The 72,089-nt window shown below is 37.6% G+C and overlaps 2 protein-coding genes across 2 annotated transcripts; one reads left to right on the forward strand and one right to left on the reverse strand.

Moving 5' to 3' along the window:
- Nucleotides 1-28,155: 28,155 nt before the first annotated feature.
- LOC114202018 (olfactory receptor 14A16-like) lies at nt 28,156-29,103 on the forward strand. The gene has a single exon (XM_028094999.2). The coding sequence runs from the start codon at nt 28,156-28,158 to the stop codon at nt 29,101-29,103; it is 948 nt and encodes a 315-aa protein (XP_027950800.2).
- A 27,739-nt stretch (nt 29,104-56,842) lies between these two features.
- Nucleotides 56,843-57,766, reverse strand: OR14K1 (olfactory receptor family 14 subfamily K member 1). Its single transcript, XM_028094991.2, has one exon. It carries the CDS (start codon nt 57,764-57,766, stop codon nt 56,843-56,845), a length of 924 nt encoding a protein of 307 aa, XP_027950792.2.
- Between the last annotated feature and the right edge of the window lie 14,323 nt (nt 57,767-72,089).

Below are 72,089 nucleotides of genomic sequence, written 5' to 3' on the forward strand. Positions count from 1 at the left end.
TTAAGTTCCAGTTTTAAAGCATTGTGGTCTGAGAATATGCAGGGAATAATCTCAAACTTTTGGTATTGGTTGAGACCTGATTTGTGACACAGTGTGTAGTCTATTCTGGAGAAAGTTCTATGTGCCCTCGTGAATAATAAGTATTCTGTTTTTTTAGGGTGGAATGTTCTGTATATATCTAAGAGGTCCATCTGCTCCAGTGTGTCACTCAAAGCTCTTGTTTCTTTGTTGATTTTCTGCTTAGATGATTTGTCCATTGCTGAGAGTGGAGTGTTGAGATCTTCTACAATTAACGTATTGTTATCAATATGACTCTTTATTTTAGTTAACCGTTGGTTTATGTAGATGGCTGCTCCCATGTTAAGGGTGTAGATATTTACAATTGTTAGATCTTCTTTTTGGATAGACCCTTTAAGAATGATATAGTGTCCTTCTGTTTCTCTAACTACAGACTTTAGTTTAAAATCCTTGGTCTGATAGAAGAATTGCTACCCCAGCTTTCTTTTGAGGTCAGCTGGCATGGAAGATGGATCACCACCCCTTCACTTTCAGTCTGGATGTATCTTTAGGCTCAAAATGAGTCTCTTGTAGACAGCATATGGATGGGTCCTGCATTTTTATCCAATCTGCAACCCTGTGCCATTTTATGGGAGCATTTCGGCCTTCACGTTGAGACTGATTATTGAAAGATATGAATTTATTGTCATCAAGTTGCCTGTGAAGTCATTGTTTCTATAGATTGTCTCTCTAAATTTCTGTTCTATGTCACGTTTGGGCTCTTTCCCTTTTTATAGACCCCCCCTTAATATTTTTTTGCAGGGCCGGCTTAGTGGGCACATATTCTTTCAGTTTCTGCTGGTCTGGAAGCTCTGCATTTCTCCATCCATTCAAAATGACACCCTTGCTGGATAAAGTATTCTTGCCTGCATGTTCTTCTAATTTAGTACCCTGAATATGTCTTGCCAGGCCTTTCTGGCTTGCCAGGTCTCTGTGGATAGGTCCGCTGTTATTCTGATGGTCCTCCCTCTATACGTAAGGAATCTCTTCTTCCTAACTGCCCTTAAGATTGTTTCTTTCAGGGGCACCTGGGTGGCTCAGTCAGTTAAGCGGCTGCCATCGGCTCAAGTCATGATCCCGGGGTCCTGGGATCGAGCCCCACATCGGGCTTCCCCTGCTCAGCGGAGAGCCTGCTTCTCCCTCTCCCTCTGCCTGCCACTCTGCCTACTTGTGCTCTCTCTCTCTCTCTCTCAAATAAATAAATAAAATCTTTTTAAAAAAGATGGTCTCTTTCATTCTAAGATTTGCACGTTTGACTATTACATGCCCGGGTGTTGGTCTGTTTTCCTTGATCTTGGGAGGGGTCTTCTCTGCTTCTAGGACACGAATGTTTGTTTCATTCCCCAGATTAGGGAAGTTCTCATCTATGATTTTCTCGAATGTATATTCTAGTCCTCTCTCTCTCCACCCCCTCTGGGATTCCAATAATTCTGACATTGGAACTTTTCCTGGTGTCACTTATTTCTCTGATTCTATTTGCATGGACTCAGTTGTTTTTCCTGGCCTCCTCTTTTCCCTTTTTATCTATTAAATTGTCTTCCAGGTCACTAATTCATTCTTCTGCCTCACTTACCCTAGCCTTTAGATTATCTAGATTAGATTGGATCTCATTGATAGCATTTTCAAGTTCTGCTAATTCAGCTTTCATTTCTGCCCTTAGAGACTCTATGTTGCCATTAACTGATTTCTCCATTCTAGCCATTGTCTTCACAATTGCTAGCCTGAATTCCATCTCCAACATCTTGGTTATATCTGCATCCATTTGTAAATCTGCTGCAAAAGTTATAATCTCTGAGTCTTTCCTTTTTGGGGGTTCTTCCTCTAAGTCATTCTGTTGAGGGTTGGTTGAGGGAATGTATAGAGTCCAAATTTTTTACCACAAACCAAGCAAGATGCACTTGTTTTCTAGGGACATAGGGTTGTTGGCCTCTTGTTTTCCCAGCTTGTCTTCTGGGGGAGGGGCGTGATGTGCTCTTACTCATGCAACCCTCTTGGGCAGAGTTGCCCTGCCCTCCTGTGGCGGGGAATGGCCTTAGTGGAAACCGTTTTTTAGGGGGGATTTTGTTCTCTGTCAGCTTTCCCTGGTGGCTTTCCGCGTCTCTTCAGAGAGTCAGAGCAGAAGAGACTGCTTCCAGTCCTCTGTCTCAGAGCAGAGAGATCTTAGTCTGTTCTTCAGTGAACTCTCCAGGCCACACTATCTCCGTTTCTCTCTGTGCTGCTATAAACTGCAGCATCCTGGGTTTTGTGCCCATCAGCAGGGTTCCCAGTCCTTGTCTTCAGTTTGGGGCATGGAGGCACATCTCTGCCTTTTGTGCTTTTAAAACTGCTGGCTGCCCCCAGTCTGCACAATCTACCTCACCGCTCTGGGTTTCTGTCTGGGAGGCTGCCCTAAAGTGCTTTCCCCACAGCTACCAGTCTGCGAGTCTGTGCCCCATCCCCAGCATAGTAAAACTTGCAGAATATCACTCACCAGTGGTATAGGATCCCCACGGCCAGGCTCCCTCTCTCTGCTGTTTATCCTCTAATATCTGCCCACAGAATCACGGGTCCCTGCTTCGTACCTTGAAACCAACCACCTGCAATATTCTGTTTTTTTAAATATCCATATCTATCTTCTTACATCTCAGGCTAGTTTGGTGGGTATTCAGCTGGTAGATATTTAGCTCAATTCCAAGTACCAGTTGTGATAGGGTCCCCTTCTTTTTCTTGCCAGCTTCAAGTGTCCCTTCTGTTCTCACCCCAGAGCCTTCTACTCACCACTGCTGGTTTCTGTTCTCAGGCTTCAGTTATTTCACATCTTTCCCAGAATATTCAGGTAATGGAAATAACTCAGTGTCAGTAATTTAAAAGGACATATCATTGTTGTTTACTTAGAGTATGGGAGAGGCAATGAAGTTGGGAACATTCAGTAAGCAGAGCCTGGAGACTAGCATACCAAAATTTTTTTATTATTAAATTTTTTTATTGCTATTATATACAACCACTTTAATTATTTATTTAAAGTTTGACTATATATAATTTTAGGTTTTGTTATTCTGCAAATATGCCATGTGCAAAGAATGGAAGCTTTATTTTCCCTTTTTCATTTTAACAATGTTTAATATTATTTCCCTGCCAATTTCACTGATTCATATTAAATACTGAACACAGGAATGGCACTCAACATTGTGTTTATATATAAGACCAATTATAAATGATTATTATCTAAGAATTCCTTATTTTTATTGTTTTTTATATTTATATCATAGATTTTATTAAATTATAAAAAATTCAGGAATAAAAAATATTTGAAACATTGTAAACATTGATTTAATAGTACATAGTGTATGTATGTATATGTGTGTAGTGTGAGTATATATAAAGGCTAGAGTAAGAATACATATATTACATATATGTGGTATATATAATACTATAATTGAATAATAGACTAATATTAAATATAAGAATATAAATACATAAGTAAAAAATTATTTAGGTAAAAAATGATAAACTAAATTATCTGATACTCAGGGGTATGCAATTTAAAATAAAAATGCAATTTTACTCAAGGCTTGACATTTACAAAAAATAAAAGGTGATTGTAAGGTTTCTATGGTCGGAGATATGGGTTAAAGGAAAATATTTGGCACTTGGTTTTTGAAATTTGCAAACATTTTGTAATCAATTTAATAAAATCTATTGAAAATTGAAATGGTCAGGAGAAGGGAAGATGGTAGCAGAGTAGGAGGACCCTAGGCTTGCTTCATCTGACGAATGCAACTAGATAACAATACCTAAGTACCCCAGTAATCAACCAGAAGACTGACAGAACAAACTCCATAACTAAAAGAAGAGAAGCCACATTGAAGAAAGTAGGAAGTCCTGAGATGTTGTTTGGGAGAGAAATGTATCCTGGCAACCATGATGGGAAGGGATGTACAGTCACAGAGAACAGAAGACAATCTAGCACACAGGAGAGTCCACATGGGGTCACAAATTTCCATAGCTTAGAAAGTGAGAGGGGTTAAATTTCATGTCTTGTAACCAGCAGAGTTTAAAGCCTAGAGTTTCGGAGGTCAGCAAGTTTGGCTAGAGGAAGGCCCAGAAGGTATAGGACTGCTCTTGGAGAGAAGGTAGGGCAAATAGCCCACAGACATACAACATATTCTGAAGTATCTGGGACACAGAGTGGGGAGGTTATTTGCTTATCTCAGGGTGTCCCAGAGAGGCAATATTCATGAAGAGACAGCTCCAGAAACAAGAGAACTGTTAGGCACCATTTCTCTTCTCTGGCCCTCAGCATAAGCCAAGGGCCACCTGCAGGAACCAGTGCAGCACCAACACTTGCTATCTAACTTGCTTACAACAAGCCTCCACCCCTTGCCACTCTGGTGGAACTGCTATTGCTAGTCATGTTTGCCTCAGTCTCAATATGGTGACCTCCCTCCCACAGAAATTTAGCACAATCCTGTGTCAAAATCACATCTTCAGACCTGGGAGTTTTGCAGAGCTTCAGTTCTGGCAAAAGTGAAACAAGCAGACCAGAGCACACCTAGTTAAAACTCACCCCATTCAGACCAGGGTAAAAATACTGCCTCCAACAAGCAAAGAAAGCCTCTGCAGATGACTGACCTGAAGGATAAAGTGGCCATAACAGAACAGTAGATTGTACACAGCACACTTTGGAGACACCCCCTAAAGCACAAGGCCCTGGGGAAGATGGAACACTATGTGGTAGGGCATTAAGGACATCTTTTACATAAGGCCATTGCCCTCAAGAACACAAGATGTAGCTAACTTTCCTAGCACACAGAAACAGACACAAAGACTTAGACAAAATTAGAAGACAGAAAATTATGTCCCAAATGAAAGAACAGGACAAAGCCATGGCCAGAGACCTAAGTTCAGCATATATAAGTAACATGCTTGATAGAGAACTTAAAGTAATAATCATAAAGATACTCACTGGACTTGAGAAAAAAGTAGAAGGTGAGACCTTTAACACACAGAGATAGGGAATACAGAGCAGAGATAAAGGGTTCAGTAAATAAAATGTGAAAAACACTTGATGGAATGAAAAGGAGACTGGAAAAAGCAGAAGAATGAAACAATGACCTAGAAGACAGAATAATGGAAGGTAATCAAGTTTAACAGAAGAGAGAAAAAATAATTATGCAATGTGAGAATAGACTTAGGGAAATGAGTGACTCCATCAAATGTAATGACATTCATATTATAAGGATCCCAGAGGAAGAAGAGAGAGAAAAGGAGGCATAAAATTTATTTGAAAACAATAATTGCTGAAACATTTCCTAATTTGGGAAAGGAAATGGAAATCCAGAGCCCAGAGGCAAAGGGCACCCCCATCAAAATCAACAAAAGCAGATTTACACCAAGACATATTGTAATTAAAATGACAAAAAAAGTAATGATAAAGAAAAAAATTAAAAGCAGTTAAGACAAAAGAAGACATATACATACAAGGGAAACTCCATAAAACTATTAGCAAATTTTTCAGCAGAAACTTGGTAAACCAGAAGAGTGGAATGATATATTTAAAGTGCAGAATGGAAATAAAAAAAAAAAATAAGTAAAGTGTAGAATGGGAGAAAGTGAAGCCAAGAATACTCAATCAAGAAAGGCTATCATTCAGAATAGAAAGGGCTATGAAGATTTTCCCAGACAAACACTAATGGAATTCATGAACACTTTGCTGGTTTAGATAATATATATATATATATATATATATATATATATATATTAAAGGGGACTCAGAGGAAAGGAAAGACCAAAGTTACAGTACAAAGGTAGGAAAAACAAAAGCAGCAAAAATGAATATTTCTGTAAAAAAAAAGTAAGGGATTCACAAAATAAAAAGATGTAAAATAAGACACAATATCTCAAAACAATTGGAGAAGAGGAGTAAGAATGGATTCAAATTTAAACAACCATTGGGGCGCCTGGGTGGCTCAGTTGGTTAAGCGGCAGCCTTTGCTCAGGTCATGATCCCAGGGTCCTGGGATCAAGCCCCACATTGGGCTCCTTTCTCAGCAGGGAGCCTAATTCTCCCCTGCCTGCCATTCCCCCTACTTGTGGCTTGCTCTCTGTCTCTGTCTCTGTCTCTCTCTCTCTGGTTCTCTCTGTGTCAAATAAATAAATACAATCTTAAAAAATAAAAACTTAAACGGCCAATGTACTACAGACTGTTATATACAGAAGATGTGATATACAAACCTAACGGTAATGACAAATCAAAAACCACTAATAGATACACAAAAAATAAAAAGAAAGAAATCCAAATATATGACTAAAGAAAACCAGCGAAACGTGAAAGAAAAAGAAAAAAAGTCAGAGAAAAACTTCAAAAAAAAAAACCAAAAACAGAAAACAAACATCTATCAATAATTCCCTTGAATGTAAATAAACTAGACACTCCAATCAAAATACATAGGGTGACAGAATGGATAAAATAACAAGACCTTCTATGTGCTTCATACATAAGATGAATTTCAGACCTAAAGAAACATGCAGATTTAAAGTGGGTGGATGTAGAATTATTTATCATGCAAATGGATGTCACAAGAAAGATAGAATAGCAATACTTATATCAGACAAAATAAATTTTAAAACAAAGACTGTAAAAAGAGACAAATAACTATACTATATATAATAAAGGAGACAATCCAATAAGAGGATGTAACAATTGTAAATTTTATACACTCAACATGGAAGGACCCAAATACATAAAACTGTTTATAAAGAACTTAAAGGAAGTAACCAATAGTTATACAATTATAGTAGGGGACTTCAATACCCCACTTATATTGATGAACAGATAATCCTTTCAGAAAATCAACAAGGAAATAATACCTTTGAAAGGCACAGGGGAAAAGGTGGATTTAACAAATATATCCGGAACATTCCATCTTAAAGAAAGCAAAATACACATTATTTTCAAGTTCATAAGAAATATTCTCCAGAATACATCATGTGTTAACCCATAAAACAAACCACAACAAGTTAAAGAATATTGAAATCATACCTGCATATTTTCTGACCATAACTCTATGAAACTAGAAGTCAACCACAAGAAAAAAAAAAAAATGGAAAGACCACAAATATCTGGAGTTTAAATAACATGATACTAATGAAGGAAATCCAGGAAATCAAAGAAGAAATATAAAACTACATGGAAACAAATAAAAATGAAAATACAATTATCCCAAACCTCCGGAATGAGGCAAAACTAGTTCTAAGAGGAAAGTTTATAACAATAGAGGCCTACATCAAGTACCAAGAAAAACATCAAATAAACAACTACCCTTATACCTAAAGGAGTTAGGAAAAGAACAACAAACAAAATTTAAAACGAGCAGAAAAAAGGAAATAATAAAGATTATTAAAGTTGAAATAAATTATACAAAAACAAAAATTAAAAAAATAAAAGAACAGATCAGTGGAACGAGGAGTTAGTTCTTTGAAAAAAATCTATAAAATTAAAAAAAGTGCAAATCTATAAAATTTATAAATCTTTAGCCAGACTTATCAAGAAAAAAGAAGGGACTGAAATAAATAAAATCACAAACGAGAAGAGAAAAACTAACACAACAGAAATACAATCATAAGAGAATATTATGAAAAACTATAAGCCAACAAATTGGATAACTGAGAAGAAACAAATACTTTCCTAGAGACCTATACTACCAAAACTGAAACAGGAAAAAATGTGAAATTTGAACAGAGTGATCACCAGCAAAGAAATCAAATCAGTAGTGAAAAAACAAACAATCAAACAAACAAACAACCCCCCCCAAAAAAGTCCAGGACCAGATGGCTTCACAACTGAATTTTACTAAATATTTAAAGAAGAGTTAATACCTATTCTTCTCAAACTATCCCAATAATTAGAAATGGGGGAAAAAAAAATCCAAACTCATTCTATGAGGCCAGCATTGCCCTGTTTTAAATGAGATAAAGATACTACTAAAAAAGAAAACTACAGGCCAAATCCCTAATGAATATAGATGTAAAGTTTCTCAACAAAATTCTATCGCACCAAATTCAATGATACTTTAAAAAATAATTCACCATGACCAAGTGGGATTTATTCCTGGGTTGAAAGTTTGGTTCAACATTCACAAATCAATCAATGAGGTACATCACGTCAATAAGGGAAAAGATGAGAACCAAATGATCCTTTCAATACATGTAAAAATTATTTGAGAAATTTCAACACCCATTCATGATAAAAACCCTCAACAAAGTAGGTTTATATGGAACATACCATAAAATAACAAAAATCTTTAGGAAATACCCACAGCTAACATCATCTTTAATGGTGAAAAACTGAAAACCTTCCCCTAAGGTCATGAACAAGACAAGGAGATCCATTCTCATGACTTTTATTCAGCATAGTACTGGAAATCACAACAATCACACAAGAAAAAGAAATAAAAGGCATCCTAATCAGGAAGGAAGAAATAACATTTTCATGATTTGCAGATGACATGATGACATATATAGAAAAGCATAAAGAATCCACAAAAAATGCTAGACCTGATAAAAGAATTCAGTACAGTTATAGGATACAAAATCAATACACATAAATCTGTTTCATTTCTGTATGCTAATAATGAAGCAGCAAAAAGGGAAGTTAAAAAAGATTACAATTGCACCAAAAACAATAACATACCTACGAATAAACCTAACCAAAGATGTGAAAGACCTTTTCTCTGAGAACTATAAAATAATCATGAAAAGAATTGAAGATAACACAAAGAAATGGAAAAATATCCCACGCTCATTCCATACTCAATATTGTTAAAATGTCTATACTATCCACAGCAATATGTACATTTAATGCAATCCCTACCAAATACCACCAACATTTCTCAGAGAGCAAGAACAAACCATCCCAAATTTTGTATGAAACCACCAAAGATCCTGGATAACCAATGCAATCTTGAAAAAGAAAAGCAAAATTAGAGGCATCACAATTCCCATATTTCAGTTATATTTCAAAGCTATATTGATGAAAATAGTCTGGTACTCACACAAAAATCGACACATAGATCAGTGGAATGCAACAGAAAATCCAGAACTGATCCCATAATTATATGGTAAATTAACCTTTGACAAAGCAGGAAAGAATATCCAATGGGAAAAAAGTTTTCAACAAACAGTAGTGGGAAAACTAGACAGCAACATGCAAAAGAATGAAATTAGTCCACTTTCTTACACCATACAAAAAGTTGAAAATGGATTAAAATCCTAAATGAGACATGAAGTTATAAAAATTGTAGAAGAGAACATAGGCAGTAACTTCTTTGACATTAGCTGTAGCAACTTTTTTCTATATATGTCTCCTGAGGCAAGGGAAACAAAAACAAAAGCAAACTATTGGGACTACATCAAAATAAAAAGCATCAAAATCAACAAGGGGGAAGTCAAAATTTCACTCTTTGCAGATGGCATATTACTCTATGTAGAAAAGCCCAAAGACTTCACCAAAAAATTGCTGGAAGTAATTCATGAATCAGCAAAGTCACATGATATAAAATCAAAGTACACACATCTGTGGCATTTCTGTACACCAATAATGAAACAGCAGAACAAGAAATCAAGGAATGGATCCTATTGGCAATTGCACCAAAAATAATGAAATAAAATAAAATATAAAATAAAATAAAATAACTAGGAATAAACCTAGTTTAAAATGTAAAAGATCTGTACTCTGAAAACTATAGAACACTTATGAAACAAATTGAAGAGGACACAAAGAGATGGAAAAGCTTTCCATGGTCATGGATTGGAAGAGCACTGTTAAAATGTCTATATATTTAAAGCAATCCCTATCAAAATACCACCAGCATTCTTTACAGAGCTAGAGCAAGTAATCCCAAAATTTGTATGGAACCACTGAAGACCCCAGATGGCCAAAGTAACCATGAAAAAGAAAAACAAACCTGATCGAATCATGATTACAGATTTCAAGCTGTACTACAAAGCTAGTCATCAAGATGGTACTGGCAGAAAAACAGGCACATAGATCAGTGAATCAGAATAGAGAGCACAGAAATGGACCCAGAACTATATGGTCAACTAATCTTCAAAAAAGCAGAAAAAAATATCTAATGGAAAAAAGACAGTCTCTTCAACAAATGGTGTTGGAAAAATTGGACAGCCACATGCAGAAGAATGAAACCTGGGAGGGGGAACCAAGATGGCGGAGGAGTAGGAGACCTGGATTTTGTCTGGTCTCAGGAATTCGGCTGGATAGAGATCAAACCATTCTGAACACCTACGAAATCAACAGGAGATCGAAGAGAAGAATAGCAACAACTCTCTGAGCAGAAAAGTGACCACTTCCTGGAAGGTAGGACATGCGGAGACGTGAATCCAAGGCAATATTCAGGAGGATAGTTGGCGGGGGAGGGGGCCTCCATCGGCTGCTTCTGGCAAGTGATAGAATAGCAGAACACAAAACTGGAACATTTAGAAGTCTGCTCCGCTGAGGGACGTCGTTCCAGTGGCTAAGCAGGGGGTGGAAAGCGCCCTGGGACAGTGTGGTCTCAGGACCGTCAGGGTTGCAGAAAGACCAGGGGAGCCTGATTGCAGCAGAGCTCCCAGGTATCAGAGCAGGGAAGCCGGCTGCAGAGACGGAGCCGAGGAGCAGGCTCTCAGCTCAGGGTTGCTATAAACCGTGATCTGAAGCACAATTGGGCCACTGTTCTTCCAGCAGGGACCCAAGAAATGGAAGATCTGGGGAGACTCCCCTTCCTCCCCTGGGAGGAGTGGCACGGGAGTGCACTGTGGGATCTGCTGGGTTTGGAGACTCCACATGGGGTCGGGTGCCAGAGACAGAAACGTTCGATCACTGGGTGAACATGGAGTGCGGCCAGAGACCAGGAAGACGGAAGTGACTGACTGCTTTTCTCTGGGAGCTCACTGAGGAGTGGGGCACCGAGCTCTTGGCTCCTCCGGGGCGGAGATTGGGAGGCTGCCATATTCACTTTCATCCTCCAAAGCTGTACAGAAAGCTTGCAGGGAACAAAAGCTCCGGAGAGCAAACCCGGGCAGATTGCTGAGCCCGACTGGGCAAGGGTGCGGCAATTCAGCCTCCAGCGAAGACATTTGGGAACTACAGCAACAGGCCCCTCCCCCAGAGGATCAGCAAGAACAGCCAGCCAAGACCAAGTTTACCTATCAATGAGAACGGCAGAACTTCAGCGCTAGGGGAATACTGCACATAGAATTCATGGATTTTTTTTCCCCATGATTTTTTAATCTTCCAAAGTTAATATTTTAACTTTCTTTTTCTTTTTTTTAATTTTTCTTTTTCCCTTTTTCAACCAATATCTTATGAACCTCTTTTTTAAAAAATCTTTTTTATTTTTAATTTTTAGAGTCATATTCTATCCCTTCATACTAGTTACCCTTATATTTGGTATATATATATAAGTTGTTCTCTCTAAAATTTTGGGATACGGTTTCTTCTAACAAATCAAAATATATCCTAAATCTCTAGTGTATGACTTTGTTCTAGTCTCCTGCCTGATCACATTCTCTCCTTTTTTTTTAAATTCTCTTCTTTCTTTTTTTCAACCAACTTCTTATCTTATCAATTCCCTCTATAAAATATTTTATAATTTTCATCTTTACAGTCATATTCCATCCCTTCATCATATCAACCCTTATTTTTGTACATATGTAAGTTTTTCTTTCTTTAAAATTTTGGGAGGCACTTTCTTTTAACACACCAAAATGCACCCAAAATCTAGTGTGTGGCACTGATCTATGCACCAGCCTGTTCATATTTGATCATATTCTGTTTTTTTGTTTTGTTTTGTTTGCTTTTATCTTTGTCTTTCTCTTTTTCTTTCCTTTTTCTTTCTTTCCCTTTCTTTTCCCCTGGTTTCAGGTATTTTCTGATTTGTTTAGTGTATATTTTCTGGGGGCGTTTTTACCCTGTTAGCATTTTGTTCTCTCATTCATCTATTCTCCTCTAGACAAAATGACAAGATGGAAAAATTCACCTAAAAAAAAAAAAGAACAAGAGGCAGTACTGACTGCAGGGACCTAATCAATATGGACATTAGTATGATGTCAGAACTAGAGTTCAGAATGATTTTAAAGATACTAGCTGGGCTTGAAAAAGCATGGAAATTATTAGAGAAACCCTTTCTGGAGAAATAAAAGAACTAAAATCTAACCAAGTCGAAAATAAAAAGGGTATGAATGAGGTGCAATAAAAAATGGGGGTGCTAACTGCTATGATAAATGAGGCAGCAGAGGGGGAGGGAGCAAATGACAGAGGAGTAGGAGACCTGGATTTGGTCTGGTCTCAGGAATTCAGCTGGATAGGGATCAAACCATTCTGAACACCTACGAACTCAATAGGAGATCGAAGATAAGAAGAGTAACAACACTCTGAACAGAGAAGCGACCACTTACTGGAAGGTAGGACGTGCGGAGAAGTGAATCTGAGGCGATATTCGGGAGGATAGACGGCGGGGGAGGGGGCCTCCATCAGCCACTTCTGGCAAGTGATAGAGCTGCAGAGCACAAAATCAGAAATATTAGAAGTTGGCTCCGCTGAGGGACGTCGCTCCAGTGGCTAAGCCGGGGGTGGAACCCTCGCAGGACAGTGTGGTCTCAGGACGCTCGGGGGCACAGAAAGATGAGGGGTGCCTGAGTGCAGCAGAGCTCCCAGGTATTGGAGCAAGCAAGCCGGCTGCTGAGACGGAGCCTAGGAGCAGACTCTCAGCTCAGGGTTGCCATAAACTGTGCTCCGTGGCACAGTCAGGCCACTGCTTCTCCAGCAGGGACCCAACAAGTGGCAGATCTGGGGAGACTCCCCTTCCTCCCACGGGGAGGAGTGGCACGGGAGCGCACTGCCGGGATCTGCTGGGTTTGGAGACTCCACACGGGGTCGGGTGCTAGAGATAGAAATGCTCGGTCACAGGCCAGGTTAGCACGGAGTGCAGCCAGAGACCGGGGAGACGGGGGTGATTGGCTACTTTTCTCTGGCGGCGCACTGAGGAGTGAGGCCCCGAGTTCTTGGGTCCTCCTGGGTGGAGATTGGGAGGCCACCATTTTCACTCCCATCCTCCAAAGCTGTATGGAAAGCTTGCAGGGAACAAAAGCTCCCGAGAGCAAACCCGAGCAGAATGCTTAGCCTGGCCCAGCAAGGGCGGGGCAATTCTGCCTCCGGCAAAGACATTTGGAAATCACGGCAACAGGCCCCTCCCCCAGAAGATCAGCATGAACAGCCAGCCAAAACCAAGTTTACTGATCAATGAGAATGGGAGAACTCCAGCAGTAGGGGAATACTGCACCTAGATTTCGTGGCTTTTTTACCACGATTCATTAGTCTTTCAAAGTTAATTTTTTTAACTGTTTTTTTTTTTGGAATTTTTCTTTTTCCGTTTTTCAACCAACATCTTATCAATACCCATTTTTAGACTCATATTCTATCCCTTCATAGTTGTTACCCTTATTTGTGGCAAATAAATATATAAGTTGTACTCTCTTTAAAATTTTGAGATACAGTTTCTTCTAACAGATCAAAAAATACCTTAAATCTCTAGTGCATGACTTTGTTCTAGTCTCCTGCCTGAATCACATTCTCTCCCATTTTTTTCTTTCTTTTTTTTTATCCTCCTCTTTCTTTTTTCAAACAACTCCTTATCAATTCCTTTTTTAAATTTTTTTATAATTTTCATCTTTACAGTCATATTCCATCCCTTCATCAAATCAACCCTTATTTCTACATATTTAATTCTTTCTTTCTTTAAAATTTGAGGAAGCACTTTCTTCTAACAGACCAAAATACACCAAAATCTAGTGTGTGGCACTGATCTATACACCAGCCTGATCATATTTGATCATATTCTGTTTATTTGTTTTGTTCTGTTTTGGTTTTTCTTTTTCTTTTTCTTTTTTTATTCTCTTTTTTTTTTTCTTTCTTTCCCTTTCTTTTCCCCTGGTTTCAGGTCTTTTCTGATTTGTTTAGAGTATATTTGCTGGGGACATTGTTAAACTGTTAGCATTTTGTTCTCTCATTCATCTATTCTCCTCTGGAAAAGATGACAAGATGAAAAAAATCACATCAACACAAAGAACAAGAGGTAGTACTGTCTGCCAGGGACCTACTCAATATGGACATTAGTACAATGTCAGACCTAGAGTTCAGAATCATGATTTTAAAGATACTAGTTGGACTTGAAAAAGCATGGAAGTTATTAGAGAAACCCTTCTTGGAGAAATAAAAAAACCCTAAAATCTAACCAAGTAGAAATCAAAAAGGCTATTAATGAGGTGCAATAAAAAATGGGGGCACTAACGGTTAGGATAAATGAGGCAGAAGAGAGAATCAGCGATATAGAAGACCAAAAGAAGGAAAAAAACTAAAGAAGCTGAGAAAAAAAGAGAAAAACAACTACTGGATCACAAGGGCAGAATTCGAGAGATAAGCGATACCGTAAGACGAAACAACATTAGAATAACTGGAATCTCAGAAGAAGAAAGAGAGAGAGGGGCAGAAGGTAAATTGGAGCAAATTATAGCAGAGAACTTCCCTAATGGGAGGAAGGAAACAGGCATCAAAGTCCAGGAGGCACAGAGAATCCCTCTCAAAATCAATAAAAATAGGTCAACACCCCGACATCTAATAGTAAAACTTACGAGTCTCAGAGACAAAGAGAAAATCTTGAAAGCAGCTCGAGAGAAGAGATATGCAACCTATAATTGTAGAAATATTAGATTGGCAACAGACTTATCTACAGAGACCTGGCAGGCCAGAAAGGACTGGCATGATATCTTCAGAGCACCAATCGAGAAAAAAAGCAGCCACGAATACTATATCCAGCTAGGCTGTCTTTGAAAATAGGAGAGATAAAAAGCTTCCAGGACAAACAAAAACTAAAGGAATTTACAAACATGAAACCAGTCCTACAAGAAATATTGAAAGGGGTCCTCTAAGCAAAGAGAGAGCTTAAAAGCAGCATAGACCAGAAAGGAACATAGACAAAATACAATAACAGTCACCTTACAGGCAATACAATGGTACTAAATTTAAATCTTTTGATAGTTATCCTGATGTAAATGTAATAAATGCCCCAATCAATAGACACAGGCTATCAGCTTGGATTTAAAAGAAAGGTCTATCAATATGCTCTCTGCAAGAGAAACATTTTAGACCCAAGACACCCCCAGATTGAAAGTGAGGGGGTGGAAAACGATTTACCATGCTAATGGACACCAAATGAAAGCTGGGGTGGAAATCCTTATATCAGAAAAATTAGATTTTAAAACAAAGACTGTAATAAGAGATGAGGAAGGACACTATATCCTACTTAAAGGATCTATCCAACAAGAAGATCTAACAATTGTAAATATCTATGCCCCTAACATGGGAGCAGCCAATTATATAAGACAATTAATACCAAAAGCAAAGAAACACATAGGCAACACTACAGTAACAGTGGGGGACTTTAACATCCTCCTGACTGAAACGGACAGATCATCTAAGCAAAAGTTCAACAAGGAAATAAAGACTTTAAATGCCACCCTGGACCAAATGGACTTCACGGATATATTCAGAACATTCCATCCCAAAGCAACGGAATACACATTCTTCTCTAGTGCCCATGGAACATTCTGCAGAATACATCACATCCTAGGGCACCAATCAGGTCTCAACCGGTACCAAAAGATTGGGAATATTCCCTGCATATTTTCAGACCACAATTCTTTGAAACTAGAACACAATCACAAGAGGAAAGTCAGAAAGAACTCAAATACATGGAGGCTAATGAGCATCCTACTAAGTAATGAATGGGTCAACCAGGAAATTAAAGAAGAATTAAAAAAATTCATGTAAACAAATGAAAATGAAAATACAACTGTTCAAAATCTTTGGGATAAAGCATAGGTAGTCCTAAGAGGAAAGTAAATAGCAATACAAACCTTTTTCAAAAAAGAGGAAGTCTCAAAAACACAACCTAACCCTACACCTAAAGGAGCTAGAGAAAAAACAGTAAATAAAGCCTAAACCCAGAGGGAGAAGATAAAAAATAAAGATCAGAGCAGAAATCAATGAAAAGGAAACCAAAAGAACGGTAGCACAGATCAACGAAACTAGGAGCTGGTTCTTTGAAATACTTAACAAGATTGATAAACCCCCGGTCACACTTACCAAAAGAAAAGAGCAATGACCCAAATCAATAAAATCATGAATGAAAGAGGAGAGATCACAACCAAAACCAAAGAAATACAATTATAAGAACATATTATGAGCAATTGTATCCCAGCAAATTAGATAACCTGGAAGAAATGGATGCATCCTAGGGATGTATCAACTCCCAAAATTGAACCAGGAAGAAAGAGAAAACCTGAACAGACCTATAACCACTAAGGAAATTGAAGCAGTCATCAAAAACCTCCCAAGAATCAAAAGCCCAGGGCCAGATGGCTTCGCAGGGGAATTCTACCAAATATTTAAAGAAGAATTAATACCTATCCTCCTGAAACTGTTCCAAAAAATAGAAATGGAAGGAAAACTTCCAAACTCATTTTATGAGGCCACAATTACCTTGATCCCAAAACCCGACAAAGACCCCATCAAAAAGGAGAATTACAGACCAATATCCTTGATGAACATGGACTGAAAAATTCTCACCAAAATACTAGCCAATAGTATCCAACAGTACATTAAAAGGATTATTCACCATGACGAAGTGGGATTTATCCCTGGGCTGCAAGGCTGGTTCAACATCCACAAATCAATCAATGTGATACAATACATTAACAAAAGAAAGAACAAGAATCATATGAACCTCTCAATAGATGCAGAAAAAGCATTTGACAAAGTACAGCATCCTTTCTTGATCAAAACTCTTCAGAGTATAGGGATAGAGGGTACATACCTCAATATCATAAAATCCATCTATGAATAAACTACAGCAAATATTATTCTCCATGGGGAAAAACTAAGAGCTTTCCCCCTAAGATCAGGAACACAGCAGGAATGTCCACTATCACCACTACTATTCAACGTAGTATTAGAAGTCCTAGCCACAGCAATCAGACAACAACAACAAAAAAAATCAAAGGCATCCAAATCGGCAAAGAGGACGTCAAACTCTCACCCTTTGCAGATGATATGATACTGTATGTGGAAAACCCAAAAGACTCCACCCCAAAACTGCTAGAACTCATACAGGAATTCAGTAAAGTGGCAGGATATAAAATCAATGCACAGAAATCAGTGGCATTCCTATACACCAACAACAAGACTGAAGAGAGACAAATTAAGGAGTCGATCCCATTTACAACTGCACCCAAAACCGTAAGTTACCAAGAATAAATCTAACCAAAGAGGCCAAGGATTTGTACTCAGAAAACTATAAAATATTCATGAAAGAAATTGAGGAAGACACAAAAAAATGGAAAAACGTTCCATACTCATGGATTGGAAGAACAAATATTGTGAAGATGCCAATGCTACCTGGAGCAACCTACACATTCAATGCAATCCCCATCAAAATACCATCTACTTTTTTCAAAGAAATGGAACAAATAATCCTAAAATTTGTATGGAACCAGAAGACACCCCGAATAGCCAGGGGAATGTTGAAAAAGAAAAACAAAGCTGGCAGCATCACAATTCCGGACTTTCTGCTCTATTACAAAGCTGTCATCATCAAGACGGTATGATACTGGCACAAAAACAGACGCATAGATCAATGGAACAGAATAGAGAGCCCAGAAATGGACCCTCAACTCTATGGTCAACTCATCCTTGACAAAGCAGGAAAGAATGTCCAATGGCAAAGTCTCTTCAACAAATAGTGTTGTGAAAATTGTACAGCCAAATGCAGAAGAATGAAACTAGACCATTTCCTTACACCACACACAAAAATAGACTCCAAATGGTTGAAAGACCTAAATGTGAGACAGGAGTCCATCAAAATCCTAAAGGAGAACACAGGCAGCAACCTCTTCAACCTCAAATGCAGCAACTTCTTTCTAGAAACATTGCCAAAGGCAAGAGAATCAAGGACAAATATTAACTATTGGGATTTCATCAAGATTAAAAGCTTTTGCACAGCAAAAGAAACAGTCCACAAAACCAAAAGACAACCGAAAGAATGGGAGAAAATATTTGCAAATGACATATCAAGTAAAGGGCTAGTATCCAAAATCTATAAAGAACTTATCAAACTCAACACCCAAAGAACAAATAATCCAATCAAGAAATGGGCAGAAGACATGAACAGACAGTTTTCCAAAGAAGACAACCAAATGCCTGTCAGACACATGAAAAAGTGCTCAACATCTCTCGGCATCAGGGAAATCCAAATCAAAACCTCAATGAGATACCACCTCACACCGGTTAGAATGGCTAAAACTAACAAGTCAGGAAATGACAGATGTTGGCGGGGATGTGGAGAAAGGGGAACCCTCCTACACTGTTGGTGGGAATGCAAGCTGGTGCAGCCGCTCTGGAAAACAGTATGGAGGTTCCTCAAACAGTTGAAAATAGAGCTACCATTCGATCCAGCAATTGCAGTACTGGGTATTTACCACAAAGATACAAATATAGGGATCCGAAGGGGTACGTGCACCCCAATGTTTATAGCAGCAATGTCCACAATAGCCAACCTGTGGAAAGAGCCAAGATGTCCATCGACAGATGAATGGATAAAGAAGAAGTGGTATATATACACAATGGAATATTATGCAGCTATCAAAAGGAATGAGATCTTGCCATTTGCAGCGACCTGGATGGAACTGGAGGGTGTTATGCTGAGTGAAATAAGTCAATCAGAGAAAGATATGTATCATATGACCTCACTGATATGAGGAATTCTTAATCTCAGGAAACAAACTGAGGGTTGCTGGAGTGGTGGGGGTGGGAGGGATGGGGTGGCTGGGTGATAGACGTTGGGGAGGGTATCTACTATGTTGAGCACTGTGAATTGTGCAAGACTGTTGAATCACAGATCTGTACCTCTGAAACAAATAATGCAATATATGTTAATAAGAAAACAAATGAAGAGAAGAAGATAGCAGGAGGGGAAGAATGAAGGGGAGTAAATCGGCGGGGGAGGCAAACCATGAGAGATGATGGACTCTGAAAAACAAACTGAGGGTTCTAGAGGCGAGGGGGATGGGGGGATGGGCTAGCCTGGTGATCGATATTAAAGAGGGCACGTTCTGCATGGAGCACTGGGTATTATGCACAAACAATGAATCATGGAACACTATATCAAAACCAATGATGACTAAGATAACAATAAAAAATTTAAAGAAAATGGGAAAAAGAAATTCAAAAAAAGAAAGAAAAAGAAAGTTAAAAAATTAACTTTGAGAAACTAAATAATCATGGACAAAAAGCCATGAATTCTACGTGCAGTATTCCCTTAGCACTGGAGTTCTGCGGGTCTTATTGATTGGTAAACTGGTTCTTGGTTGGCTGTTCTTGCTGATCTTTTGGGGTAGGGGCCTGTTGCTGTGGTTCTCAAATGTCTTTACCGGAGGTGGAATTGCCCTGTCCTCGCCGGGTCTGGGGTTAAATAATTTGGTCAGGTTTGCTCTTGAGAGCTTTTGTTCCCTGCAACTTTCCATACATCTTTGGAGGAGGAGAGTGAAAATGATGGCCTCCCAATCTCCCTCCCAGAGGAGCCGAGAACTCGGGGCCCCACGACTCAGTGAGTCCCCAGAGAAAAGCAGTCAATCACTCCCGTTTCCCCGGTCTCTGGCTGTACTCTGTTCACCTGGCCTGTCACAGTGCATTTCTATCTCTGGCACACGACCCCGTGTGGAGTCTCCAAACCCATCAGATCCCTGTGGTAGGCTCCTGCACTACTCCTCCCAGGGGAGGAAGGGGAGTTTCCCGGATCTGCTGCTTGTTGGGTCCCTGCTGGAAGAGCAGTGGCCTGACTGTTCCCTGGATCACGGTTTATGGCAACCCCGAGCTGACAGCCCACACCTTGGCTCCATCTCTGCAGCCGGTGTACCTGCTCTGATACCTGAGAGCTCTGCTGCACTCAGGCACCCCTGGTCTTTCTGCAACCCCAAGCGTCCTGAGACCACACTGTCCCAGCGAGGGTCCTACCCCCAGCTTAGCCACTGGAGGGACGTCCCTCAGCAGAGCCGACTTCTAAAGTTTCTAATTTTGTGCTCCGCAGCTCTATCACTTGCCAGTAGTGGCTGATGGAGGCCTCCTCCCCCACCGTCTGTCTTCCTGAATATTGCCTCTGATTCCTACCTTCCAAAAAGTGGTCACTTTTCTGTTCAGAGAGTTGCTGCTATTCTTTTCTTTGATCTCCTGTTGAGTTTGTAGGTGGTCAGAATGGTTTGAACCTTATCTAGGTGAATTCATGGGACCAGACAAAATTTAGGTCTCCTACTCCTCCACCTTCTTGCTCCCAAAAAACTCTTTTCTGATTTCATACAAATTTTAGGATTGTTTGTTCCAGCACTTTGAAAAATGCCGTTGGTATTTTGATTGGGATGGCACTGGAAGTATAGATTGCTCTTGGCAGCATAGACATTTTACCAATGTTTATTCTTCTGATCCATGAGCATGGAATATTTTTGCCTCTTTTTGTGTCTTCTTCAATTTCTTTCATGAGTGTTCTGTAATTCCTAGGGTACAGCTGATTTACCTATTTGGTTAGGTTTATTCCAGGGTATCTATGGTTTTTGGTGCCATTGTAAATGGAATTGATTCTCTAATTTCTCTTCTACAGTTACATCGATAGTGTATAAGAAAGCAACTGATTTCTGTGCATTGATTTTGTATCCTGCCACATTACTGAATTGCTATATGAGTTCTAATAATTTTGAGGTGAAGTCTTTTGGGTTTTCAACATAAACTATCATGTCATCTGCAAAAAATGTTTGACTTATTTTTTGCCAATTTGAATACGTTTTATTTCTTTTTGTTGTCTGATTGCTGTTGCTAGGACTTCTAGTACTATTTTGAACAATAGTGGTGAGAGTGGGCATCCTTGTCATGTTCCTGATTTTAAGGGAAATGTTCTCAGCTTTTCCCCATGGAGGATGATATTCACTGTGGGTTTTTCATAGATGGATTTTATTAAATTGAGGAATGTTCCCTCTATCCCTAAACTTTGAAGAGTTTTAATCAGAAAAGATGCTGTATTTTGTCAAATGCTTTTTCTGCATGAACTGAGAGGACCATGTGGTTCCCCTCACTCCTCTTATTAATGTGTTTTATCACATTGACTGATTTGTGGTCATTGAACCACCCTTGCATTCCAGGGATAAATCCCACTTGGTCATGGTGGATGATCCTTTTATTTTACTGCTGAATCATTTTTAGGTAGGATCATGTTGAGAATTTTAGCATCCATATTCATCAAGGATATTTGAATATAATTCTCATTTTTGATGTGGTCTTTGCCTGGTTTTGGGATCAGGGTAATGCTGGCCTCATAGAATGAGTCTGGAAGCTTTCTTTCTGTTTCTATTTTGAAACAGCTTCAGGAGAATAGACATTGTTTCTTCTTTGAATGTTTGGTAGAATTTTCCAGTGAATCCATCAGGTCCTGGACTCTTGTTTTTTTGGGAGGTTTTTGATCACTGCTTCAATCTCGTTACTGGTTACTGGTCTGTTCAGGTAATCAATTTCCTCCTGTTTCAGTGTTGGTAGTTTATAGGTTTCCACGAAGGCCTCCATTTCTGCCAGGTTTCTTAATTTATTAGCATATTGTTGTTGATATAATTTCTGATAATTGTTTCTATTTTCTTAGTGATAGTCGTGATCTCTCCCCTTTCATTCATATTTTTATAATTTGGGTCCTTTCTCTTTTCTTTTGGATAAGTGTGGTTAGTGGTTTATTGATCTTATTAATTCTTTCAAAGAACCAGATTCTAGTTTCATTGCTGTGTTCTACTGTATTTCTGGTTTCTAATTCATTGATCTCTTCTCTAATCTTAATTTCCCTTCTGGTGCGTGGGTTAGGCTTAATTTGTTGTTAATTTTCCAGTTATTTAAGGTGTAAGGATAGTTTGTGTATTCAGGATTTTTCTTTTTTTTTTTTTGAGTGTGGCTTGGATGGTTATGTTTTTCCCCCTTAGGACCGACTTTGCCATCTCTTAGGTTTTGGACTGATGTGGTTTCATTCTCATTGGTTTCCATGAATTGTTTAATGTTTTCTTTGATTTCCTGGTTGACCCAAACATTCTTGAGCAGGGCAGTCTTTAGCTTCCAAGTGTTTGAGTTTCTTACAAACTTTTTCTTGTGATTGATTTCCAGTTTCAAAAAACTGTGGTCTGAGAATATGCAGGGAATAATCTGAATGTTTTGATGTTGGTTGAGATCTGATATGTGACCTAGTCTGTGGTCTATTCTGGAGAAAGTTCCATGTGTGCTCAAGAAGAATGAGTATTCTTTTGTTTTAGGGTGGAATGTTCTATGTACATCCATGAGTTCCATCTGGTTCAGTGTGTCATTCAAAACTCTTGTTTCCTTGTTGATCTTCTTCTTAGATGATCAGTCTATCACTGAGAGTGGAGTATTGAGGTCTCCTACTATTAAAGTATTATTATCATTTGATTCTTTATTTTGGTTAACAGTTGGTTTATGTAGCTGCTGCTCCCAAGTTGGAGGCATAGATATTTACAATTGTTAGATCTTCTTGTTGGATAGAGCCTTTAAGAATGATATAGTGTCCTTCTGTGTCTCTAACTACAGTCTTTAGTTTAAAATCTAATTTCTATGATATAAGAATTGCTACCCCAGCTTTCTTTTGAGGTCTGTTAGCACATAAGATGGTTCTCCACACCCTCACTCTCAGTCTGGATGTATCTTTAGGTTCAAAATGTGTCTCTTATAGACAGCATATGGATGGGTCCTGTCTTTATCCAATCTGTAACTCTGTGTCATTTTATGGGAGCCTTTAGTCCATTCCCATTGAGAATAATTATTGAAGGATATGATTTTATTGTCATCATGTTGCCTGTGAAGTCCTTGTTTCTATAGATTGTCTCTGTAAATTTTTGTTCTATATCACTCTTGGGGTTTTTCTCATTTTATAGAACTCCCTCAATATTTCTCTCAGGGCGGGCTTAGTGGGCACATATTCCTTCTGTTTCTGCTCTTCCTGGAAGCTCTGCATCTCTCCATCCATTCTAAATGACAGCTTTGCCAGATAAAGTATTCTTGGCTGCATGTTCTTCTCGTTTAGTACCCTGAATATATCTTGCCAGGCCTTTCTGGCTTGCCAGGTCTGTGGATAGGTCTGACGTTATTCTGATGTTCCTCCCTCTGTACATAAGGAATCTCTTCCCCCTAACTGCCCTTAGGATGGTTTCCTTGGTTCTAAGGTTTGCGAGTTTTACTATTACATGCCGGGTTGTTGGCCTGTTTTCCTTTAACTTGGGAGGTTTCCTTTAACTTGGGAGGTTTCCTCTCTGCCTCTAAAACATGAATGTTTGTTTCATTCCCCAGATTAGCGAAGTTCTCAGCTATAATTTCCTCAAATATATCTTCTAGTCCTCTCTGTCTCTCCACCCCCCTGGGATTCCAATAATTCCGACATTGGAGTGTTTCATGATGTCATTTATTTCTTTAATTCTGTTTTCATGGATATAAAGCTGTTTGTTCCACACCTCCTCCTAGTCCTTCTTTTCTATCAGTTGGTCTTCTAGATCACTAATTCCTTCTTCTGCCTCGCTTACCCTAGCTGTTAGAGTATCTAGATTAGATTGGATCTCATTGATAGCATTTTTAAGTTCTGTCAGATCAGCTCTCATTTCTGCCCTTAGAGACTCTATGTTGCCATTAATAGTTTTCTCCATCCTAGCTATTGTCTTCATAACTGTTACCCTGAAGTCCATTTCCAACATCTTGCTTATATCCATATCCATTTTTTCTGTGACATAGGTCACAGTCTGAGTCTTTCCTATTTTGGGGGTTCCTCCTTCTAGTCATTCTGTTGAGTTGTGGTTGATGGAATGTGTAGAGTGCAGATTATTGACCAGAACCCAAACAAGATGTACATGTTTTATTTGGACCTTATGGTTGTTGGTTTCTTGTTCTTCCAGCTTGTCTTCTGGGGGAGAGGCCTTCCATGCTGTTACTCAGACAACCCTGTTTGGGCAGAATTGCCCTGCCCCCTGTTGGGGGGGATGGGCTCAGTGAAAACCGGTTTTGGGGGGCTTTTGTTCTCTGGAGGCTTTCCTTGGTGGCTTTCTGCATCTCTTCCCAGAGTCAAAACAGAAGGTATTGTTTCAAAACCTCTGTCTCAGAGCAGAGAGATCGTTGTCTGTTCTTCAGTGAGCTCTCCAGGCCATATTGTCTCCTTTTCTCTCTGTGCTGCTAAAACCACAGCATCCTGGGTTGTGCGCCCCACACTTCGCTTCCAGGTCCAGGCATGTCTCTGCCCTTTGTGCTTCTAAAACTGTCAGCTCTTCCAGTTTGCACATGCACTCCACAGTTCCAAATTTCAGTCTGGGGGGCTAACCTCAAATTCCTTTCTTCACCACTTCCTGTCTGCAAGTCTGTACCTGTACCCCAGCATGGGACATTTTCGTGTTCCAGTGGTGCAGGATCCCAGAAGCTCCTTCCCCCTTCCATTTGTCTTCTGATATCTGCATACAGAATCAGGGCTCCCCACTTGTTACCTGAATACCAACTGCCGGGGATATTCTGTTTGTAGAGATCCAGATATAACATTTTACATCTCAGGCTGATTTCGTGGGTATTCAGAGTGGTCTGGTAGATATTCAGCTCAACTCAGGGAACCAGTTGAAATAGGGTCCACTGCTCCTATGCCATCTTTACCTCCTTTAGTCTATTTAAAAAATATATATTTATTTTTGACACAGAGAGAGATAGGAACACAAGCAGGGGACTCGGAGAGGGAGAAGCAAGCTTCCTGTTGAGCATGGAGTCTGAGGTGGGACTCGATCCCAGGACCCCAGGATCATGACCTGAGCTGAAGCAGATGCTTAAAAAGTGAGCCACCCAGACACTGTCCTTTAGTCTTTAATGAGTGTTATCAAGAGAGAAATATCATCTGTCAGACCTTCTAGATATTCCAAGGTTTTTCCAAAACTTTTCTTTATATATGCAGACTCCACACTTATTTTTTTTTGTAAGAATTAAGATGTTATGCCTTCTATTGAACTTGGAAAGTGATAGAGGTGCTGGAAACCTCCCATTTGTTTTCCCAATTGTGGTGCTGAATGCCCAGGTTTATGTGCTTCATCCTAATCCCACAGAATTGGGTCATCTTTCTGTACATACTACCTTGCAGTCTTCAAAAATCACTCATTTTGCCCTCTGAGACATACACATGGAGTTGGCCATAAGGCAGGTTGTGTGTGTGTGGATGAGATGGGCAGAGTATGGATGGTGCTCATGTACCAACTGACTCATGTGTGTGTTTCATGATGGAGTCTTTGAAGTGGTTAATAGGGTCTATCTTCTATTGATGCATTCTGAGCCTTTCTAACTCTTTTTTTCAGCCTTTCCCCGTGGCTCATTTCTGGAAATCACTGCAGTATTCAAATGGCGTGAGACATGGTTTTTTTTTTTTTTTTTTTTGGCAGTTTCCCACATATGTGTACTTATTCACATTCTCTTACTTCAGAGATCTCTCTTGACAGTGATCTATGTTGTCATGGGAAAACAGTGACATGGGTAAAGTGAAATTGCTCCTTTTTCCCTCTTCAATGCATGCGATCTTGGATATTTTGCTCTAACGGCATGTTTGAATTTCTCTACTGGATTCCTGTGATCCAACAAAGGCATTCTTGTCTACAGGTAATAGTCAAATTTTGTGTTCTTTGTGGGTAAAATGATATAAAACTCTTATTCCATGATTTGTTAACATCACTCAAATTACACAAGTTTTAAAAATAAATTGTGTATAATAGCCAAGAGATAAGTGGGAAGAATGAAATTTTACTTACTTAACTACTGTACAATATACACTGGTTAATTCTGAACTGAGAATCATTTCGATTTCTATGAAGAATCATGAGTTTAGTTATGAAATTAAACATTTTTCAATTGTGTATTGTATATGCTTTTGGAAAATATGATAAGTTAAAATAAGTATAAAAAAGCATAGTAAGATCTCATTTATTTTGATGTATATATTTTTTACATTTGTATATTGTAAACACACAGGAAAATGCAAAAGATAATAAATATAGGAAAAAATCTGATATTTTCCCCCAAGGGATAGAAAACGGGAGTGGGGATGAAAAAGGAAATTGAAGTTTCTCTATTATCTTATATCTTATCTATTTTATATGGTGTAAGGAATGGTATCCTGCTTATGACAAATATTTTTGAAAAATCAAAATATGTAAGCATGTGAGCACTGAATGTTATACACAACTGATGAATCATTGAACCCTACATCAGAAACGAATGATGTACTATACGTTGCTAATTGAATTTAAATTTTTAAAAAAGTAAAAAATATTAAAAAATCAAAGTAAGTAGCAAAATAAAAAGACACAGCTAATCACATTTGTTCAGATATGAGATTATAAATTAAAATCTATCCATTACCTGACAATGTAAAGTTTCACAAAAGTTTTTAACAGTTCTGTTATTAATTAGGTCTCATGGCAGATAACCCTACTGGGTAAAAAAAAAATGTGGACTTAATTATTCACACTTCCATTTTCAATTTTTTGTGAGGACAACATGAGACAGCATCAAAACTCATGGTTAAGGCAGGTCATTAGCTCTCATTCTAATTAGTCCATTGTATACATGCAAGAAAATGCAAGACCCATGTAAGTATCCTTTGAACCTGTGCTTGCCAGTGGAAAGCAGACTGCCATTCAGCTACACACTGGAAACGAGAGCAATAGCAATGTTTAAACAGGAATTTTTATCCTGTTGGACAAAAGGTCCAGCTTTTCAACTTTTCTTCCTATGTGAGAATGTGTCCTTTATTAGCCTAACTTTTATTGTTGTTTCACAGTATTTTAAATAACTGACTCTCTCCCAAAATTAGGGAAACTCGATTTGTCTTAGGTAAGAGAATTTCTTCCAAACTTCTATGCATCTTCTGTAAGATTCCCAGTGTTATTCCAGCGCTCTTGATATGTTTAAGTATGTAAATTTACTTCACCTTCTTGCATTCCACTTCCCTTTAGGAAAATAAGGTATTTTAATTTTGATTAATTTTAAAATGAGTATTTTAATTTTGATTTTTAGTTGCATAGTAGGCATGTATCCTTATTGAAGGAAAATAAGTAAAGCATAATAAATAATACATAAATACTTCCAGGATTTTATTGGCTTTTAAAATAAAGCTCACATATCTTCTTAAAGCCTTTATATAAATGTTAGTGATTGTATTATAACCTTGATTCCATTGATGTTGTACATTATTATCATATCATTGTCACAGAATAAAAACACAAAGACAATTTTTAGTTCTACCCATGTCTTCCCTCCCATTGACCTGTGCTATACTAGGATAGAGAAAAGTAGAGGAAGAAATAATCTCCCAGTTATTCATAGTGAGTCTTCAAACCATAAGAGAGACTTTTAACTATGGAAAACAAACTGAGGGTTGCTGGAGGGGAGGTGGGTGAGGGGAAGTGCCAAATGGGTGATGGGTATTAAGGAGGGCACTTGTTGGGTAAGCACTGGGCATTGTATGTAAGTGAAGAATCACTAAATTCTACTCCAGAAACTAATATTACATGATGTATTAACTAACTAGAATTTAAATAAAAACTTGAAACATTAAAAAACAAAAATACCAAAAACAGAGTTCACATTGAACTAAATCAAATTTCTGAGAATAGGTAAACAAATTATTTTATTCCAAATTTCCTTGCTACTTTTTAACCTATTCCAGCAAAGTAAAATGAATATGTGAGGTAGTATTTGTCTATTTTATGCATAAATTTTAGGCTATTACAGGAAAAAATATTCTAATCTGCTTTAATGATGATCTTAATATATTTTTTCTACATACATTGAAGAAATTATAGTTTGCAAGATATGCTTTACTCCAGAAATAACTTCACAATCAGTGAATAAGAGAACCAACAAAAAGAGACAGATTCTGAAGATTCATGAAAAATTTTCCAAAAAAAAAAATCATGCCTGAGAAATTAACCAATGTGACCCTAATAACAGAATTCTTGCTCATGGGATTCCCTGATGATCAGGTGCTACAGAGACTTTATGCTGCATTCTTCTCCCTGGTTTACCTGGCAGCACTGATGGGGAACCTCCTCATTATCATCCTCACCACCGTTGACCAGCATCTACAATCCCCCATGTATTTCTTCCTGAAAAATTTGTCTTTGATTGATATCTGTTACATCTCTGTCACTGTCCCCAAATCTGTCATGAACTCTCTGACCAACAGCCATTCCATCTCCTTTGTGGGATGTGCCTCACAGGTTTTCCTTGTTGTTTTCTTTGCTGGCACGGAGTTTGCCCTCCTTCTGGTGATGTCCTATGATCGCTATGCAGCCATCTGCTGTCCTCTGCACTATGAGGCCATCATGAATAGAGGTACCTGTGTGCAGATGGTGAGAGCATCATGGTTCAGTGGGTGTTTCTATGGATCCATTCATGTAGCAGGCACATTTTCTGTGCATTTTTGTGGTTCCAACATAGTGCATCAATTTTTCTGTGACATTCCATCATTGCTCACACTTGTTTGTTCTCAGGAGCAAATTCTAGAATATGTGTTTATTATTGTTAGTTTTGGTTTTGCTTTTGTGTATTTTACTTTAATGGTTGCTTCCTATGCTAATGTTGTGTCCACTGTCCTAAGAATTCCTTCTTCACAAGGCAGGTTTAAAACCTTCTCCACCTGCATGCCCCATTTCACTGTGGTAACCTTGTTCCTCTCTTCTGGATATACATCATATTTAGGTTTAAACTCAAAATCCTCATCATCATTGAACCTCTTTATGTCTGTATTATATTCTCTGTTACCTCCCAGCCTGAATCCTGTCATTTACAGCCTGAGAAATAGGGACATGAAAGCGGCCCTTGGAAAAATTTTTGGTGATAAAATGACAACAAATATATAAATATGCAAAATATCAATAACTCTTATACCCACTAATGTGTATCAAATTGTTGGTTTATACAATTGAGTTGATAATCACAAATAAAAATACTTTCAAATACAAATACAAATAATTTTGAATTATTTAGTTTATAAAATTGTTAAGTTATTAGATACCTATTGTATCATTTGTGCTGCTACATAGGATTTTATACTTAAAGGGCTAGATGGGCCTGAATGTCAGTGGAGTGTCTTGGCTGTTTCCAATTCAATGGAAATGTTCCAATCAGTATCTTCACTTCAACAGGCCACTGGTATAAAGTAATATTCTCATTTTAAATACATCTTAATCAGCACTGGTTTAATTCTCACTTGAAAAGGTTTTTATAGTACTTTCAAATTTTACATGTTTTATTATAATTCCAGATTGTGATTTGTTTTTTAATTTACTCTTGCAATAGTTATTAAAAATGAGTAATTGATTCCATATTTAGTACTTGTTTACCTTTCTTTCTCTTCCTTCCTTCCTTCCTTCCTTTTCTTTCTTTCTTTCTTTCTTTCTTTCTTTCTTTCTTTCTTTCTTTCTTTCTTTCTTTCTTTCTTTCTTTCTTTCTTCTTTCCTTTCTTTCTTTCTTTCTTTCTTTCTTTCTTTCTTTCTTTCTTTCTTTCTTTTCTTTCTTTCTTTCTTTCTTTCTTTCTTTCTTTCTTCTTTCTTTCTTTCTTTCTTTCTTTCTTTCTTTCTTTCTTTCTTTCTTTTTCTTTCTCTTTTTTTTAGATTTATTTATTTATTTTGAGAGAGACAGAGTGTGAGTAGGGAGAGGTGCAGAGGGAGAGGGCAAGGGAGCACCCTTAAGCAGATTCCCTGGTGAGTATAAAGCCTAATGCGAGGCTTGATCTCAGGATCCTGAGAATAAGACCTGAGCTGAAACCAAGTGTCAGACTCTGTATCAACTGAGCTACCCAGGCAACCCATTTTTTTTCTTTTATTTGTTTGTTTTGGCAAGAATATTTTTAGAAGCTCATTTTAATTGATTTCTTAAATAATTAATCCCACAATATTGGACTTGCAAATATTCCAGTTATAACAATCTTTAGAAGATTTTATAGGTACACTATAATGTTAACAGAAGTCATTGGAAATCACAGAATGACATTTTTAAAAGTAATGAGATTAGTTTGCAAAGGAGACCATTTTTACTATGCAATCCAAACAGAAAAAAAAATATTATTCTCACATATCCAGGAACAGGATAATTAAAAGAAGACACCATGTTTTATTCTTACACTTACTATTTGTAAATTTTATGTTTCACAGAAACTGATGAAGAAATTTAATGTACCAAGAAATGGAAAGTAAATTTCAATTTGTTTTCTAAATTTTAATATGTTCTTTTTAATTTATTTATAAATTTATTTCTCTTTAGGCTTACTTTTATCATTATTTTTTATTAATTTAAATATACTTCTGGTTTACTTGTGTATACAAATACATTTGCATTGAAATCAATAATCTTTTAAATGATCTTGGCTTTATTCCATTAACTTTCCCTTCAATAGTTTCCCTTCAATTTTTCTTACTATCATCACATTCTTTTTTTTTAAGATTTTTATTTTTATTTATTGACAGAGAGAGACACAGCGAGAGAGGAAACACAGGCAGGGAGAGTGGGAGAGGGAGAAGCAGGCTTCCATGGAGCAGGGAGCCCAATGTGGGGCTTGATCCCAGGACCCTGGGACCATGACCTGAGCAGAAGGCAGACACTTAAAGACTGAGCCACCTAGGCACTCCTATCATCATATTCTTGAAATTCTTGCAATCTGTCTTCTTTCTATCCATCTCATTTCTCTCATGTTCGTTTTTCTTAAAAAAAATTGTTTTCCAGATTTAAAATCAATTATGGCATAATTTCTCTATCATTTGACTGTTTACTTCTTTTTCAATTCACTAGTCCATAATCCTAAGTTTCTTCTTTAATTTTCATGTTTCTGATAAAATTGGAAATGATGTGATGCTAATTTGCTCTAGTCTTGAAACAGTGACCTTCATGATGATAATGATGATGATGATAATGGTGTTGATGATGGAATGCCTGACTATAGGTCTAAGTGCTTCAAGTTATTTTGCCCATTATTTCTTATATCTCAGAACAGAAATTTTACAAGGTAACTACTACTGATTTTTATATGAAAAACTGGAATCAATAAATGTTAAGAAATGAATCAGTTAAGTCAGTTAGCCAATAATTAGCGCTCTAACCATTGAATCTTAATAAGGATGCTATTCTGTATTAACTAAAGACATATTTGGAGGATCGCCTAGGTGGCTCAGTTGGTTAAGCGTTTGCCCCCAGCTCAGATCATGATCTCAGGGTCCTGAGATCGAGTCCTGCATCGGGCTCCCTGCTAAGCGGGGAGCCTGTTTCTCTCTCTGCCCTCTGCCTGTCACTCCCTCTACTTGTGCTCTCTCTCTCTCACTCTCTCAGTCAAATAAATAAAAATCTTAAAAAAAAGACATATTTGGATATTATTCTCACACCATCCAACAGATTTGTAAATTTTATTTTTTGATATTTATATATAATTCTAAAACAATCATCTCAGCCCTGTAGTAAATACCTAACTGCTAACATTTGTTGTATTTTTGTATAAAATATTATTGTTCTTCATTGACTAATGGATGGAAAAGGAAGACTGTGGTTAACACATATGTTAAAATACTATTTAGAGATAAAATTAAGAAAGTATTTGCATATGCAAAAAGTTGGGCACAAAAATAGAACTACCCCATGATCCAGGAATTGCACTGCAAGGTAATTACCCAGAGAATGCATAAATATTAATTAAAAGGGATACATGCACCCCGATGTTTATAGCCACATTATGAACAATAGTCAAATTATGGGAAAAGTTCAAGAGTCCATTGGCTGAAAATGGATAAAGAAGATGTGAGATACATATATGTATATATACAAGAATGAAATCTTGTCATTTTCAAATACATGGTTGGAGGTAAAGAGTACTATGCTAAGTGAAAAAAGCAATGAGAGAAGGATAAATACCATATGACTTCATTCATATGTGCAGTTAAGAATCAAAAACAAATGAGCAAAAGGAAAAAAAGAGAGAGAGGCAAACCAAAAAACAAGACTCTTAACTACAGAGAGCAAACTGAGGGTTACCAGAGGGGAGGTAGGGGGGATTGGTTAAGTAGGTTCTTATGAACTTAGGTGTTGTATGGAAGTGTTGAATCACTTTATTGTACAACTGAAACTAGTATTACACTGTATGTTAGCTAACTGGAATTTAAACAAAATTTAAAATATACATGGCCCTGTATGTTTATCACAGCATAATTTACAATAGCCAAGCTGTGGATACAGCGCAAATATCCACTGATAAATAGTAAAGAAAATATGGTGTATGTACACAATGGAATATTCTCAACCATAAAAATGAATGTGATCTTGCCATTTGTCCAACATGGGTGAACCTAGAATGTATGATGCTAAGTGAAATAAATCAAAAACAAGTACCATGCAAATTCACATATATGTGGAATCTAAAAGCAACAACAACAGCAACAAATCAATTGAATAAACAAACAAAAAGCAGAATTAGACCTGTATATACAGAGAACAAACATGGTTTTCAGAGGGGAGGGTGGTGAGGGGATGGGAAAATTGGTACAGAGGAGTAGGAGATACAGGCTTCCAGTTAAGAAATAAATAAATAATGGGGATAAAAGGTACAGCATAGGACATGTAATCAGTGATATCATAAACATGTTGCATGGTGACAGATGATAACTACACTTGTGGGGAGGAATGCATAATGGATGGACTTGTTAAAGAAGTATGTTTCACACCTGAAACTGATATAGTATTGTTTATTACATATACTTCAATAAAAAACAGAACTATTTTAAAAATCTCTATTTCAGGGGCGCCTGGGTGAGTCAGTCATTAAGCATCTGTCTTCAACTCAGGTCATGATTCCAGGGTCCTGGGTTCGAGCCCCACATCGGGCTCCCTGCTCAGCGGGAAGCCTGCTTCTCCTTCTCCCACTCTCCCTGCTTGTGTTCCCTCACTCATTTTGTCTCTCTCTGTCAAATAAATAAATAAAATCTTTTAAAAAATAAAAATCTCTATTTCAGTGCATATAAAATTAATACCTAAAAAATTTAATTACCTCTAACATCTCAGTACTTTACAATACATCTGTTGTGGGAGGAAAATCTTTCCTTCTACTTCCAAATTACTGAAGTATAATTGTACTTTCAGCAATTCCATAATAACAACCAGTCATTTGATATGTCAAATATTGGTTCACAAAGATACGAGATGCAATTCACTAATGTTGACTCTGCTAAAGGTCAGGGCAGAGTAATGATTTCTTCCAACAGTGTGTGCTTTCCTGTTGAAGGAAATAGATGAGGAAATAGGAATTACAACAAAGGATGCATATTCTTTTGATCAGAAAAAAATATGAAGACTTCTAGTATAATTTTAAAAATATTTAAAATTTAGTAAAATAATACTTTGGAACTGCTATCTTATTAACTCAGTAAAAATAGATACTGTTCAAATGTTTCTATTAATTCTAAATTAAAGCATTTTAATAGAATTCTAATTAATATTTTATTAGCAGCTTCATGTGATCTTAATTGCTTATAAACAGCATCTGAATTTGAAAATGAAATAGTCAAGTAAATAATAACAATTATAAAAACCACCTTTAACTGTATTGTTACTATTTAGAATCTAATTGGCATAGATTTTCAAATCAGTAGCAGAGAAATATTTATCTGATAAATTCTGCAGCATGATTCTGTTAAAGTGTTCCAACCACACAAAGAATTAATATCCTTCAAATATAACCAGGATTGAAAAGTTTAAAAAAAACTGAAACAAAGTAAAATTAATATATATTGAGAACACAGTATACTTAATACTTAACTGTAATTTTGAGAGTAAAATAATGCAAAAGACAATATAGAAAAATATTTTATATTTTATTATATTAAAATGAGCAATAGGTATTCATCTATTATGTTCCAAACAACATTATATTATTTTAATGGTGTTCTATACAGGGGCACCTGGGTGGCTCAGAGGGTTAAGTATCTGCCTTTGGCTTTTTATTTATAAAAATAAATTTTTAATTTATTTAATTTTGCATATAAGACCCAGTACTCATTGGCTTCTAAAATTTTCTTTTTGTTATTTCTGTTTTCCCAGTTAATTATTTTCCATTCTTATATTTATAATTTTTCCTTTGAATCTAAAAGTATTCTTTATTGCTGAGATGAAGGTCAATAATATTCAGCCTTTGGTATTGATACACTTTTATATTTTTTATACCTTTTATCTATTTATTTGAGAAAGAACATGAGAGCACATGAGAGAGAACATGAGAGGGGGTATAGGCAGAGGGAAAGGGAGAAGTAGACTTGCACTAAGCAGGGAGCCCAACAGGGTCTGAATCCCAGGACCATGGGATGATGACCCAAGCCAAAGGTAGATGCTCAATCTGTTGAGAATCCCAGGTGCCCTGGTATTAATAAGGACTTAAGCAGGGAGAGAGAAAGAGGAAGGGAGAGAAAGATCTTATGCAAACTCAGTGCTGAGAGCAGAGCCCAAGGTGGGACTGAATCTCATGACTCTGAGACCATGACCTGAATTGAAATCAGGAGTTTGATGCCTAACCAACTGAGCCACCGAGGTTCCCCTTAGTTATTAAATTTTGATTTTTTTAAATCATCTGTATGTTTCTGAACACTTTTTATTGCAGAAGTTTTCTATGATTTCATTTGTTTCAAGCATATTTATAATTTATTTTTAATCATTTTTCTGATGACTGAGTTAAGTACTTTGTCACAAAATTCTAACATTTCCATCATTTTATTGTTGACAACTCTTTATTGTCTTTTCTCAGTTGGGGGATTTTCATTGTTATTGGTGTGAGGAGTGAGTTCTTTTAAAACTGGACATCTAAATTATAATAGTATAAGATACATGTGTCTTCTGTAAATCTTGTGTTTTAGCAGAACTCCTCTGATATTGGTCTGATGAGTAAAATGGCAGTGCTACCTTGTTCTTTTTTTTAAATTTTTATTGTTATGGGATGCCTGGGTGTCTCAGTCGGTTAAGCCTCTGCCTTCGGCTTGGGTCATGATCCCAGAGTCCTGGGATCAAGCCTCGCATCAAGCTCCCTGCTCAGCGGGGAGCCTGCTTCTCCCTCTCCTGCTCCACCTGCTTGTTGCTCTCTCTCTCTCACTCCCTCTCTTAAATAAATATATTTAAAGAAATAAAATAAAATAAAAATTTAAAAATTTTATTGTTATGTTAATCACCATACATTATATCATTAGTTTTTGATGTAGTGTTCCGTGATTCATTGTTTGCATATAACACCCAGTGCTCCATGCAGAGCATGCCCTTTTTAATACCCATCACCAGGCTAACCCATCCTCCCACCCTCCTCCCCTCTGGAACCCTCTGTTTTTCAAGTCCATCGTCTCTCATGGTTCCTTGTTCTTGATAGTCAAAAGTAGAAACCTTCATTCTCTGTTTGATTTCTATTAACATCTGGATGAGAGTGGAAGGTGATGCTTATTAATACTGGTAGGGAAGTTTCAGGGAGTATATATTGTATATATATATATGTTAATAATGATATCACCTAGTTGAAAGTGTTATTGTGGGGTAGAAATGGGACTGAGTATACCATTCAATGTACTCAGAGGACTGCCTGGCACATATTTATATTTGACCAATATAACTATGTACTTAAGTGATAAATCCAGTTTATAAATAAAATTTTCTTAGAATTCATGACATTCAATGAATTCATTTTATAATGGAAACAACTAAGGCCAGAGAGTGAAAGGAAACATACTAAGCTAAGCACATTGATTATAATGCTTATTGAAAAAATGGTATATTTGTGTCTGTTTCAATTATACAATCCTGACTCCATCTTTCCCTTCAATTTTTATCAAGTACATTTAGTTTTTATACATTTTAATAGTATCACAATTAGGACATGAGTGAAATCATTAGAGAAATTATTATATCTGTATCACAAATGTTCAAGTTTAAGAAATATTTTAAATCAAAGCAGATTTTACAAGTGTGGAGAAAACAGTACACAGCACTATAAATGTAGATCATAAACAAACCTAATTAAAACCAAATTTCTTTGCACCCTCAAAAACATATAGAAGCTTAGTATTTAGCTTGTCATGTAATTTAGAACATATAAATTCATTCCCTCTTGATTAAAATCGAATGTTAAATAAAGTGCACTGGGCTCTATCTGTTGTTTTTCCTCCTTGCAGAGGCCCAGTTGTATATTTCCAACGACTTGGGAAAAGACTTCACTCAAAAGCAAGAATATGAGGTGTCAGATATTCATGCCAGGGCTAAATGCCCCTGATTAATCCCGGTTAATATGTTTTCATACAGAAATACACTCATAGTCCTGAAGGGACTCTTGCTTCTCTGTAGATCCATAGTTTTCCCAAAGGGTGATACACAACAAATTGAAAAGTATTTTATGCTCTTTGAAAATATAAGAGGAAGACTTCAGACAAGATGATCATCATTAATCTCTCCCTCATAGTATGAACAGCAGAAAAGCTATCAAGAAAAAGAAGACATTGGGAATCAACAGAACCTTAGAATTTTGCATCATAGCAGGTAAGATGAACCCCAGGAATTCATAAATTTGTAGGAACACAAACGGGTAAAAAATCCTTCATGGGCTACGTATGATCAGAAAGGTACAAAAGATGCTTTTCTCTGTGAAAAAGTGGATTTCAAATAAGTAGCTATTCATGCAAGTATTTATGTATATGCATATATATGTATGTATACATTTACTTTGAAGTATACACTTTAATTGCTTCAAAATGATCTGAATTAGACAAGAAGCTGCTGTAGTTAGGGTCATGATCTTTGTCTACATAGCACTACCTATGAGACTTTATGTCTGATCCAGTCTCTGTAAAAATGATTATCCCAATGGACATCATTAAGAATAAAAGGTATGTATTGTCTTCTTAACCTGGACATGAAACTAAATTTAAATCATATTTATAATAACACAAAGAAAACCTCATTAAGCAAACTCACTAGAAATCTCAGATCTAAAAAAAAAAAGACACTGATGGTTCAATTATATAGAGAATAAAACACAGTAATTTAAAACAAAACTACATAGCAAAGAAAGAAATCTATTTCATTGAATTTTTAAAACTCCCTACGCCTATATTATCTTGTAAAATATGGTGATAACACCAGTATTTAATGTAGTATGTTGAGATAGGGTGCAAATAGGATCAAACTATAATACTCAAAGTAATAAGATAAAGCCTGGCACACCCTTGAATTTGATTAATATTATTATGTACTATAAGCAATAAACCCAGTTTATAGATGAAAGTTTCATTGGAAACATAAATCCAATCTTTCCATTTTGTGGTGGAAAGGACAAGGATCAGAGAGTAAAAAACAAATGTTCTCAATGAGAAAATAAGTTAATTACAGTGCTTGTTGGAAAAATGTATTCTTTGGTCTTGTTTCAATTATACCATCCTGACTTCATGCTTTCCTTTAACTTTTGTCAATTGCATTCCATTTTTAGTCATTGTAATATGGGTGACAAACAGGACATTGAAAGAAGCATTAGAAAATTATTTTTTGTCTATATCACAAAAATTCAGATTTCAAATGTGTTGTCTCAGAAGATAGTTCCAGGGCATAATTTGAAACAAAAAAAAAAATGTGCAAAATTCTGACTTTTAGGGGAATTCCAAAAAGTAATTATAAAATGATACTGTATTTCTTTTTTTAAAAAAGATTTTATTTATTTATTTGACAGAGAGATAGCGAGAGCAGGAACACAAGCAGGGGGAGCGCGAGAGGGAGAAGCAGGCTTCCCGCTGAGGAGGGAGCCTGACGTGGGACTCGATCCCAGGACCCTGGGATCATGACCTGAGCCGAAGGCAGACGCTTAATATCTGAGCCACCCAGGCGCCCATGATACTGTATTTCTTGAAGATTTTGTAAAAACTTACTAACCTCTTACTCAACAATGCAGTCTGGCTGGCAAAGAGTCACTCGATTAATATTACAGTGAAAAACCTTCAGGTTTCACCGCTTCTTTAATTGCCAAACACCAGAGCAGACACTTGACTCCTTCAATCTCAACTCTTTATCAGCTTCAAGGAAATCATCCGTAAGACATATTAGTTGAAATTAGTCTTTACATCAAATTCTACAGTTATGATATATGCAGTCATAATATATTTATGGTATTCTTAATAAAATAAAAATAAATTAAAATATAGCAATCCTTACATGAGAAGATAAATTACTAAATGCCCTGATAGCCTTGGTTTGAACTATAAGTCAATTTTCTAACATTCATATTGATGCCACAATTGTAATATGAGACTTCTAAATGTGCTGCTGTCTTATCTAGAATGGTTGTTTACTCCTCTCTTTCAAGAATTTGAGAAGACGGAGCACCTGAGCGGCTAGTCTGTTAAGCAGCTGCCTTAGGCTCAGGTCATGATCCCAGGGTCCTGGGATCGAGGCCCATGTCGGGCTCCCTGCTCGGTGGGGAGCCTGCTTCTCCCTCTGCCACTCCCCCTGCTTGTGTTCCCTCTCTCACTGTCTTTCTCTGTCAAATAAAAAAAATCTTTAAAATAAAAAAAAAATAATTTGAGAAAGCTTGACATATTGGATAGAATTCAATTGAGATCCTCTTTCTTTTTTTAAGAATTACTAAAAATTGACATTTTGTAGAAAATGACAAATTGTCTACAGCTAAATTTCTTGTATATTAGTAAATATTAATTAATTATTAATAAGCATTAGTAATTATTAATTATTCTGTACAACTTTTATAAAATATTTCCTACATGTTATTTTTCAAAGATACTATAACTTATCATTGAAGGAAGCATTTCTGCCAGTGATGCTATTCCTCATTACTCTGTTTATATTTATCATTTTCATTTTATTCTCAACCACTTTTCTCTAAAGTTTGTTCCTATCTTGACCCAAAAAACATTGGATATATAGCCTGGGAATGAATGTGTGTGCAAGATTGTGTGAGCATGCATGAACACATGTGGGAGAATAGATGTATGAGGAGCCACTGGGTAGGAAAGGTGGACCTTTTCCCCATATTCTCTATCCTTCTCTCTTTTTTCATCTATAACTATTACTTTTTTCATGGTAATGATATAAGCCCATATTTATTAATTTTCTGTCCACATTTTGCATCTCCTTCCTGTTATAAATTTCATTTTTATTCTTTACTGTAATGTATTTAATCAAAAAATGAAAAGAAAAATTGTATTTAATTTTTGTGGATAAAGGTAATGTGTAAAAAACCAAACTCTTTTACAAAAATATTCAGTGATTAACTTCTATTATTTCAAAGGATTTGAAAATTTATTCAGTGTACTTAAGATTTTATTTAGAATACTGAACTAATAATTCAGGATATATTTTATAAAGATACATGTTTCATCATAAATATACCAAGGACTCATAAATGAAAGACTTTTCCTATTCTTTCTTCCTATTCTTCCTAATCTGCTCACTTAACACATCAAATTCAGACACATACTAGGAGTGGCATAGTGAAGAGGTCATAAACCCTAACATTCATGTCGGGGGAGTAAAAATGTGCATGTCTTATAAAAACAAAATAGATGAATTCTTACACAAAAACATTCTTGGAAAGGAGAAAGATTTAACAAGAACCTGATGTAGTCTTTACTGTCCTTTGTCCCATATAGACTGGAAAACATGACCAACCAGCCATATCAACCACATCCTTATTTTAGCCCAGTGTAGTTGGTGTTGGATTTCTAAATTACAGCACTTTAAAACAAAACATGCAATTAACCACAGAATTTGTGAAAATTTGCTACAGAAGAAACAAAAATTTAACAAAAGCATTAAAAATTGTCTTCTTAAGTATCTCTTAAATGAGAATTTCTTTAGAATAGATGTGGAGAATCTGAAACTAAAGGTCTTAGTTAAGGGTAAAAAATAATAAAAAAAATCAGATATATATCAAAATGTTTATAATTTTGCAGAATAATTCAGATTATTTTACTCTTTTTTATATAATTTTTTATTCTTATGTTAATCACCATACATTACATCATTAGTTTTTGATGCAGTGTTCCATGATTCATTGTTTGTGCATAACACCCAGTGCTCCACGCAGAATGTGCCCTCTTTAATACACATCACCAGGCTAAGCCATCCTCCCACCCCCTCCCCTCTAGAACCCTCAGTTTGTTTCTCAGAGTCCATCGTCTCTCATGGTTCGTCTCCCCCTCCGATTTCCCCCCTTCATTCTTCCCCTCTTGCTATTTTCTTCTTTTTTTTTCTCTTAACATATATTGCATTATTTGTTTCAGAAGTACAGATCTGTGATTCATCAGTCTTGTACAATTCACAGCGCTCACCATAGCACATACACTCCCCAATGTCTATCTCCCAGCCACCCTATCCCTTCCACCCCCCACCACTCCAGCAACACTCAGTTTCTTTCCTGAGATTAAGAATTCCTCATATCAGTGAAGTCATATGATACATGTCTTTCTCTGATTGACTTATTTCACTCAGCATAACACCCTCCAGTTCCATCCACGTCGATGCAAATGGCAAGATCTCATTCCTTTGGATGGCTGCATAATATTCCATTTTGTATATATACCACTTCTTCTTTATCCATTCATCTGTCGATGGACATCTTGGCTCTTTCCACAGTTTGGCTATTGTGGACATTGCTGCTATAAACATTGGGGTGCACATACTCCTTCGGATCCCTATATTTGTATCTTTGGGGTAAATACCCAGTAGGGCAATTGCTGGATTGTATGGTAGTTCTATTTTCAACTGTTTGAGGAACCTCCATACTGTTTTCCAGAGTGGCTGCACCAGCTTACATTCCCACCAACAGTGTAGGAGGGTTCCCCTTTCTCCGCATCCCCGCCAACATCTGTTGTTTCCTGACTTGTTAATTTTAGCCATTCTGATGGGTGTGAGGTGGTATCTCATTGAGGTTTTGATTTGGATTTCCCTGATGCTGAGTGATGTTGAGCAATTTTTCATGTTTCTGTTGGCCATTTGGATGTCTTTGGAAAAATGTCTGTTCATGTCTTCTGCCCATTTCTTGATTGGATTATTTGTTCTTTGGGTGTTGAGTTTGATAAGTTCTTTATAGATTTTGGATACTAGCCCTTTATCTGATAGGTCATTTGCAAATATTTTCTCCCATTCTGTCGGTTGTCTTTTGGTTTTGTGGACTGTTTCTTTTGCTGTGCAAAAGCTTTTTATATTGATGAAATCCCAATAGTTCATTTTTACCCTGGCTTCCCTTGCCTTTGGCGATGTTTCCAGGAAGCAGTTGCTGCGGCTGAGGTGGAAGAGGTTGCTGCCTGTGTTCTCCTTTAGGATTTTGATGGACTCCTGTCTCACGTTTAGGTCTTTCAAACAATTGGAGTCTATTTTTGTGTTTGGTGTAAGGAAATGGTCCAGTTTCATTCTTCTGCATGTGGCTGTCCAATTTCCCCAACACCATTTGTTGAAGAGACTGTCTTTTTTCCATAAGACATTCTTTCCTGCTTTGTCAAAGATGAGTTGACCATAGAGTTGAGGGTCCATTTCTGGGCTCTCAATTCTGTTCCATTGATCTATGTGTCTGTTTTTGTGCCAGTACCATACTGTCTTGATGATGACAGCTTTGTAATAGAACTGGAAGTCCGGAATTCTGATGCTGCCAGCTTTGCTTTTCTTTTTCAATATTCCTCTGGCTATTCGGGGTCTCTTCTGGTTCCATACAAATTTTAGGATTATTTGTTCCATTTCTCTGAAAAAAGTGCATGGTATTTTGATGGGGATTGCATTGAATGTGTAGATGGCCCTAGGTACCATTGACACCTTCACAATGTTTGTTCTTCCAATCCATGGGCATGGAAAGTTTTTCAATTTCTTTGTGTCTTCCTCAATTTCTTTAATGAGTATTTTATAGTTTTCTGAGTACAGATCCTTTGCCTCTTTGGTTAAATTTATTCCTAGGTATCTTATGGTTTTGGGTGCAATTGTAAATGGGATCGACTCCTTCATTTCTCTCTCTTCTTTCTTGTTGTTGGTGTATAGGAATGCCACTGATTTCTGTGCATTGATTTTATATCCTGCTACTTTACTGAATTCCTGTATGAGTTCTAGCAGTTTTGGGGTGGAGTCTTTTGGGTTTTCCACATACAGTGTCATATCATCAGCAAAGAGTGAGAGTTTGACTTCTTTTTTTTAAATTTTTTTATTTGTATGTTAATCACCATATATTACATCATTAGTTTTTGATGTAGTGTTCCACGATTCATTGTTTGTTCATGACACCCAATGCTCCATGCAGAATGTGCCCTCTTTAATACCCATCACCACGCTAACCAATCCCCCTACCCTCCTCCCCTCTAGAACCCTGTTTGTTTTTCAGAGTCCATCATCTCTCCTGGTTCGTCTCCCCCTCTGACTTCATTCTTCCTCTCCTGTTATGTTCTTCTTTTTCTTTTTTCTTAAAATATGTTGCGTTATTTGTTTCAGAAGTACAGATCTGTGATTCAACAGTCTTGCACAATTCACAGCGCTCACCGTAGCACATACCCTCCCCAATGTCTATCACCCAGCCACCCCATCCCTCCCACACCCCACCACTCAGCGACACTCAGTTTGTTTCCTGAGATTAAGAATTCCTCATATCAGTGAGGACATATGATACATGTCTTTCTCTGATTGACTTATTTCACTCAGCATAACACCCTCCGGTTCTATCCACGTCGTTGCAAATGGCAAGATCTCATTCCTTTGGATGGCTGCATAATATTCCATTGTGTATATATACCACTTCTTCTTTATCCATTCATCTGTCGATGGACATCTTGGCTCTTTCCACAGTTTGGCTATTGTGAACATTGCTGCTATAAACATTGGGGTGCACGTACCCCTTCGGGTCCCTACATTTGTATCTTTGGGGTAAATACCCAGTAGTGCAATTGCTGGATCGATTGGTAGCTCTAATTTCAACTGTTTGAGGAACCTCCATACTGTTTTCCAGAGGGGTTGCACCAGCTTGCATTCCCACCAACAGTGTAGGAGGGTTCCCCTTTCTCCACATCCGCGCCAACATCTGTCGTTCCCTGACTTGTTAATTTTAGCCATTCTGACGGGTGTGAGGTGGTATCTCATTGAGGTTTTGATTTGGATTTCCCTGATGCCAAGAGATGTTGAGCACTTTTTCATGTGCCTGTTGGCCATTTGGATGTCTTCTTTGGAAAAATGTCTGTTCATGTCTTCTGCCCATTTCTTGATTGGATTATTTGTTCTTTGGGTGTTGAGTTTGAAAGTTCTTTATAGATTTTGGACACTAGCCCTTTATCTGATATGTCATTTGCAAATATTTTCTCCCATTCTGTCGGTTGTCTTTTGGTTTTGTGGACTGTTTCTTTTGCTGTGGAAAAGCTTTTTATCTTGATGAAATCCCAATAGTTCATTTTGCCCTTGCTTCCCTTATTTTGGTGATGCTTCTAGGAAGAATTTGCTGTGGCTGTGGTCGAAGAGGTTGCTGCCTGTGTTCTCCTTTAGGATTTTGATGGACTCCTGTCTCACGTTTAGGTCTTTCAACCATTTGGAGTCTATTTTTGTGTGTGGTGTAAGGAAATGGTGCAGTTTCATTCTTCTGCATGTGGCTGTCCAATTTCCCCAACACCATTTGTTGAAGAGACTGTCTTTTTTCCACTGGACATTCTTTCCTGCTTTGTCAAAGATGAGTTGACCATAGAGTTGAGGGTCCATTTCTGGGCTCTCGATTCTGTTCCATTGATCTATGTGTCTGTTTTTGTGCCAGTACCATACTGTCTTGATGATGACAGCTTTGTAATAGAGCTGGAAGTCCGGAATTGTGATGCCGCCAACTTTGCTTTTCTTTTTCAATATTCCTCTGGCTATTCGGGGTCTCTTCTGGTTCCATACAAATTTTAGGATTATTTGTTCCATTTCTCTGAAAAAAGTGCATGGTATTTTGATGGGGATTGCATTGAATGTGTAGATTGCTCTAGGTAGCATTGACATCTTCACAATGTTGGTTCTCCCAATCCATGAGCATGGAACGTTTTTCCATTTCTTTGTGTCTTCTTCAATTTCTTTCATGAGTATTTTATAGTTTTCTGAGCACAGATCCTTTGCCTCTTTGGTTAAATTTATTCCTAGGTATTTTATGGTTTTGGGTGCAATTTTAAATGGGATTGACTCCTTGATTTGTGTCTCTTCTGTCTTGTTGTTGGTGTATAGGAATGCCACTGATTTCTGTGCATTGATTTTATATCCTGCTACTTTACTGAATTCCTGTATGAGTTCTAGCAGTTTTGGGTTGGAGTCTTTTGGGTTTTCCACATACAGTATCATATCATCTGCAAAGAGTGAGAGTTTGACTTCCTCTTTGCCGATTTGGATGCCTTTGGTTTCTTTTTGTTGTCTGATTGCTGTGGCTAGGACTTCTAATACTATATTGAATAGCAGTGGTGAGAGTGGACATCCCTGCCGCGTTCCTGACCTTAGGGGAAAAGCTCTCAGCATTTCCCCATGGAGAATGATATTCGCTGTAGGTTTTTCAAGGATGGCTTTTATGATATTGAGGTATGTACCCCCTATCCCTATAGTCTGAAGAGTTTTGATCAAGAAAGAATGCTGTACTTTGTCAAATGCTGTTTCTGCATCTATGGAGAGGATCATATTATTCTTATTCTTTCTTTTGTTAAAGTATTGTATCACGTTGGTTGATTTGTGGATGTTGAACCAACCTTGCAGCCCCGAGATAAATCCCACTTCGTCATGGTGAAGAATCCTTTTAATGTACTGTTGGATCCTATTGGCTAGTATTTTGGAGAGAATTTTTGCATTCATGTTCATCAAGGATATTGGTCTGTAAATCTCCTTTTTGATGGGGTCTTTGTCTGGTTTTGGGATCAAGGTAATGGTGGCCTCATAAAATAAGTTTAGAAGTTTTCCTTCTATTTCTATTTTTTGGAACAGTTTCAGGAGAATAGGTATTAATTCTTCTTTAAATGTTTGATAGAATTCCCCTTGGAAACCATCTGGCCCTGGGCTTTTGTTTGTTGGGAGATTTTTGATGACTGCTTCAATTTCCTTAGCGGTTATAGCTCTGTTCTTGTTTTCTATTTCTTCCTGGTTCAATTTTGGGAGCTGATACATCTCTAAGAATGCACCCATTTCTTCCAGGTTATGTGATTTGCTGGCATAGAGTTGCCAATAATATATTCTTTTAATTGTTTGTATTTCTTTGGTGTTGATTGTGATCTCTCCTCTTTCATTCATGATTTTGTTGATTTGGGTCATTTCTCTTTTCTTTTTGATAAGTCTGGCCAGGGGTTTATCGATCTTGTTAATTCTTTCAAAGAACCAGCTCCTAGTTTCGTTGATCTGTTCTACTGTTTTTTGGTTTCTAGTTCATTGATTTTTGCTCTGGTCTTTATGATTTCTCTTCTCCTGCTGGGTTTAGGCTTTCTTTGCTGTTTTTTCTCTAGCACCTTTAGGTGTAGGGTTAGGTTGTGTATTTGAGACCTTTCTTGTTTCTTGAGAAAGGCTTGTATTGCTATTTACTTTCCTCTCAGGCCTACCTTTGCTGTATCCCAAAGGTTTTGAACAGTTTTGTTTTCATTTTCATTGGTTTCCATGAATATTTTTAATTCTTCTTTAATTTCCTGGTTGACCCATTCATTCTTTAGTAGGATGCTCTTTAGCCTCCATGTATTTGAGTTCTTTCCGACTTTCCTCTGGTAACTGAGTTCTAGTTTCCAAGCATTGTGGCCTGAAAATATGCACGGAATAATCGCAATCTTTTGGAACTGGTTGAGACCTCATTTGTGACCTAGGATATAATCAGTTCCAGAGAATGTTCCATGGGCACTAGAGAAGAATGTGCATTCTGCTTCTTTGGGATGGATTTTCTGAATATGTCTGTAAAGTCCATTTGGTCCAGTGTGTCATTTAAAGTCTTTATTTCCTTGTTGATCTTTTGCTTAGATGATCTGTCCATTTTAGTCAGAGGGGTGTTAAAGTCCCCCACTCTTATTGTATTGTTGTCAATGTGTTTCTTTGCTTTTGTTATTAATTGTGTTAAAAAATTGGCTGCTCCCATGTTAGGGGCATAGATATTTACAATTGTTAGATCTTCTTGTTGGATAGATCCTTTAAGTAGGATATAGTGTCCTTCTTCATCTCTTATTGCAGTCTTTGTTTAAAATCTAATTTGTCTGATATAAGGATTTCCACCCCAGCTTTCTTTTGGTGTCCATTAGCATGGTCAATGGTTTTCCACCCTCTCACTTTCAATCTGGGGTGTCTTTGGATCTAAAATGTGTCTCTTTCATACAGCATATTGATGGGTCTTGTTTTTCAATCCAATCTGATAGCCTGTGTCTTTTGATTGGGGCATTTAGCCCATTTACATTCAGGGTAACTATTGAAAGATATGAATTTAGTGCCATTGTATTGCCTGTAAGGTGACTGTGACTGTATATTGTCTGTGTTCCTTTCTGATCTATGCTGCTTTTAGGCTCTCTCTTTGCTTAGACGACCCCTTTCAATATTACTTTTAGGGCTGGTTTTGTGTTTGCAAATTCCTTTAGTTTTTGTTTGTCCTGGAAGCTTTTTACCTCTCCTTCCATTTTCAAGGACAGCCTTGCCGGATATAGTATTCTTGGCTGCATAGTTTTCTCGTTTAGTGTTCTAAAGATATCATGCCAGTCCTTTCTGGCCTGCCAGGTCTCTGTGGATAGGTCTGTTGTCAATCTAATATTTCTACGGTTGTAGGTTACGTATCTCTTCTCCCGAGCTGCTTTCAGGATTTTCTCTTTGTCTCTGAGACTCTTAAGTTTTACTATTATATTTCGGGGTTTTGACGTATTTTTATTGATTTTGAGAGGGGTTCTCTGTGCCTCCTGGGTTTTGATGCCTGTTTCCTTCCCCACATGAGGGAAGTTCTCTGCTATAATTTGCTCCAATATTCCTTCTGCCCCTCTCTCTCTTCTTCTTCTGGGATCCCAATTATTCTAATGTTGTTTCGTCTTATCGTATCACTTATCTCTCGAATTCTGCCCTCGTGATCCTGTAGTTGTTTCTCTCTGTTTTTCTCAGCCTCTTTATTTTCCATCATTTGGTCTTCTATATCGCTGGTTCTCTCTTCTGCCTCATTTATCCTAGCAGTTAGTGCCCCCATTTTTGATTGCACCTCAATAATAGCCTTTTTGATTTCGACTTGGTTAGATTTTAGTTCATTTATTTCTCCAGAAAGGGTTTCTCTAATAACTTCCACACTTTTTTCAAGGCCAGCTAGTATCTTTAAAGTCATGATTCTGAACTCTAGGTCCGACATCGTACTAATGTCTGTATTGAGTATTTCCCTGGCAGACGTACTAACTCTTGTTCTTTTTGCTGAGGTGATTTTTTTTTGTCTTGTCATTTTGTCCAGAGGAGAACAAATAAATGAGAGAACAAAATGCTAAGAGGTTAAAACTTCCACAGCAAATATACTCTATATAAATCAGAAAAGACCTGAAACCAGGGGAAAAGAAAGGGAAAGAAAGAAAAAAGAAAGAGAAAAAAAGAAAAAGAAAAAGATAAAAACAGAACAAAACAAAAAAAAACAGAATATGATCAAATATGATCAGGCTAGTGCATAGATCAGTGCCACACACTAGATTTTGGGTGTATTTTGGTCTGTTAGAAGAAAGTGCTTCCTAAAATTTTAAAGGAAGAAAGAGTTATATATGTACAAAATAAGGGTTGATACAATGAAGGGATAGAAGATGAGTGTAAAGATGAAACTTATAAAAGGTTTTATAAACAGAATTGATACGTTGTTTGAAGGAAGAAAGAAGAAAATTCAAAAAAAAGAAAAAAGAAAAGAAAAAAAATAGGAGAGACTGTGATCAGGCAGGAGACTAGAACAAAGCCATACACTAGTGATTTAGGGTATATTTTGATCTGTTAGAAGAAACTGTATATCAAAATTTTAAAGAGAGAATAACATATATATATATGTATATATATATATATGCCAAAAGTAAGGGTAACTACTATGAAGGTATAAAATATGGCTCTAAAAATGAAAAATAAAAAACGTTTTTTTAAAAAAGGGATTGATAAGATGTTGGTTGAAAAAGGGAAAAAGAAAAATTCAAAAAAACAAAAAAACAAAAAACAGTTTAAAAAATTAACTTTGAAAAACTAATGAATCATGGTAAAAAAGCCATGAATTCTATGTGCAGTATTCCCCTAGCGCTGGAGTTCTCCCATTCTCCTTGATCGGTAAACTTGGTCTTGGCTTGCTGGCCGTTGGTGCTGATCTTCTGGGGGAGGGGCCTGTTGCCGTGGTTTCCAAATGTCTTCATGGAGACAGAATTGCCCCGCTCTTGTCCGTCCGGGCTAAGCAAGCTGTTTGGGTTTGCTCTCAGGAGCTTTTGTTCCCTGCCAGCTCTCGGCACATCTTTGGAGGACCAGGGTGAAAATGGTGGCCTCCCACTCTCTGCCTGGAGGAGCTGAGAATTCGGGGCCCCACTCCTCAGTGCGCCCCCAGAGAAAAGCATTCAATCACTCCCATCTCCCCGGTCTCCGGCCGCACTCCGCGCTCACCCGGCCTGTGACTGAGCATTTCTAGCTCTGGCACCCTACCCTGTGTGGAATCTCTAAATCCAGCAGATCCTTGCGGTGTGCTCCCGTGCCGCCCCTCCCGGGGGAGGGAGGGGAGTCTCCCCGGCTCTGCTGCTTGTTGGGTCCCTGCTGGAGGCGCAGTGGCCCGAGTGGGCCAGGGATCACAATTTATGGCCACCCTGAGCTCCCAGCCCATGCCTCGGCTCCGTCTCTGCAGCCGGCTTCCCCGCTCCAATACCTGGGAGCTCTGCCGCACTCAGGCACACCCGGTCTTTCTGTGACCCCGAGGGTCCTGAGACCACACTGTACCACGAGGGTTCTACCTCCTGCTTAGCCACTGGAGTGACGTCCCTCAGCGGAATCGACTTCTAAAAGTTTCAATTTTGTGCTCCGCAGCTCTAACATTTGCCAGAAGAGGCCATTGGAGGCCCCCTCCCCCGCCGTCTATCCTCCCGAATATCGCCTCGGATTCACTTCTCCGTGGGTCCTACCTTCCAGAAAGTGGTCGCTTTTCTATTCAGAGAGTTGTTGCTACTCTGTTCTTCGATCTCCTGTTGAGTTCGTAGGTGTTCAGAATGGTTTGATCCGTATTCAGCTGAATTCCTGAGACCAGACGAAATCCAGGTCTCCTACTCCTCTGCCATCTTGCTCCGCCCAACAATGTATATTCCACTGATCCAAGAACATGGAATATTTTTCCATCTTTTTGTGTCTTCTTCAATTTCTTTCATGAGTGTTCTGTAGTTCCTAGAGTATAGATCCTTTACCTCTTTGTTTAGGTTTATTCCAAGGTGTCTTATGGTTTTGGGTGCTATTGTAATGGAATCGTTTCTCTAATTTCTCTTTCTACAGTTGTGTTGTTAGTTTATACGAAAGCAACTGATTTCTGTGCATTTATTTTGTGCCCTGCCACATTACTGAATTGCTGTATGAGTTTTAGTAATTTAGGGGTGGAGTCTTTTGGGTTTTCCACATAAAGTATCATGATGTCTGTGAAAAGAGAGAATTTGACTTCTTCCATGCCAATTTGAATACCTTTTGTTTCTTTTTGTTCTCTGATTGCTGTTGCTAGGACTTCTAATACTATGTTGAAAAAGAATGGCAAGAGTGGGCATCCTTGACGTGTTCCTGATCTTAAGGGAAAGGCTCTCAGCTTTCCCCCTTTGAGGATGATATGCACTGTGGGTTTTTCATAGATGCATTTTATGAACTTGAAGAATGTTCCCTCTATCCCTGTACTTTGAAGAGTTTTAATCAGGAAAAGATGTTGTATTTTGTCAAATGCTTTTTCTGCATCAATTGAGAGAACCATATGGTTCTTCTCCCTCCTCTTATTAATGTGTTCTATCACATTGATTGATTTGCAAATGTTGAACCACCTTGCATCTCAGGGATAAAACCCACTTGGTTGTGATGGATGATCCTTTTAGGGTATTGTTGGATCCTTTTAGCTAGGATTTTGTTGAGGATTTTGGAATCCATATTCATCAGGGGTATCGGTCTGAAATTCTCCTTTTTGATGGGGTCTTTGCCTGGTTTGGGGGTTAAGGTAATGCAGGCCTCATAGAATGAGTTTGTAAGTTTTCCTTCTGTTTCTATTTTTTGAAATAGCTTCAGTAGAATAGGTATTATTTCTTCTTTGAATGTTTGGTAGAATTCCCCAGAGAATCCATCAGGCCCTGGACTCTTGTTTTTTGGGAGGTTTTTGATCACTGCTTCAATCTCTTTAGTGGTTATTGGCCTATTCATGTTGTCAATTTCTTCCTGTTTCAATCTTGGCAGTTATAGGTTTCGAGGAAGGCCTCCATTTCATCCAGATTGCTCAGTTTATTGGCATATTTTTGTTGATAATAATTTCTAATAATTGTTTCTATTTCCTTGGTGTTAATCATGATCTCTCCCCTTTTGTTCATAATTTTATTAATTTGAGTCCTTTATTTTCTTTTGGATAAGTCTGGCCAGTGGTTTATCGATCTTATTAATTCTTTCAAAGAACTAACTTCTAGTTTTGTTGATCTGATCTATTGTGTTTCTGGTTTCTAATTCATTTATTTCTGCTCCAATTTTAATTATTTCTCTTCTAATGCATGGCTTAGGCATCGTTTGTTGCTTTTTCTCTAGTTCTTTAAGGTGTAGAGTAGTTGGTGAATTAGGGATTTTTATAATTTTTTGTGAGTCTTGGATGGCTGTGTATTTCCCCCTTAGGACTACCTTTGCAGTATCCCATAGGTTTTGGACTGATGTGTTTTCATTCTCATTGATTTCCATGAATTGTTTAAGTTCTTCTTTGATTTCCTTGTTGACCCAAACATTCTTGAGCAGAGTATTCTTTAGCTTCCAAGTGTTTGAATTTCTGCCAATTTTTTTTCTTGTGATTGAGTTCCAGTTTTAAAGCATTGTGGTCTGAGAATATGCAGGTGATAATCTCAATCTTTTGGCATCAGGTGAGACCTGATTTGTGACCCAGTATGTATGGTCTATTCTGGAGAAAGTTCCATGTGCTCTGGAGAAGAATGAATATTCTCTTGTTTTAGGGTGGAATAATCTGTAAATATCTATGAGGTCCATCTGGTCGAGCGTGTCCTTCAAAGCTCTTGTTTCCTTGTTGATTTTCTGCTTAGATGATCTGTCCATTGCTGAGAGTGGAGTATTGAGGTCTCCTACATTTAACGTATTGTTATCAATATGACTCTTTATTTTAGTTAACAGTTGGTTTTTGTAGATGGCTGCTCCCATGTTGGGGGCATAGATATTTACAATTGTTAGATCTTCTTGATGGATAGAGCCTTTAAGAATGATATAGTGTTCTTCTGTGTCTCTAACTACAGACTTTAGTTTAAAATCTAATTTGTCTGATATAAGAATTGCTACCCCAGCTTTCTTTTGTGGTCCACTGGCATGGGAGATGGATCTCTATCTCTTCACTTTCAGTCTGGATGTGTCTTTAGGTTCAAAATGAGTCTCTTGAAGGCAGCATGTGGATGGGTCCTGTCTTTTTATCCAATCTGCAACCCTGTGCTCTTTTATGGGAGCATGTAGGCCATTCACGTTGAGAGTGATTATTAAAATATATGAATTAATTGTCATCATGTTGCCTGTGAAGACATTGTTCTTATACATTGTCCCTGTAAATTTCTGTTGTATATCACTCCTGGGGTCCTTCTCCTTTTATAGAACTCCCCTTAAAATTTCTTGCAGGGCTGGCTTTGTGGTCACATATTCTTTCAGTTTCTGCTGGTCGTGGAAGCTCTTCATCTCTCCATCCATTCTAAATGACAGCCTTGCCGGATAAAGTATTCTTGGCTGCATGTTCTTCTCATTTAGTAGCCTGAATATGTTTTGTCAGGCCTTTCTGGCTTGCCAGGCCTCTGTGGATAGGTCTGACATCATTCTGATGTTCCTCCCTCTGTCTGTAAGGAATCTCTTCCCCCTAACTGCCCTTAAGATGGTTTCCTTGGTTCTAAGATTTGCGAGTCTTACTATTACATGCCGGGGTGTTGGCCTGTTTTTCTTGATCTTGGAAGGGGTCCTCTCTGCCTCTAGGATGTGAATGTTTGTTTCATTCCCCAGATTAGGGAAGTTCTCAGCTACGATTTGCTCAAATACATCTTCTAGTCCTCTCTCTCTGTCCACTCCCTCCCGGATTCCAATTATTCTGACATTGGAACACTTCATGTTGTCACTTATTTCTCTGAATCTATTTTCATGGATTCTAGTTGTTTTTCCCTGGCCTTCTCTTTTCCCTTTTTATCTATTATATTGTCTTCCAGGTCACTTATTCATTCTTCTGCCTCACTTACCCTAGCTGTTAGATTATCTAGGTTGGATTGGATCTCATTGATAGCATTTTTAAGTTCTGCCAATTCAGCTTTCATTTCTGCCCTTAGAGACTCTATGTTGCCATTATTGATTTCTCCATTCTAGCCATTGTCTTCATAATTGCTAGCCTGAATTCTATCTCTGACATCTTGGTTATATCTGCATCCATTTGTAAATCTGCAGCATAAGTCATAATCTCTGAGTCTTTTCTATTTTGGGAGTTCCTCCTCCTAGTCATTCTGTTGATGGGTGTTTTAGGGAATGTATAGTGTGCAAATTTTTGACCAGAACCCAAGCAAGATGCACCTATTTTCTTGGGACCTTAAGGTTGCTGGTCTTTTGTTTTCCCAGACTGTCTTCTGGGGGAGGGGCCTGCCCTGCTGTCACTCAGGTAAGCCTGTTTGGGCAGAGTTGCACTGCCCCCCTATGGTGGGGGATGGGCTCAGCAGGAATCAGTTTTGGGGGTTTTTGTTCTCTGGTGGCTTTTCCTGGCAGCTTTCCACCTCTCTTCTCTGAGTCAGAGCAGAGAGAGTTACAGTCTGTTCTTCATTAACCTCCCCAGGCCACAGCATCTCCATTTCTGTCTGTGCTGCTATAAACTGCTGTGTCCTGGGTTGTGTGCTCCTCTGCAGTGCCCCCAGTCCTGCCTCCTGGTCTGAGCACGTCTCTGCCCTTTATGCTTCTATAACCGCCAGCCGCTCCCAGTTCTCAGGTGTGACCCCGCCACTCCGGGTTTCCACCCCGGGGGCTGCCCAAAGTCCTTTCCCCGCTGCTACTGGTCCGCGAGTCTGTGCCCAGTCCCTAGCACATGAGGCTGTCACTCACCAGCGGCGTAGGATCCCCATGGCCAGGCACCCTCCCTTTGCCGTTTATCCTCCAATATCTGCCCATGGAATCAGGGCTCCCAGCTTTGTACTTCAAAACCAACTGCCTGTGATATTCTGTTTGTAGAGATCCAGATCTTCTTACAACTCAGGCTGGTTTCCTGGGTGCTCAGAATGGTCTGGTAGATATCCAGCTCAATTCCAGGGACCAGTTGAAATAGGGTTCCCTAATCCTCCGCCATCTTTCCTTCTCCCCAAAATCCAAACATCTTAAACTCAAGTGATCCAGAAATTTTAATTCTTGGAGGTAAGAACGTCTGTTATCACGCAGCTCTGACTTTCACAGGAATTGCTCAATTTGACTGGTCATATCTTTTCATCATGCTGTTGAATAACCACGGTGTGCGAAGACATCTGTTCTTTATAGATAACATTAAAACAATTTAAAGAGCAAGTCATAAAAAATGATACTCAAAACTCATAACCAACCACCATTTTAATTAGACTATTTAAATATTCCTTCAAATAAATAATGAAAAAACTTGAATAGGCAACTTATAAAAGAGGAAACCCAACATTTAAAAATATCATCAATATTATTAATCATCAAGTGAATGAAAATTAAAAACATAGTGAAATGTCTATGTAAACTCACCACAAGGGTTAAAACTTAAAAAAACTCCCAAACACCAAGTGGTCCTGAAACTGCAGCCACAGGAACTATTATAAAAGATGACTTGAAGTGAAACTTGATGCAGCCATACCGCAAAACAAGTTGAAATTATTTAGTTTTATGATATGTATAACCCATAAACAAGTAATTACACTCCTAGAAATACCAATACTATACCTATTAGACCTGTTAGAATGGCTGTTTTCAAAAAGATAAGAAATATACAGTGCTGGGAAGAATATGGAGAAAAAATAATGCTTGTGCACTTTTGGTGGAAATATAAATTGGTGCAGCCACTATGGAAAACAGTATGGAGTTCAACAAAAATTAAGAAGAAAACTATCAAGTGATCCAACAATTCCACTTCTGGGTATTATCCTAAGGAACCTAAAACACTAACTCAAAAAAGACCTATGCATCTCCATTTTCATTTCAATAGTTTTACCTTAGTTCAGACATGGAAACATGTATCTGTTACTTAAGTATATATTGACGGATGAATGGCTAAATAAAATGTGGTGTATATATATGCAATGGAATCATAGTCACCCATAAAATTAATATATTGTTATTTGTGACAATACAGATGGATCTTGAGGACATTATACTAAGTGAAAAGTCAGAAGTCAAACAGAAAAAGACAAATACTGTATGATCTCACTTATATGTGGAATCTGAAAAAGCACATGGCGAGACCAGTTCTTCTCATTTTATTCAATGATAAAAATTGCAAAAGAAAATTTCAACTGATATATCTGTTAATCAATGTATCTACCATCTATTTTTTTCCTGTATCTATTGTCTATCATTTTTCTTTATAGCACATTTCTAGATACCTTAACTTTAAAACTTATGTCTATTGACAGCATTAATGTATGGGTTTTTCACGTAGGCATCACTTAAAACAGTTGCTGTGTATTAAAATAATTTGCTTATTAGAAAGGATATATATTTTTTTATCAACTATATGTATGAGTCTCACTAGAAGAGATATCAAAACCATTTCTGTCAACTATGTACAAGGATTTAGAGATTGGGAAATATGCAATTAAATGCTCTCATAATTCTCTATATCAAAACCTTATTTAAGCTAGACTTTGAAATATGGATATAATTTGGAAACATAGGAGATTTCATGAGGAGGGTAATATAAAGCTTCAGAAATGCAATGATGAGTCTACAGAACATGAAATGTATTGCTACAGACATTTTTTATGTCTCTATGTTACAAGCCATATAACATAACATGCTACCCAACTTCCCTCGGTCTCCTTTTTCCATCTATTTAACTATATTCACATCACTTCACATTGGTTGGAAGAATAAAAGTGACAAGATAGTTTTCTGCAGCAAAAAATGAAAATAATTTTAAATATTTAGGCTATTTGAAATGTTATATGACACTGAAACCTGGAAAAAGTGGATGTGGGATTTATCACAATGAGAGAAACAGTGCCAGATGCTATTTTCATAAATTCCAACATTATTAAAAAATAATTAGCACAATATCTAACATCAGCACATTAGATAAAAGTTAATTATATAAATAAAAAATATATGAGTACAAAAATATAATTTTCATCAAAGGAACAAAAATGTAAGAATAATCTAATTAAATATATGAGTAAATATATAAAATCCATCATAAGATATATATAAGTCAAATAACTGAAGCTTGTGAGTAAATTGAGTATTTTCCTAAACTGCAAAACTTAGTCAAAATCAATTCATATTAAAATCAAATTTTCAAGGTGGCTGGGTGGCTCAGTTGGTTAAATGTCCCGACTCTGGATCTCAGCTCAGGTCTCGATCCCATGGTCATGAGTTCAAGCCCCACATTGGGCTCCACACTGTGTGTGGCGCCTACCTAAAAATAAATAAATAAATAAATAATAATCAAATTCCCATCAGATATTGAAAAGCAAATGCTATAAAGTGGAATGAATAAAATATAGATGCAAAATCTAGGATATTAAAAAATGATATAAATGAAATGTCATGGAAGATGATAGTTTTGGAGGAATAAAAATCTCATGCAAATCTCACTGTATATGTAGTTCATCACAGGAGTCCAAATCACTGAAGAAGAGAAAAAATTTTCATAATTTCTATATAATTAAGATAGAAAGTGAAGGAATATAAGAGACAATTAATTTCTATTATAACTGATAATCAGAGGGGTGCCTGCACTGTTCAGTCAGTTAAACATCTGCCTTTGGCTCAGGTCATGATCCTGGGGTCCTGGAATTGAGCCCAGAGTCAGGCTCCCTGCTCAGTGGGGAGTCTGCTCCTCCCTCCTCCCTGTTCCTGCTCCTACTCTATCTCTGAAATGAATTAAAAATAAAATTGACAACCTGAGACCATTACTAACAAGACCCTATGATATATTATAGATCTTTAGTAGAAATAACTCCAAACAGCTATTTGAGTAATAAACAGCTTCAAATTTCATCACCTTTCCATTACTCCTTTTAATATCTTCTTTTTTCTTCTTGAAACAAAGTTTTATTCAGGACACGTTGCAATATGAAATGGGGCAACATTTTCAACATCTGTTTTTAAAATGTTCTCCCCATAGAGTTATATTTTTAAAATCAAATAAAAGTGAGTAGCTTAATTTTAATTTCTTTTTCTTCTCTTTCCTTTCCTTTTTTTATCTTGCTTAACTTTAATTTCAACATATGTTCAGTATTTTCCTGTAAAATAATCAGCTAATCTCCATAGGACTTTAACAAGAGCTAATTTAATATCTTTGCTCCTCAGACAGTAGATAACAGGGTTCAAGGTGGGAGGTACCACAGAATAGAACATAGACATGAACAAGTCCAGGAGAGAAGGCTCATGAGATGTTGTCTTCAAATAAGCAATAGTACCTGTTAGAAGGAATGTAGTCACCAGAATCAGGTGAGGCAAGCAGGGGGAAAAGGCTTTGCCCTGCTTCTGTCTGGTTGGGATATTTAACACAGTGGAGAAAATATGTATATAAGAGACCACAAATCCATAACAGACCCCAATGGCCACACTGACATTAATAGTTGCATGTTCCACAGAACAAGTGAGCTTCAGTAGGGCAGGCACATCACAAAATAACTGATGTATCTTAGTGGACCCACAAAATTTTAAAGAGAATGTCCCAGCTGAGTACAAGATTCTGAAGACCCCTCCACTGAGCCAGGAGACTAACACCAGCTGGACACAGACCTCTTTGCCCATAACAGCCTCATAATGCAGAGGACTACAGATGGCAATATAGCAGTCATAAGACATTGCAGTGAGAATGCCAATCTCGGACCCAGACATTAGTACCACAAGGAAGAGCTGTAACACACAACCCAGGAAAGAGATGGAGTCAGTGAAGGTGATGGCATTGAGGATGGATTTGGGGACTGTGGCAGAAATGAGACACATATCTAAGAAGGATAAATGCCTTAGGAAGAAGTACATTGGAGTGTGGCGGTGTTGGTCAAGAATTGTGAGGAGCATGATAATTAAATTCTCCATTATGGCCAGTAGGTAGATCAGGAAGAGAAACACAGCATGTAGCCTCAAGAGCATCTGGTTCTCAGTAAATCTCAGAAGAAAGAATTCCATTATTACTGTTTGATTCATCGTATTTTATACTTAAAAGCCACCTACTGAATAAAGAAAAAAGTTACATTAAAATAACAAAATATTATTTGCTTCTTTGTTTTTGAAACATGTATACTTTATTAACATGGGATAGATGGAAAGTTTAAAATACCAAGATATCTATATTTATAGTTTAATCAGATATAAAACAACTATAAGCATAACAGTCCAATATAACTGGACTTAAATTCATTGTGAAAGATGAAAATAATTCCACTTGCCTCTCTAACTCAATACTTGAAATGATTTTTGAGTAAATTTATTTCAGCGGGAATTTCAGAATTGGCTACATAATTCCAATTGTAATAGAATGCATATTTGTTATGCATAAATATCCTAATTGATGTAAGTGGTGATGTGGGTCAGAAGTCATGGATGAGAGATTATGCAGAAAAAAAAGAAGTTATGGATGAATTTTCTGTTTGTAGCATATTGCACACTGTTTAAATAATCATTAATGTTAGTTGATATTCTATTACCCACTTCTCATTGAAAGACATTAAATTTTATCCCATGTTTTCATTAAAAACCTATTTTTTTGGTGAAAATATCATCAATGGGGTGCCTGGGTGTCTCAGTGGTTAGCATCTGCCTTTAGCTCAGGTCATGATCCCAGGGTCCTGAGATCCAGGCAGCAGTAGGGCTCCCTGCTTAGTGGGGTGTCTGCTTCTCCCTCTCCCTTTGTCCCTCCACCCCACTCATGTTCTATTGCATGCTCTATGGCCCTCTCTCAAATAAATAAATAAAAATATTTAAAAGGAAAATATCATCAATATTATTTGCTATTTCTTTGTGAAGGTATTTACTAAAAAACAAAACAGAAAGCTACCCTGGTAATTTTGTCAAATTGGTTTAAAAATGTGTAGTACCATTTTCTTATGAAAAGAACAAAATTGAAGACTATAAAGCAGATTTTTAGCATGCAACACTAGCAAGGATTTAATTAACAGCAAGAACAAGCACATATTAGAGATGTAACTGTATCTAGTGAGAAAAACACAGTGTCCTCCCATTTTAGACTCACACAAGACTTATAATCCATGATCACTCAAAAACCCCATTGAGATCTTTTATCATAATTTTGTCCCTCAGATATTTCTTTCTTTTTTATTTTCTTTTTTTATTATTATGTTCAGCTAGCCAACATTGAGTACATCATTAGTTTTTGATGTAGTGTTCAATGGTTCATTTTATATATATATATATTTATTATATATATATATAACACCCAGTGTTGATCACAACAGGTGCTCTCCTTAATACCCATCACCTTTTAATTGTACTTTAGCCTCACTTCAGTGACAATTTCTTTAGATCTCCATACAGCCTCTTTCAACCCCTCACAATATGTGTGACTTTCTCAGTGAACACTGTAATTTAAGAAAAAAAATTTCCTTAACCTCTGTAAATGAAACTCAGCCTTTGATCCACAAGTTTCTAATTGAGTACTAACTGTAAAAATGTTTCATCCACCCTTGGAATCTTTCTCATCAGCCTTTCTCAGTCAGACTTTTGAGAACTCCCTGTGTCTGAGCCCATCTCTCCTGCATTATCACTCATCTTCCCAATCATCAGACTGACACACCATGACATGGAGTTTCTCTTGAAAGCCAAAAGTAGTGGGAATTTGATCATCATTATCCTACTTAGGCTCTTCTACCTATGGAAAGCCCTTCAATCATTTTAATTTCAGTGCCTTAAGCCTTAATTATCTGAGTAATCCAGCATCAACACAGTGTTTGTGCCCTGGAAGAAGAACAGTGATTATTCATTCTCCATGTGACAGTGAGCCAGATTGAAGGTTCCCTTGTGCTTACTCTGATGTTTCTTCTTTCCACCTGGAAAAGTAGACTCAGACTTTCTATTGATTCTTTATGTAGTTTCTGCTACTTTCAATGTGATAATTTCTTAACTTCAGAGAAGTTCCATTTGGTTGAACTCCTATTAATCTTTAATTTGGAAGAGTGCAAAATAGACATATACGTATAGTTTGGCCAATGCTGTCTTTGCCTCATATGTGGACATAATTTTTTATTAATAAAACAAATATTTATTTTAACATCTGAAAGTCATCCATACTGGTTTCACAATCAGGCACAATTGTTAATATTTTCCATAATCAAAAAGAGTTATTGATATCTATTTATTTATTTATTATTTATTTATTTATTTTTTAAAGATTTTATTTATTTGACAGAGAGAGACACAGTGAGAGAGGGAACACAAGCAGGGGGAGTGGGAGAGGGAGAAGCAGGGTCCCGCCGAGCAGGGAGCCAGACGTGGGGCTCGATCCCAGGACCCCGGGACCATGACCTGAGCCGAAGGCAGACGCTTAACGACTGAGCCACCCAGGTGCCCCAAAAAGAGTTATTAATATTTAATATGAAATTTTCCTATAGTTCAATATTATGTTTCTATCGATTAAGTTAAATATATAAAACCAAAAAGTTATTTTTCTCATCTTAAAGTAAACAATACTTTGAAACCACTTATTTCCAAATAATTACTGTGTTAATGGGATATGAAGTCATATTTTAATGTAAAAAGTTGCATATAAATATCAGATAATTTTAATTTTATTTGTTAAATATGTATTTATTTGTTTATTTTTAGAGAGAGAGAAAGGAAGAGCACAGGTAGGGGGAGGGACAGAGGAGGAGGGAGAGAGAGAATCTCCAGCAGACTCCCCACTGAACATGGAGTCTGATGCAGGGCTTGATCCAGCACCCTGAAATCATAACCTGAGCTGAAATCAAGAGTCAGACACTCAACCAACTGAGCCACTAAGGTGCCCCAATATCAAATATTTTAACATATTTAACAGACAAAACAAATATTTCTTTTTTTTAAAGATTTATTTATTTATTTGAGAGAGCGAGAATGAGAGAGAGAGAGAGAGCACATGAGAGGGGGGAGGGTCAGAGGGAGAAGCAGACTCCCCGCTGAGCAGGGATCCCGATGCAGGACTCAATCCCAGGACTCCAGGATCATGGCCTGAGCCGAAGGCAATCGCTTAACCAACTGAGTCACCCAGGCACCCAGACAAAACAAATATTTCTATCACTCCCATGGACTTTAGGCAAGAAATTCCCTGTCTAACAAGACCACTTATAAAAAGAAGATTGTTTTGAAGATTTTGATATCATACTTTGTTTTCAAACGTAATTACTTAATAATCCAAAATTGAATAAATGACAGAGAATAGAAGATCTCATAAGGGTTAAAAGGTATTAGACATTTTATTTTTGATTAAAGGTAGAGTGGAATATGTGTATATATATATACATATATATATATAATGGAATATTACTCAGCTATAAAAGAAAATGAAGTCATGTCATTCACAACAACATGGATGATCTAGAGAGTATAATGTTAAGAAAAATAAGCCAATCAAAGAAAGACAAATACCATATGACTTCATTCATGTGTGGAATTTAAGACACAAAACAAATGAACAAAGGAAAAAGAGAGAAAGAAACTCTTAACTATACAGAACAAACTGAGGGTTACCAGAGGGGGGCAGGTGGGAGAATGAAATAGGTGATGGGGATTAAGGAGTGCAATTGTGATGAGCACTTGGTATTTTATTAAAGTGTTGAAATGCTACGTTGTAAACCTATTATTACATTTTGATATAATATATATATATATGGAATTTGAATAAATACTTAAAAAATAAGAATCGAATTTTGAGAAAAAGACTGCCGAGAAGACTTTCAAAGTAATTTTAGTAGAGAAACTAGTAAAAATAAAATAAAATAAAATGAAATGAAATAAAAATAATTAATTTGGGGTTTCTCTTTACACTGTTTGTTAAAAAACAGGTCTTATTTTGAAGTCAAGAAGAGCCATAAAACTGCAAATAACTTCCCCGTATGCCTCCAGGTTTTTGTTTCAAATCATAATGATTTTGATGGAGCTTCTCTGACATGTACATGCCAGTATGTGTTTTCCTTGTGCTGTCTCCAAGTTCTAAGAGGAAAAATTGTCCTTAATGTCCTGTGCCTTTGGGAACTTTTTCTCTAATAAGAGAAAGACTTTTAACACAGCTTCAAATGGACCTTTATGCAGTACATGGGATTCTCCCAGGAGGTCAGACTTTCAGATGTGCCTAAATTTAATTTCTGAGATTCCAAAGCCTTTGAGACTCTGCCCTCATTTCCCATCTCTGATTTGAGAGTTGACGCTACTGTCCTTTTTCCAGTAAGATAAAGGATGAGATCTCACTGGATCTCATTAGAATAAGCCGTGCATCATCCCTTTATTTATTCATTATATGTTTGTGGACATTGAATTCTAATACATTAATTTGCTTCTAAAGCATGTAACAATTTACATTTAGGTCTGCATCCACTAATCTTTAGTTGATTCTGATAATTTCAGTTAAGCTGCAATAGTGAGAATCACTAAGAGACATACTACCCTGACTTTGGGATTAGTAATATGGTTAATGTTTAAGTCCTTGAGCCACCAAAAGTTCTATTGATTTTTCCTTTACTCTCTCCCTGGATTCAAGCCAGACTCCAGTGAAATAACATTCCTACAGGTTCTCACTAAATAATAGAGATACCAGGATAGAATCTTCCCCAAAACTCGTATTTCCTAACATCTTTAGCAGTTGTCAAATAATGTCAGTGACATCCTAATGAGCATGTAAGGTTCATGTCTCCTCTTGGGACCAGCATCATGGTGAAAATCAGCAGGATCTTCTTTATTGTTGGGATAAAGTGGAATCTATTTTCAGAATCAGATCCTGTAATATTCCCCATGTCTTCTAGAAAATGCATAATTATTTATTCATTTTTTAAATGTTTGCTCTAAATTATTGCCTCTCTAAATATCCTGGATGACACAATCTCCAAATTTCCTCTATCTGGTTTCTATCATCTAAGAATCACTTAACACCACAACATTCATCATGGATTTGTTTGGATTATATCTTTATCCTTATCCTCATCATTTTCTGCTATCATCAGGGCTTTTAACAATACCATAAGACATCCCACACATGGACCATCATCATATTAACTTTTGAATCATTTTAGCAATTTCAAAATTACTTGGAAAACTTTTGGTTGGAATTTAATCTAGCCCAATATTGAGTACAGTGAGCAACAGAGGTGGTATATTTCTTATTTAAAAAAAAAACTTTAAAAATTTATTAGCAATTTGTACACTTTGAAGATGTAAGTCAATTACATATATTGTTAAATTCATCACTAAATACTGCATTTTCACATCCAAATCTGTGTTAGTTGGCCACTGGTGCCGTATGAAAATGCCCTAGACCACATAATTTAAACAACAGAAATTATTTTCGAACAGTTTTGGTGTTGAAATTTTAAGATGAAGGTTTGGGCAGGGTTGTTTCTTCTGAGTTATTTCTCTTTTGTTATCCTACGGTTGACCTATTGCTGTCTCTTCAAATGACCATTCCTCTGTGCACCAGTGCCCATTGTGTCACTCTGTGTGTCCTATTCTCTTCTTATAAGAAGAGTAATCAGGGGCACATAGGTGGCTCAGTCAGTTAAGCCTCTGCCTTTGGCTCAGGTCATGATCTCAGGGTCCTCGAATCAAGAACTTCGTTGGGATCCCTGCTCAGTGGGGAGCCTGCAACTCCCTCTGATTCTGCCCTTCCCCTGGCCTGTTCTCTCTCTCTCAAATAAATGCATAAAATCTTTTTTTTAAAGAACAGTAATCAGATTAGATTAGGACACCCACATGTCCCCATTTTAAGTTAATTATTCCTTGAAAGCCCTACTTCTAAATTTGGTCACCTTCTGATGGTCTGGTAGTTGGGAGTTAACATGTGAAATTTCTGAGAATACAAATAAACCCATAAAATAATATAAATGAAGGGGCGCCGGGGTGGCTCAGTTGGTTAAGTGACTGCCTTTGGCTCAGGTCAAGATCCGGGGGTCCCGGGATCGAGTCCCACATCGGGTTCCCTGCTCAGCAGGGAGTCTGCTTCTCCCTCTGACCCTCTTACCTCTCGTGCTCTATCTCTCATTCTTTCTCTTTCAAATAAATAAATAAAATCTTTAAGAAAAAAAAAAAATAAATGAAGCTGTTTTTACTTTCTAATTCCATCTGTTTTTGTTGTTTGTTTTTGGTTTTTTTACTACTACAAAATATTCTAATTTTATTATGAGTCACTTTTTAAAAAATGTTTTTATTGTTATGTTAATCACCATATATTACATCATTAGTTTTGATGTAGAGTTCCATGATTCATTGTTTGTGCATAACACCTAGTGCTCCACGCAGAATGTGCCCTCTTTAATACCCATCACCAGGCTAACACATCCCCCCACCCCCCTCCCCTCTAAAACACTCAGTTTGTTTTTCAGAGTCCATCATCTCTCATGGTTCGTCTCCCCCTCCAACTTAATCCCCTTCATTCTTCCCCTCCTGCTATCTTTTCTTCTTTTTTTTTCTTAATATATATTGCATTATATGTTTCAGAGGTAAAGATCTGTGATTCAACAGTCTTGCACAATTCACAGCGCTCACCATAGCACATAACCTCCCCAATGTCTATCACCAGGCACCCGATCCCTCCAACCCCCCCACCACTCCAGCAACCCTCAGTTTGTTTCCTGAGATTAAGAATTCCTCATATCGGTGAGGTCATATGATACATGTCTTTCTCTGATTGACTTATTTCACTCAGCATAACACCCTCCAGTTCCATCCACGTCATTGCAAATGGCAAGATCTCATGCCTTTTGAGGGCTGCATAATATTCCATTTTGTATATATACCACTTCTTCTTTATCCATTCATCTGTTGATGGACATCTTGACTCTTTCCATAGTTTGGCTATTGTGGACATTGCTGCTATAAACATTGGGATGCATGTAACCCTTCGGATCCCTACATTTGTATCTTTGGGGTAAATACCCAGTACTGCAATTGCTGGATCATATGGTAGTTCTATTTTCAACTCTTTGAAGAACCTCCATACTGTTTTCCAGAGTGGTTGCACCAGCTTGCATTCCCACCAACAGTGTAGGAGAGTTCCCCTTTCTCCGCATCCCCGCCAACATCTGTCATTTCCTGACTCGTTAATTTTAGCCATTCTGACGGGTGTGAGGTGGTATCTCATGGAGGGTTTGATTTGGATTTCCCTGATGCCGAGCGATGTTGAGCACTTTTTCATGTGTCTGTTGGCCATTTGGATGTCTTGTTTGGAAAAATGTCTATTGATGTCTTCTGCCCATTTCTTGATTGGATTATTTGTTCTTTGGGGGTTGAGTTTGATAAGTTCTGTATAGATTTTGAATACTAGCCCTTAATCTGATATGTCATTTGCAAATATTTTCTCCCATTCTGTCGGTTGTCTTTTGGTTTTGTGGACTGTTTCTTTTGCTGTGCAGAAGCTATTTATCTTGATGAAATCCCAATAGTTCATTTTTGCCCTGATTTCCCTTGCCTTTGGCAATGTTTCTAGGAAGAAGTTGCTGCGGCTGAGGTCGAAGAGGTTGGTGCCTGTGTTCTCTTTTAGGATTTTGATGGACTCTTGTCTCACGTTTAGGTCTTTCAACCATTTGGAGTCTATTTTTGTGTGTGGAGTAAGGAAATGGTCCAGTTTCATTCTTCTGCATGTGGCTGTCCAATTTTCCCAACATCATTTGTTGAAGAGACTGTCTTTTTTCCATTGGACATTCTTTCCTGCTTTGTCAAAGATGAGTTGACCATAGAGTTGAGGGTCCATTTCTGGGCTCTCGATTCTGTTCCATTGATCTATGTGTCTGTTTTTGTGCCAGTACCATACTGTTTTGATGATGACAGCTTTGTAATAGAGCTGGAAGTCCGGAATTGTGATGCTGCCCACTTTGCTTTTCTTTTTCAATATTCCTCTGGCTATTCGGAGTCTCTTCTGGTTCCATACAAATTTTAGAATTATTTAATCAATTTCTTTGAAAAAAGTGGATGGTATTTTGATGGGGATTGCATTGAATGTGTAGATTGCTCTAGGTAGCATTGACATCTTCACAATGTTTGTTCTTCCAATCCATGAGCATGGAACGTTTTTCCATTTCTTTGTGTCTTCCTCAATTTCTTTCATGAGTATTTTATAGTTTTCTGAGTACAGGTCCTTTGCCTCCTTGGTCAAATTTATTCCTAGGTATCTTATGGTTTTGGGTGCAATTGTAGGTGGGATCGACTCCTTAATTTGTCTTTCTTCTGTCTTGTGTTGGTGTATAGGAATGCCACTGATTTCTGTGCATTGATTCTATATCCTGCTACTTTACTGAATTCTTGTATGAGTTCTAGCACTTTTGGGGTGGAGTCTTTTGGGTTTTCCACATACAGTATCATATTATCTGCAAAGAGTGAGAGTTTGACTTCCTCTTTGCTGATTTGGATGCCTTTGATTGCTTTTTGTTGTCTGATTGTTGTGGCTAGGACTTCTAATACTATGTTGAATAGCAGTGGTGAGAGTGGATATCCCTGCTGCTTTCCTGATCTTAGGGGAAAAGCTCTCAGCTTTTCCCCATTGAGAATGATATTTGCTGTAGCTTTTTCATAGATGGCTTTTATGATATGGAGGCATGTACCCTCTATCCCTATACTCTGAAGAGTTTTGATCAAGAAAGGATGCTGTACTTTGTCAAATGCTTTTTCTGCATCTGTTGAGATGATCATATGATTCTTGTTCTTTTGTTAATGTTATTGTGTCACGTTGATTGATTTGTGGATGTTGAACCAACCTTGCAGTCCAGGGATAAATACCACTTGGTCGTGGTGAATAATTCTTTTAATGTACTGTTGGATCCTAATGGCTAATATTTTGGTGAGAATGTTTGCATCCATGTTCATCAAGGATATTGGTCTGTAATTCTCCTTTTTGATGGGGTCTTTGTCCGGTTTTGGGATCAAGGTAATGGTGGCCTCATAATATGAGTTTGGAAGTTTTCCTTCCATTTCTATTTTTTGGAACAGTTTCAGGAGAGTAGGTATTAATTCTTCTTTAAATGTTTGGTAGAATTCCCCTGGGAGACCATCTGGCCCCGGGCTTTTGTTTGTTGGGAGATTTTTGATGACTGCTTCAATTTCCTTAGTGGTTATAGGTCTGTTCAGGTTTTCCATTTCTTCCTGGTTCAAATTTGGCAGTTGATACATCTCTAGGAATACATCCATTTCTTCCACGTTATCTAATTTGCTGGCATAGAGTTGCTCATAATATGTTCTTATAATTGTTTGTATTTCTTTGGTGTTGGTTGTGATCTCTCCTCTTTCATTCATGATTTTGTTGATTTGGGTCATTTCTCTTTTCTTTTTAAGTCTGGCCAGGGGTTTATCAATCTTGTTAATTCTTTCAAAGAACCAGCTCCTGGTTCCGGTGATCTGTTCTACTGTTCTTTTGGTTTCTATTTCATTGATTTCTGCTCTGGTCTTTATGATTTCTCTTCTCCTGCTGGGTTTAGGCTTTCTTTGTTGTTTTTTCTCTAGCTCCTTTAGGTGTAGGGTTAGTTTATGTATTTGAGACCTTTCTTGTTTCTTGAGAAAGGCTTGTATTGCTATATATTTTCCTCTCAGGACTGCTTTACTTTATCCCAAAGATTTTGAACAGTTGTGTTTTCATTTTCATTGGTTTCCATGAATTTTTTAAATTCTTCTTTAATTTCCTGGTTGACCCATTCATTCCTTAGTAGGGTGCTCTTTAGCCTCCATGTATTTGAGTTCTTTCCAACTTTCCTCTTATGATTGAGTTCTAGTTTCAAAGCATTGTGGTCTGAAAATATGCAGGGAATCTTCCCAATCTTTTGGTAATGGTTGAGAGCTGATTTGTGACCTAGGATGTGATCAATTCTGAAGAATGTTCCATGGGCACTAGAGAAGAATGTGTATTCCGCTGCTTTGGGATGGAATGTTCTGAATATGCCTGTGAAGTCCATTTGGTCCAGTGTGTCATTTAAAGTCTTTATTTCCTTGTTGATCTTTTGCTTAGATGATCTGTCCATTTCCGTCAGGGGGGTGTTAAAGTCCCCCACTCTTATTGTATTGTTGTCAATGTGTTTCCTTGAGTTTGTTATTAATTTCCTTATAAAATTGGCTGCTCCCATGTTAGGGGCATAGATATTTACAATTGTTAGATCTTGTTGGGTAGACCCTTTAAGTAAGATATAGTGTCCTTCTTCATCTCTTATTACAGTCTCTGTTTTAAAATCTAATTTGTCTGATATAAGGATTGCCACCCCAGCTTTCTTTTGGTGTCCATTAGCAGGGTAAATGGTTTTCCACTCCCTCACTTTCAATGTGGGGGTGTCTTTGGGTCTAAAATGAGTCTCTTGCAGACAGCATATTGATGGATCTTGTTTTTTATCCAATCTGATAGCCTGTGTCTTTTGATTGGGGCATTTAGCCCATTTACATTCAGGGTAACTATTGAAAGATATGAATTTAGTGCCATTATATTGCCTGTAAGGTGACTGTGACTGTATATTGTCTGTGTTCCTTTCTGATCTATGCTGCTTTTAGTCTCTCTCTTTGCTTAGAGGAAATTCGTGTTTGCAAATTCCTTTAGTTTTTGTTTGTCCTGGAAGCTTTTTATCTCTCCTTCTATTTTCAATGACAGCCTAGCTGGCTATAGTATTCTTGGCTGCATATTTTTCTCGTTTAGTGCTCTGAAGATACCATGCCAGTCCTTTCTGGCCTGCCAGGTCTCTGTGAATAGGTCTTTTGCCAATCTAATATTTCTACCATTGTAGGTTACATATCTCTTCTCCCAAGCTGCTTTCAGGATTTTCTCTTTGTCTCTGAGACTCGTAAGTTTTACTATTAGATGTCGGTGTGTTGACCTATTTTTATTGATTTTGAGAGGGATTCTCTGTGCCTCCTGAATTTTGATGCCTGTTTCCTTCCCCACATGAGGGAAGTTCTATGCTATAATTTGCTCCAATATACTTCTGTCCCCCTCTCTCTTTCTTCTTCTTCTGGAATCCCAATTATTCTAATATTGTTTCATCTTATGGTATCGCTTTTCTCTCGAATTCTGCCCTCATGATCCTGTAGTTGTTTCCTTCTCTCTTTTTCAGCCTCTTTATTTTCCATCATTTGGTCTTCTATATCGCTGATTTTCTCTTCTCCCTTAAGTATTCTAGCAGTTAGTGCCCCCACTTTTGATTGCACCTCATTTATAGCTGTTTTGATTTCGAATTGGTTAGATTTTAGTTCTTTTATTTCTCCAGAAAGGGTTTCTCTAATAACTTCTACGCTTTTTTCAAGCCCAGCTAGTATCATTAAAGTCATGATTCTGAACTCTAGACCCAACATCATACTAATATCCGTATTGAGTAGGTCCCTGGCAGACGGTACTACCTCTTGTTCTTTTTGCTGAGGTGATTTTTTTCGTCTTGTCATTTTGTCCAGAGGAGAATAGATGAATGAGAGAACAAAATGCTAAGAGGTTAACAACGTCCCCAGCAAATATACTCTAAGGAAATCAGAAAAGACCTGAAACCAGGGGAAAAGAAAGGGAAAGAAAAAAGAAAGAGGAGGAAAAAAAAAAGAAAAAGATAAAGATAAAAACAGAACAAAACAAAACAGAATATGATCAAATATGATCAGGCTAGTGCATAGATCAGTGCCACACACTGGATTTCTGGCGTACTTTGGTCTGTTAGAAGAAAGTGCCTCCTAAAATTTTAAAGTAAGAAAGACTTATATATGTACAAAATAAGGGTTGATACAATGAAGGGATGGAAGATGACTGTAAAGATGAAAATTATAAAAGATTTTATAAAAGGAATTGATAAGATAAGAAGTTGTTTGAAAAAAGAAAGAAGTTTTTTTTTAAAAAAAGGGGGAGAGACTGTGATCAGGCAGGACACTAGAACAAAGCCATACACCAGTGATTTAGGGTATATTTTGATCTGTTAGAAGAAACTGTATCTCAAAATTTTAAAGAGAGAAGAACTTATATATATATGCCCAAAATAAGGGTAACTACAATGAAGGGATAAAATATGAGTCTAAAAAAGAAAAATAAAAAATGTTTTTTTTTTATAAAAAGGGATTGATAAGATGTTGGTTGAAAAAGGGAAAAAGAAAAATAAGAAAAAACAGTTAAAAAACTAACTTTGAAAAACTAATGAATCATGGTAAAAAGCCATGAATTCTATGTGCAGTATTCCCCTAGCGCTGGAGTTCTCCCGTTATCCTTGATCGGTAAAATTGGTCTTGGCTTGCTGGCTGTTCGTGCTGATCTTCTAGGGGAGGGGCCTGTTGCGGTGGTTCCCAAATGTCTTTGCCGGAGGCGGAATTGCCCCGCCCTTGTCGGTCCGGGCTAAGCAATCTGCTCGGGTTTGCTCTTGGGAGCTTTTGTTTCCTGCAAGCTCTCCGTGCAGCTTTGGAGGACCAGGGTGAAAATGGTGGCCTCCCAATCTCTGCCCGGAGGAGCCAAGAACTCGGGGCCCCGCTCCTCAGTGTGCCCCCAGAGAAAAGCAGTCACTCCCGTGTCCCCAGTCTCCGCCGCACTCTGTGCTCACCTGGCCTGTGACCGATCGTTTCTATCTCTGGCTCCCGACCCCGTGTGGAGTCTCCAAACCCAGCAGATCCCTGCGGTGCGCTCCCGTGCTGCTCCTCCCAGGGGAGGAAGGGGAGTCTCCCCGGATCTGCTGCTTGTTGGGTCCCTGCTGGAGGAGCAGTGGCCCGACTGGGCCACGGATCACAGTTTATGGCAACCTCGAGCTGAGAGCCCGCGCCTCGGCTCCGTCTCTGCAGCAGGCTTTCCTGCTCCGATACCTGGGAGCTCTGCCGCACTCAGGCACCCCCAGTCTTTCTGTGACCCCGAGGGTCCTGAGACCACAGTGTCCCAAGAGGGCTCCACCCCTAGCTTAGCCACTGGAGTGACGTCCCTCAGAGGAGCCGACTTCTAAACGTTCCGATTTTGTGCTCCATGGTTCTCTCACTTGCCAGAAGCGGCCGACCGAGGCCCCCTCTCCCGCCATCTATCCTCCCGAATATCGCCTTGGATTCACTTCTCCACACGTCCTACCTTCCAGTAAGTGGTCGCTTCTCTGTTCAGAGAGTTGTTGCTACTCTCGTCTTTGGTCTCCTATTGAGTTCATAGGTGTTGAGAATGGTTTGTTCCCTATTCACCTGAATTCCTGAGACCAGACGAAATCCAGGTCTCCTACTCCTTCGCCATCTTGCTCTGCCCCTATGGGTCACTTTTGACATAACAAGAAGCTATAGTTACTTTTTGTGTAAAGTACTTAAGATTTTTCTGAACATATTTTGTCTGTCAATTACTCCTTACTCCTTCATTTCATATGTTTTGTTTTAGCTTGCCTGATTTCATTAGCTATAATGTTCAGTACAATGTTGCAAAACAATGGAAGAAAATAATCCTTTCTTGTTCCAGATCTATAGGATAACACATAAATTGGAAAATTGGAAAGTTCACAAATATGTGGCTATTAACTGAGACTTCATCAAAATAAAAAGCTGCCATACAGTATTAAAGAGGGCACATTCTGCATGGAGCACTGGGTGTTATAAGCAAATAATGAATCATGGAACACTACATCAAAAATTAATGATGTAATGTATGGTGATTAACATAACATAATAATAATAAAAATTATATTAAAAAAGCTACCATACAGTGAAGGAAACAATCAATAAAACTAAAAGGCAACCTTCTGAGAGGAAGAAGATATTGGCAAATTTCAAATCTGATTAAGAGTTAGTACCCAAAATATATAAAGAATTTATTAAACTCAACACCCAAAAAATGAATAATCTAATTAAGAATCGTCAGAAGACATGCAGAGACATTTTTCCAAAGAAGACATCCAGATGACCAACAGACATATGAAAAGATGGTCAACATCACTCATCAGTAGGGATATTGAAATCAAAACTACAATGAGATATCCCCACATACCTGTCAGAATGGTGAAAATCAACAACACAAGAAACAACTGGTGTTATCGAGGATGTGGAGAAAGGGGAACCCTCTTACACTTTTGGTAGGAATGCAAATTGGTGCTGGCATTCTGCAAAACATTATGGAGGTATACCAAAAAGCAAAAAAATAGAACCACTCTATCATCCAACAATTGTATTACAAGGTATTTACACAAAGAATACAAAAATACTAATTAAAAGAGACATGCACTGTGGTGCTTATAGGAGCATTATCTACAATAGACAGATTATAGAAAGAGCCCAAGTGTCCATCCATTGGTGAATGGATAAAGATGTGGTATGTGTATATATAATGAAGATTACTCAGCCATAATATAAGAATTAAATCTTGCCATTTGAAACAATTTGGAAAGAG

Source organism: Eumetopias jubatus, unplaced genomic scaffold (genome assembly GCF_037043125.1).
Source record: "Eumetopias jubatus isolate StellerSeaLion01/CBP00866 unplaced genomic scaffold, mEumJub1_p1.0 scaffold_5, whole genome shotgun sequence".
In the NCBI taxonomy this organism is placed as follows: Eukaryota; Metazoa; Chordata; class Mammalia; order Carnivora; family Otariidae; genus Eumetopias; species Eumetopias jubatus.

What these genes read in the sequence shown, in the direction of transcription:
- LOC114202018 (XM_028094999.2), top strand. Translation starts at nt 28,156, where the DNA reads ATGCCTGAGAAATTAACCAATGTGACCCTAATAACAGAATTCTTGCTC.
- OR14K1 (XM_028094991.2), bottom strand. Translation starts at nt 57,766, where the DNA reads ATGAATCAAACAGTAATAATGGAATTCTTTCTTCTGAGATTTACTGAG.